Below are 72,089 nucleotides of genomic sequence, written 5' to 3'. Positions count from 1 at the left end.
TAGTGAGCCCTTCAGTTACACTCCTGAGCAGAAGACAGACTACACCTCTAAAGCCTTGGGAGACAAGTCTGTATCCACCTTTCCACCATGTTTCTGCAGCCTTCACTTCTGCCAACTTACATTTGACTCTCCAGAGAAACAGAACCAGTAAGATATATCTATAAATAAATTTATTAGAAGGTATTGGGTCACATGATTATGGAATCTGAGAACTCCCACAATCTGCCATCTGCAAGCTGGAGACCCAGGAAAGCCAGTGGTATATTTCAAAGTCCTGAGAGCCAGAAAGCCAATGGTGCAGGTTCCAGTCTGATCCTGAAGTCCTAAGAACATGAGCACTGAGGGCAGGAAAAGATTGATATCCCAGCTCAAGCAATCAGGCAGAAAGTGTATTCACCCTTCTTCCACCTTTTCTTCTATTCAGGCCCTCAACGGACTAGATGATGCCCACTCACACAGAGGAGGGCCAAGTACTTTACTCAGTCCACCAATTCAAAGGCTAATCTCTTCCAAAAGCACCCTCACAAATACACGCAGAAACAATGTTTCACCAGCTTTCTGGGCATTCCTGGGCCCAGTCAAGATGACACATAAAATTAACCATCACAGTACCTTCAACCAGGATTTCAAGGATGGTTTGATAAAGAGACTATATACAAAGGTTAAAAGAAATAAAAAGAGAAGTTAAGGCATTCCAGGACTAACACACATGGGAAGCCATTGTGACTCCTAGGCCTGAATGGGCAGAGGGAAAAAGGTGCTACCAGAACCAACAAAGTTGGAGCTATGGGAATGGGGCCACCCAACAGGAACTGCTATTGTAGAATACAGGCACCACCAGAAACTCAGCACCCAGGCAGGGAGAAAGCAGGAGGGGAAATGCCATGGCTTCTCTTTCCTCTGTTCTCTTATCTCCTACTCATTACTCCCATCACCCAGACCCAACTGGAAGCCAGAGGGCAAGGGAGCCCAGGAGGCACAGTCTCAGTGGTCACCCGCCTGGGGTGCACAACAGGACAGAGTAGGACCTTCTCCAGCCTGGTTTTACCCTGTTGTTCCTTCCAACACAGGCATACTGGACGTCTTTCAGTTCCTCAAACAGTTCTTTTCATCCCTTTGCTGCATGATGATTCTTCTATGAAGATTTTTCCCCTGTATGTGCCAACCTCACCTATCTTCAGCCTTCTTTTGTCAGCTTAAGACTAAAATCTTCAAGGAAGTCTTTTATGGTTCCCCTGATTAGAAAATGACTCCCTTTTATATCTATTTCTAAAGCTCCTTGTACTTCTATCTTACAACACTATGAATAATCAATCATGTATTATGATTAGTTAGTTATTTATCTAATATCTGCCTTCTCCAACAAACTGTGAGCTCAAAGAGAGCAGAAGCAAGTTTGTTTTGCTCACTCCTCCATCTGCAGAACTAGCACAGGAAATAGCGCAGGATCTGCACATAGGACTCAATAACCACATGTAGATGGATTAGTCAGATTGTCTGTCTCTCTTGCTGGAATGTGAAGGAACTGATCATGTTCTACTAATTTCTGAATCCCCATCTCCAAACATAATGCCTAGCATATAGTAGGCCCTCAGTAAATATGATATGATATAGTAATATATAAATAAAACTATTTATATTTTTAACCTAACTGCTTTTGAAATTAAGGAGTTCTATTAATTTCATGCCCACTGTGAAAAGATGTCTTTTTAAAAAATTCATCCTAAAATTAATAATAGACAATAGAGATTCCAAAAGGTGGAAGATGGGAGGGGGTGGGATGTGATGGGATGGGATGAGAAATTACCTATTGGGTACAATGTAAACTATTTGGATGATGCTTACATGAAAAGCCCAGACTTAACCACTACACAATGTATTCATGTACAAAACTTCACTTGTATCCCCTAAATCTATAAAAATTAAAATTAAAAAATTTGCCCTAAAATTGCCTCTTTCAAGCTTGGAGTCTTCACCCTGATCCTCAGTTTTGTAATTCTCAGCCTTGGGAGCCAAGTCTGTATCCAACATGTTTCTGCAGGCTTCACTTCTGCCACCTCACATTTGATTTTCCAATCCAAATGGACCACATCTCTGCAGTCTCTTTATATTTGGCCAGACTTCAGCCTCTAGAATACTTTATTTCTGTCTTCCAAAATTTTTCAAACCCCATCATGTATTACTAATTTTCCAGTATCAAAATGTCCATTACACTGTACTTGTCTGTTAGGTTCTTAAACCAAAGAAGGACATGGCTTTCTTTTTCCATCCCAGTCCTTGTCCTGATGTGCAAGTCAATCAAATTCTTGGACAGTCAGTTTCTTCATCTATAAAATAGCTGTGATATCTGATAAACCAATTATGTATTGCTGGGTAACAAACCATCTAAAAACTTAGTGGCTTAAAACAACCGTTTTATTTGTTCATGATTCCGTAAGTCAGCTATTTGGGTTGGGCTCAGTTGGTGCCTCTTCTGCTCGTCTTGCCTGGGGTCACTCATGCAGCTGCAGTCACCTGGCAGTTCAGCTGGAGGTTGATTGGTTTTGAGGGCCTCAACTGAGACAGCTTGTCTGCTCCATGAGGCCTCATCCTCTGTAGGCTAGTCTATGTTGCTTCACATGATAGCAGGAGAGTTCCTGGTAGCAAGAGAAGTCAAAACACCAATACACAAGCACTTTCAAGCCTATGCTTGCATCACATTCACTAATATCACACTGACCAAAGCAAGCCACATGGCCAGGCCCAGAATCATTGTCAAAGGGGCTACATAAAGGCATAGACACAGGGAGAATGATTCACTGGGGACTATTACTGCAACAATCTACCATACCTGTTTGCTTCACAGAGCTGTGGTGAGGAACCAGTAAGATAGTGCTTGCATATCACAGTGTACAATGCCAGTGCAAGTTAATATATTATTGACATATGTAGTCCCATCGTTCTACTTTTATTCATGATATATCTGGAGTCTTTCAATGTCCCCTATTAGATTCAGGTCCCTTTCAGATGGTGTTATGGGTTGAGTTGTATACCCCTAAAAAGATATGTTACATTAACTTTTTTGGAAATAGAGTCATTGCAGGTGTAATTAGGTATGTTAAGGTAAGGTCATACGGGAGTAAGGTGGGGCCTTGATCCAATATGACTGGTATCATTGTAAGAAGATAGTGTCCTTGTAACAAAATGGCCATGACACAGAAATACGCAGGGAAAACCTCATGTAAAGACAGAAGCAGAGATTGGAGTTATGCTGCCACAAGCCAAGGGACATCTAGGGCTACCAGAAGATGGAGGAGGAAAGGGAGCATCCTCCCCTAGAGGCTTCAGAGTGAACATGGTCCTGTCAATACCCCGAGTTTGGACTAGAGCCTTCAGTACTGTGAGACAAAACATTTCTTTGTGTTAAGCCACCCAATTTGTGATGCATTGTTACTGCAGCCCTAGGGACCCTAATTCAGATGGTAGATATCTTTTATCCTCATCAGCTTCATCTAAAGAGATATAAAATGGAATAAACCAAGAGACTTTGGTTGGGAGTCAAGAGTTTAGGACCCTCACCGTCGTGGAACTTGAGCAAGTCACTTCACCTTTCTGGGTCATCGCTCTCAAATCTGTTTAGGAGGAGCATTGCTGTGGATCCGTTTCCAAAGTATGGTATGGATGCACTATGATAAGGTACTTAAGATGCTTTTACATGGGTAAATGGGCAAACATTTTTAAATTTTAATGTTTATATTAATCATGGCTATCTTAAATGTATGGTAAGGCTGGTTTTCAATTTATGTTGGTAATATAAAAACATGCAGCATTTTGAAAAGTCTCAATTTAAATAAAACCTTGAGTAAATAATAGAACAGTTGGCATATGTATATGGCAAAACTGTGAAAGACTGACATTTGGGGAAACATTGAACTACATATTCTTAAAAAAACCTTCCAGATCAGAAATGTTAGGATTCTGTTGATCCATAAGGATGCCTATTAGAATGGAACACAGAGAGGTCTGGAAGAAGACAGGTGGGCAGTTGATGAAGAAATGAGAGAAGCTTAGGCTGCTCTGCAAGAACCCAGGAGGGGCAGTAAGCCCTTGTCACTTTCAGAAAGTGTCCTCCAATTGAGTAGCTGTTTGCTCTGTATCCATCATATATTCTTACCTCTACAAGCCCCCATCTCACTAGTTGTCTTTGCAAGATATATCTTACCCTATTTCGGCTTCCATGACCGGAAGACCCAGGTCCTGAGACAAAAACCACTCCACTACTCAAGAGGCAAATGGTAATAGCTATCAAGTTGGGAAGCTGGAGAATCTTACAGTTTGACTTTGCTCTACGCCGTGTTCTGATTTTCATACTAGGGTAAAATATGGGGTCACATTTGAGTATAAGTGGCTAATGGGTGGCTGAAGACAGAGCAGGGAGCATAGACACATGAGTCATCATCTTACAGAAGACCCTTAGTGCTGGAAATGACCTCAGAGGTCATCTCTCTTCTAGTGTGTCTCACTGGATGCCTTCCAGCTCCTACGGAAACAAATCCATTGGCGAGATACCCCTTCCATGTCCAGTGGCACTTAGGGTTAGAAATGCTCTCTGTGATGGACTGCAGCCTTCCTCCCTGTAACTTAGATTAGTGGATCTTTAAGCTGGAAAGACTCTCAAACAATTACGTGGTTTGCCCTTGCCCTTGAACTGTGCAGGTGTTGTTTTCCACATTTTTCATAGGAGACAATTGAACCCCAGAGAGGTTAATTGATGTGTAGAAGGGTCCCATCTTCCAGTTCAATAACTTTCCATCATTCCATGGTACTCTATGCACATTCTGATTGACCCCTTAGAGCTGACTGGACCAAAAACCCATCAGTCCTTGCTTTTCCCCGGTGCTGGCATCTCTTCCCCAGCATGTTTGATGTGTGACCACGTGTATCATCCTCCTCCCAACCCCTGAGCAATCATCCTCCACCAATCCTAGGGGAAAGTCTAATTATCAAGTATACCTGCCTGACTTCTGTCCCATTGTTGGCACTGACTTGCTGGGTTTGGGATTATTGCCGATCAGTTCTTTTTCTGCATTCAGTGTCTCCACACAATATGCCCTTCTAGCAATCCTCCATCTAGTGGAAAAGATCCCCTTGCACAGCTGTACAAATCTTTTCTTTTTTGGGGGGGTTGAGGGGAGACAGTGTCTTGCTCTGTTGCCAGGCTGGAGTGTGGTGGCATGATCACAGCTCACTGCAACCCTGACCATCTGGGCTCAAGCAATCCTCCCACCTCAGCCTCCTGAGTAGCTGGTCCATAGGCATGCCACCCTGCCCAGCTAGTTTTTTAATTATTGTAGAGAAAGGCTCTCACTATGTTGCTCAGGCTGGTCTTAAACTCTTGGCCTCAAACAATTCTCCCACCTTGGCCTCCCAAACTGCTGGAATTATAGGCATGAACCACCATGCTTGGCCATCTTTTGTTCTCTAGACTAGATATTGCCGGTTCCCTCAACTATTCCCAAGCACGTGGTTTCCAAATCTCAGCCTCGCTGTTGTGGTCTGGAGTGGTCTTATGCAGTGCTCAGAACTGTCTAGATATGCAACAGTCTGGATAGAGGAGGCATCTATGCAACATCCTCTGAGTCTATACAAAAGTCTGGATACAGTTGAAATATCACTACCCAATCTGTCTACTATACTTCTGTTCATGTATCATTCACTTTCTGAGTAGCCACAGGATGCCCAGGACTCTTGGTGAACTTGCAGTCAACTAAATCCCTAAATTACGAACCAATGTTAGACTTCAGTTTCCATACCTTTTACTTGTACAATGGATATTTTTAGTGTAATTTTTAAAATCTCAGATATTCCTGTGGATGACCTGCTTACCTCCTTTAGGTCTTTGCATAAATGTCTCTTGGTGAGGTCTTCTAGACAAACCCATCAGGAACTCTGGCCTTGCCTCAACACACCTCTCTAGCACTCCTTGTCTCCTTCTCAGCTTTATTTTTCTCTGTAGCACTTATCACCATTTGACATACTATTATTTTACTTCATTTGTTTTTAATCTGTCTTCCCCTGTTAAAATGTGTAAGCTTCATGAGGAAAGGGCCTGTTATCTGTTTGTTCACGGCTACAACCTCAGTACAGGTATGAGTTCCTGGCACACAGTGAACACTCTTGTATTAGTCAGCTTAGGCTGCCATAACAAAAAACCATAGATTGGGTGGTTTAAACAACACAATTTTATTTTCTCACAGTTTTGGATGCTACAAAGCACAAGATCAAGGTCTAACAGGGTTTGGCTTTGGGTAAGGGTTCTTTTCCTGGCTTGCAGACGGCCACCTTCTTACTGTGTACTCTTGCACCCTTTCCTCCATGAGTGTACTCAGAGACAGAGATTTCTTTCTTTCGTTTCTGTTTTTGTGGTTTTTTTCTTTTTTTCAGACGGAGTCTTGCTCTGTCACCCAGGCTGGAGTGCAGTGGCACCATCTCAGCTCACTGCAATCTCCGCCTCCTGGGTTCAAGCGATTCTTCTGCCTCGGCCTTCCAAGTAGCTGGGACTAGAGGAGCAAGCCACCACGTCCGGCTAATTTTTTTTTTTTTTTTTTTTTTTTTGTATTTTTGGTAGAGACGGGGTGTCACCATATTGGCCAGGCTGGTCTCAAACTCCTGATCTCGTGCTCTGCCCACCTCAGCCTCCCAAAGTGCTGGGATTACAGGCATAAGCCACCGCACCCAGCGAGAGAGATTTCTTGTAAGGCCACCAATCCTATTGGATAGGACCCCATTTTTATGATCTAAATTAATCTTAATTATCTCCTAAAAGCCCTATCTCCAAATACAGCCCCACTGAGGGTCAGGGCTTCAACTTATGAATTCTGGGAAGACATAATTCAGTCTCCCCAAAATTGAGGTCACCTACTGAAACCACTCATACAGATAAGGAAACTGTGGTCCTAAAATGCTAAGGCAACATCTTGTCCACTCTCCCCCTAACAAATCCTCACAAAGGGGCTACCAATGGCTCCTTGGGATTGGCGTGGGACTATGCAATGGCCCCCAAACCAGGCCCCATCCAAAAGGATACATCTGTCACCTCAGTTCTCCTTCCTGCTGGGGCCTCACCTCCAAATTTCAAGACCAAAGACCCTTCTTCCAATGTGCCCCGTGGTCTGGTAGGTCCCAGAAAACGGGTACAGTGACCCATCCCCAGCTGCTGGAAGAACTTGCCATCTTTCTGGGAAGTCGTTGTCAATCTGTACTTACTGAGCCCATCCCAGTATCCATCTGGGCTGTGCTCACTCTACAGTGACAAGGTGCTGATAGGACAGATCTAATTTTCACAAAACTGTTAGACAAAAATTAAGTGCTAACCACGTGTGTGGCACTGAATCCAGGGTGACAGGAGTTCCAAGAAGACAGAAGTCAGAGTAAGCGGAACGCATCTTCATGGAAGTCGTAGGACTTGAATCAGAACTCGAAGGGTGTGTGGGACCTAGACAGAGAGAGCGAAGGAAGGGAAACTTTGCAAATGGTGACAAGGGCTGGGGGTGGTGACAGCACATTATGAACAAGGGATTGAGTCAGGATCGACCCCGAGTATAGGGCTGGGAAGGTGCTGAAGGCTCCAGCATCATCTGTGTTGAGATGGGTGAGCAAAGCACTGGGAAATACAACTTCTTTTGCCAAGTTATTTTGTGCTTTCTTCTTCCCTCCTCCCTCCTGGATCAGCTTAGGTGAAAAGGCTCAGAGCTTCCCTACAAGAGTTGATAGGGAGCTTCCCAAGAATGCTTGTTCAAAGCAGACCTTTTATTTTCCCAATAGAACAGGCAGCTCCTTGGGTTTTCTTACCATCCTTCCTACGCAGGGGTTTCTTCCATCAACAACCAGTTCTGGGAGGGTGAAGAGCCCAAATCACTCACTTGAGCAGACTCCAAGTTCCTTGGGGTCTGATGTCCAGTGGGAAAAAAAGGGTTTGGGCAGCAGGTCCCTTCCTTCTTGGATTTGACAAGAAGTGGGCAGGTCATAGGCAGCTGTGCTGAGTATTTATGTTACGCAAAAGGCCGACTCAGCCCTTCTTCCTGCCAAGGTCAGCAAGCCACGTTCCCAGTGGTTTGGGTGTGTAGGTGTCTTCTGGGCTAGTAGGAGAGTCTGCCAGGAGCCCAGGCCTCAGCGTGTGCAGACCCCAAGAAGCTAGGCAGCTTCTATTCCCCCAAGGCTGCATCAGGTCTCCCTGGGAGATTTTCTCTCACCCCAGGCCCTCTGCCTTCTTTTCACTGAGCTCTTTGTTCACCAATGAACAGTACTCAGGGGATAACCTGTCAATGAGGACCCAGGCCTGGACTGAGTTGGGGTGGTGGGAGGCTGTGGCAAGGACAGGAGGCCCTGGAGAGAAGGCAGGGACAGAGCGACTACAGTCGCATATTTGTCGACACAAGTTCAGTCAAAGCCCCCCTCACAGCCCCCGTCAGCCACATCCACACACGTCTTCATTTTATAGTGCTGAAATTAGACTGAAATGGACATGATTTAAAGAGAAAAATAAGTAGCCACAGGATAACCTAATTGCTGAATGTGGAAGGGGAGCAGAGTTGTTTCAGTTCTTTGCTTTGGGAATTAGCAGAATCAGACACATTTGAGAATTAAGGATGTCTGATGTGCAGATAAACCTCCTAATTTACTTTATTTATTTATTATTTATTTATTTATTTTAGAGTTGGAGTCTTGCTCTATCACCCAGGCTAGAGTGCAGTGGTGCAATTGCAGCTCACTGCAGCCTCCACCTCCTGGGCTCAGGCGATCCTCCCACCTCAGCTTCCCGGTAGCTGGGACTAAAGGCAGCACCACCATGTCCAGATTTGTTTTTTTGTTTTTTTATTTGTTTGTTTGTCTTTGTAGAGATGGGCATCTCCCTATATTGCCCAGGATGGTCTTGAACTCCTGGCCTCAAGCAATCCTCCTGCCTCAGCCTCCCAGAGCTCTGGGATTTATAGGCTTAAGCTACCTCACCCAGCCCTCCAATATTATTTAATATATGTAAAGCAGATATGTCCTTGTCGCTCAGGCTTCCTCTCTGCCTACGCAAATTCTACCCATCCCTCAGGTCAGCTCTCTGGAAAGCACCCCGTTCCTCATCCAGCTCTCAAGAGTCGGGGAGCGGGCTGCTCAAAGCTCACAGTCCACATGGTACTCGGTTGGGCACTGCTGAATGAAACCCCTCCCATTGGTCCCTTGCTGAAGCTCGGATGAGAGGATTCCACCACCGTGAATTTCCCTGGATCCCTGAACACCTAAACCAACCACATTCACTGTGAGGAAAAGAGATGACCGTAGACAGAAAATAGCAGCACAGAGAGCAGGGGCAGCATCTGCAAGCCAAGCCCCTGGATGATCCCAGAGCCCAGCGAGAGTTTTCTCTAAACATCTGTTTGAGTCAAAGCTCAGGACCCATCCCAAGCATCAGCACAGGCCCTGGCCCTCCACAGCCCACAGCAGCATGAAGCAGGGATTCCCTGAGCTGCATATCACTGCAGGTTGCACGAAAGAGTATGTCCAGCTGGGTGGGGCCCCGAAAGCAGGGTCTGGGGCTGAGCTCTTTGTAAGTGAGACCCAGGAGCCCCAGTTTAATTAGAATTCCTGCCTAGGATGAAGGCTCACGGCTGCCAGCCCAGGCCTTGAGCCATTGGTCACGGCTCATAAAGGCCACACACGAGTCACAGAGCCCAGGCGAGGCCGGCATCCCTTGTGGACAGAGCCTCAGAAGCCTCTGTGATCCCACCTTCCACCCTGGGCTCCCCTGAACCCCATCAAAAGCCCCTACTCTGCAGGCCACAGGTGTAACAACACCTGATAAGGATCCAGACTGATTGTGTCCGCTCAGTGGGGTCTCTGTTCTCTCCCTAGCCTTCCAAGAGGCTGTGGCTGTCACCAGGGCGCCCCCACCCCTACCCTTGAATCCCAGCTGCAGGGACTGCCATTCAAACATCCACGTGTCCAAGACGGCTGCGGCGTTGGCATGTGGACAAACCAACCTGCCTCACAAGGGCGAGTCGTTTGAGAAGATTTATATCAAACAAACACTTTTAAAACTGTGAAATGTGCTATAAACTTTGTGCCCAGTTTTCTAACGATGGCGTCGCTGGTGGCTGCAGCTGCTCTTTTCCATGATGCTCCCCCCGGGGTTCCAGCAGAGACCACCAAGGAGAGAGGGGCAAGGCCAGGGCTGCATTCCACTCCAGCATCTGGGAGGCTGCACCCCCAGAGGAAAAAGCACTTGCCTGCCTGCCAGCGGGTGTACGCTGACCCTGAGCCTCTGAACACCCATCCCACAGCAGACACCCCAGAAGCTGCTTCAGATTCCACCTTTGAAGAAACTTCATCCCTTCCTTTAACATTCTGGATGCTGCTTACCTGTTTTCCCAGGGAGGCTAGCCCTTTAAGGGATTCATAGTCATTTACCCTTTAGTGTGAATTAGGGCGCTAAGGACAAATTAATTTAGAGACTTAGGAGTGGGGGCGCCTAGGATACCAGAGTTCTGAGGGGAAGGGAAATGAGAAGATCAGCAGAAACCGGGCTCTGAACTGAGTCAAAGGCAAACCCGGTCATTTAAGTCAGGGGAAGTTCTGCTCACTCATCAGTGATATCTTGGTTAAGGGCATGCTTTTGGGGCCAGATTTGCTGGGGTTTGAATCCTAGAACTGCCACTAACTAGCCACTAACTAGCTTGGGCAAGTTACTTAGTCACTGTGTGTCTCACTTTCCCCAGCAGTAAAAGAAAGAAACTCTTAGCACCTTCCCCCAGTGTTGCTGTAAAAGATTCAATATGTCAACATATGTGTGAAGCAGTTTAAGAACAGAGACTGGCAACTGTGCTATAAGTAAACATCACAGAAGTGTCATTACAGGTTGAGTATCCATTATCTGAAATGCTAAAGAACAGAAGTCTTTTTTTTTCCCCCCCAGATTTCGGGATAGTTGCATTTATACTAATTCAGCCTCCCAAATCCAAAAATTTGAAATGTTCCTGATATGGTTTGGCTGTGTCCCCACCCAAATTTCACCTTGAATTGTAGCTGGCATCATTCCCATGTGTTGTGGGAGGGACCTGGTGGGAGATAATTAAATCATGGGGGTGGTTTTCCCCCATACTGTTCTCGTGGTAGTGAATAAGTCTCACGAGACTGGATGGTTTTAGAAGGGGAAAACCCTTTTGCTTAGTTCTGATTCTCCCCTCCCTGCCTCCACGTAAGATGTGCCTTTTGCCTTCCGCCATGATTATGAGGCCTCCCCAGACACATGAAACTGTGAGTCCATTAAACCTCTTTTTCTTTATAAATTACCTAGGCACGGCAGCTCACACCTGTAATCCCAGCACTTTGGGAGGCCAAGGTGGGCAGATCATTTGAGGTCAGGAGTTCGAGACCAGCCTGTCTAATATGGTGAAACCCATCTCTATTAAAATACAAAAATTAGCTGGGCATGGTGGCGGGTGCTTGTAATCTCAGCTACTCAGGAGGCTGAGGAAGGATAATCACTTGAACCCAGGAGGTAGAGTTTGCAGCAAGCTGAGACTGAGCCACTGCACTCCAGCCTGGGCAACAGAAAAAGACCCGCTCTCAAAATATATATATATACACACACACACGCGCGCGCGCACACACACACGTATATATACCCATATATGTATATATGGTAATTTATATATGGGTATATATACATATATGGGTATATATACGTGTGTGTGTGCGCGCGTGTGTATATATGTGTGTTTATATATATCTATATAGATAGATAAATAGATGAACACACACACACACACACTCTTACACACACATATAAAAATTAACCAGTCCTGGGTATGTCTTCATCAGCCGTGTGAAAATGGACTAATACAGCTCCAATTAGCATTTCCTTTGAGCATCATGTCGGCTCTCAAAAAGCTTTGAATTTTGGAGCATTTTAGATTTCAAAATTTCAGATTTGGGATGCTCAGCCTGTATTGTTATCTACAAAATGAGGCGGGAGCCTGGCCTGCCCTGGTATTCTACTGACACAGTCGGGAGGCCGTCTTTGAGAGTGGCCTCTTGCTTGGAAGGAGAGTGCCTCATTCCTCCCCCAAGGAAGGCTCCTGGAGTGGGTAGGAAGAGAAATGTTTTTAAAAATCCCCAGATGGCCAGGCAAAATAGTTCATGCTTGTAATCCCAGCACTTTGGGAGAGAGAGGCGGGTGGATCACCTGAGGTCAGCAGTTCAAGACCAGCCTGGCCAACATGGTGAAACCCTGTTCCTACTGAAAATGCAAAAATTAGCTGGGCATGGTGGTATGCCTGTAATCCCAGCTACTTGGGAGGCTGAAGCAGGAGAAAGGCTTGAACCTGGGAGGTGGAGGTCGCAGTGAGCCAAGATCGCGCCACTGCACTTCAGCCTGGGCGACAGAGCAAAACTCTGTGTCAAAAGAAAAAAAAAAATCCCTGGAGAGAGGACCCCAGCAACCCTGAACCCTCCATCCCACTGCCTGCAAAACTCCGCTCTGCACTGTTACCAGCTTTCCAACTCACATGCAAATGTAGTGCCACACTAATAAATCAGTTCCCAGCCATTAGGAGCCTGTAATAATCCCTTTCACTCAGCTCGTCCAACCTGTTTTACAGAGCACCTAATTAACTAAGAGCTGAAATTTGGGGCTTCTTTCTCCTGGGAGACTCCTCACCGAATCCCTGCCCCCAGAGCCCGTCCCTGTCTGGCTGATGGAATCTTACAGCGTGGATTGGCCTGGCTGGGAGATGGTCAAGCAGTCAGAATGTGGGAATATAGGGCTGCTATGCTAATGGAAATGAGTGATAAATAAATACATTCAATTTAATTAACTAAACGATCCATCATTACTCAGAGTTAATGTCCTCCTCCAAGATCTGATCTTCATGTTACTGTTAAGAAAAGTCAATGCATCATAATGGCAAACCATAAAGGAGAATCTCAGCTCATTCCATCTCCCTACTTGCATATTTTCAAAATATTCATATTCTTGGAGATCTTGCCCTAATGCATTCATTTGTTATTCATCCATCCCAAGGAATTATTTACTGGACACCTACTGCTTGCCAGACACTGAGCTAGGCATGAGGGATACATATATGAACTGAGAGCCCTGATTCCCAAAGAGGGTGTATGCCTTAGTGGGGGAACCAGGTGATCTGTTAAAAGTCAATAAGAAAATATTAGAAATTCCATTTCTATTTATTTTTAAGCCTGCCCCTATTGAACTACATGTTTGTGCTTCCTTTATGATGACTAATCTATGAATACAGAAGTATAGGAGAGGTTATTTTGGTTTTGGTTTTCATTTGTTTTGTTTTGAAACAGGGTCTTGCTCTGTTGCCCAGGCTGGAATGCAGTGACACAGTCATGGTTCTTGACCACCTGGGCTCAAGTGATCCTCCTGCCTCAGCCTCCTAAGTAGCTGGACTATAGGTGCACACCACCACACCCAGCTAATTTTGTATTTATTTATTTATGTATTTATTTATTTTGTAGAGACAGTGTCTCCCTATGTTGCCCAGGCTGGTCTCAAACTCCTGGGCTCAAGCGATCCATCCGCCTCTGCCTCTCAAGTGTTGGAATTACAGGTGTGAGCCACCATGCCCTGCTGGGTGCTATTTTTAAATAAATAAATACCCAAATATTGAAGGCACATACCCTAAACATTTTATCCATGGAATGCCTCATCAAAAAAGCTTAGAGACCACAAGTGTAGAGCAGCAGTTCTCAGAGAGATCTGTGTGGAGTAGGCGAGAGAATCAGAATCCCCTGGAGAACCTTTTCAAAATAAATTCTCCCATCCCCTTGGAGGAACTGTCAGAATCTCAGGGGAAGAGACCGAAACATTTGTAATTGTTACAAGCTCCAAGTAGTTCCAATATTAATCCTACCTCCTCTCTCATCCCTAGTGAGAACTGCCTGTTCACTGACTTCTAGGAAGCCCTCCTGCTAGGAAGCCTGCACTGTAATACCCTGGGGTTGCCAGTAGCATATAGGGTTCAATGCAGATCATTCAAGACTGATTTGTAACTGCCTGCATTATTCAGCACAGTCATGCACACCACATAAAGACGTTTCAGTCAACGCCAGCCCATGTATACAATGATGATCCATAAGATTGTAATACGGTATTTTTACTGTGCCTTTTCTATGTTTAGCTGTGTTTAGATCACAAATACCGTTGTATTATACTTGCTTACCATATTCTGTACACATGCTGTACAGGATTGTAGCCTAGGAGAAATAGGCTATATCAAATAGCTTATATGTTTAGTAGGCTCTGCTCTCTAGGTTTGTGTTAAGTGTGCTCTATGATGTTCACGTAACAATGAAATCTCTTAAAGATGCACTTCTCCGAATGTAGCCCCATCATTAAGCAACATATGACGGTACTTTAGAGATGACTGATATCTCAATTCTGTTGGAAGCTCCTTGGGGACAGATTTTATGTCTCCCTCCTAAATATCGGAGCTAGACACATGCCAGCACTTTCATACCTGGGTTGATCCAAGCCGAGGAGAGCCGTGGTTTCTCCTGTGTCCAGGTCTATAGGTAGGCTTACTGTCAGATACAGCACTGCTGGATTTGTTGACATTGTACCTCTTTTCAGAAGGGTGGGAGAAGGGGCTGGGAGCCCTGGAGCCAAGTCAAGGAGGTGACTTGAATGCTGGCCTCCACACATCACCTTTGGCAGACATTAAGTCACTCCCCTCATTGGGCATGGGCGGGAGGGGGATTCCTGGGACTTTGTCATCATGAAAGTGCCCATGGTCTCACCTCTCCAGGCAGGACAAAAAGAGCTGAGTTAATCGACAGCCCTTTCTCCCAACTTCCAGCCCCTCCATCTACTTCTCCAGCACTCATTGCCCTCCTAATGCCTCTTGTCCCAGTCCCAGAGGAATTTACACTGAGGAAAATTATAGCCTTAGCCCACCCAGGGCTGATTTAGAAAGAAAAGGAGAAGTTAGGGAGGGATGCAGAAATCACTGCAAAGCAAACCCTTAAACTGGACATGTCTGCTATGATGCTGAGCTCATCCTGCCTGCCCATGGCCTCAGCTCAGGGAGGGGCCAAGGATTGCTGCTGTTTGCCCAGGGTGGTCTATAATCGGACCAGAGTTGAACATGTGACCAAGGGCATCCCACCCACCGGCTGGCTGGCAACTCTGGAGCAGGCCTGGAATGAAGAATTCTGCCCATCTGACGAGCTTCCTCCACATTTGGCATAGACAAAAAGAGAAGGTTGGGAAGCTGGTCAGAAATGAGACACACCAGAATAGGAGAGGCCAGCCTGCTAGGACCGGGACACCACATGGCCCCAGAGAGCTCAGGGCGGGAAGCCAGTTCCCAGAGCCCCCTCACAACTAGCAGCTCTCTGATTCCAGAGCTCAGGCACCACATGGTCTCTTGCTCCAGGTGGTCTGGGAAAGCACTGATTCTTTGCCAATGACAGAGGCAAGCAATAACATTGATTGTGCCCAGACAGAGTCTCTAGATATTGTTACCAAACCAAACTTGGGCCCAACTGCTCCACGCAGCAAAGCCAAACACTGACATGGGTCTGCAGCAAGAGAAAGCGAGGCATTTATTGCAGGGCGCCAAGCAAGGATAATTGGGCAGCTCAGGTTTAAGACCCAAACTCCCCAATAGCTTAGAGGGAATTGTTTTTGTTCTTTTGTTTGTTTGTTTGTTTTGGTTTTGGTTTTTGATTTTGCTTTTTTGAGATGGTGTCTTGCTCTGTTGCCCAGGCTGGAGTGCAATGGCACCATCTTGGCTCACTGCAACCTCCGCCTCCCAGGTTCAAGCAATGCTCCTGCCTCAGCCTCCCAAGCAGCTAGGATTACAGGCACACGCCACCACACCCAGCTAATTTTTGTATTTTTAGTAGAGACGAGGTTTCACCATGTTGGCCAAGCCAGTCTCGAACTCCTGACTTCAAGTGATCCACCTGCCTCAGCCTCCAAAGTGCTGGGATTACAGGCATGAGCCACCACACCTGGCCAGCTTAGAGGTAAGTGTTTTTAAAAGCGAAGAGGCAGAGGTTACAAATACAGTCATCAATCAAGTATTGGAAGCTATACATTGATTTGAGCTTAAAAGGTGGGACATCTTGAAGTGGGGGGGCATAGATCATAGGTGGATTTAAAGAAATTCTGATTGGCTATATGAAATAGCTTATGTGTGTAGCAGGCTCTAGTATCTAGGTTTATATAAGTGCACTCTATGATGTTCACATAACAAATCACCCAAGACGGCACTTCTCATAATGTACAAGAAGTCTTTTGTCAAGGAGGAAAAGCTTTGTCTAAAACTTTAGGGTCAGCAGACAAGAATGTTAGCTCTGGCCCAGGGGCATGACCTCCTCCAGGCCCCTCAGGAAGAACTTCAAGACAAAGAACAGCAGTCAAAGTTCAGTCCTCAGCTCCCCCTTATCTGAGGTCTGTGTGCCAGCACGGATCCACTCGGTAGGGGTCCAGGTTTCTGAAAAACAGCTCAGGGACATATGCTTAGATGTTATCTTTAGTTTCTGTAAGGGACAAAACATCTCCTGCCTCTCATTTCTTGGCTATTGTTTTAGGCTACTATTACCTTCTTGCTTATCGAGTTGCTCATCTACTCTCTAGGCCAGCTAGGTGCCTGGAATTTCCCTTGAAGAAACTCAAGATTTTTCTTTATTCCCATGCGGCCAATGTGGCCTGCTCAAGCCCCCACAGGACATCAGATGTTTGTCTCCATGGTCTTCATGGTGGGCCTGGACAACAGAGCTATCTAGGGGCCTCAAACCATAAGCCCTACTCTGAAAAATAAGCAGCCCCTCAGAGAGGAATCTGTGGAGCGCAAGGGTGGGAAGCTGTGAATCCTCAGAGGACATTTCCCTTCCTTTTCACTAGAACCAAGGTAAGGCTCAAGGGTGACTCTCCTCATCTCCTCACCCACCTCAGGCCTCAAGCAGAATCAGCTCTTCCATTTTCAGTTTTGCTCTAGATGCTCACAAGAGACAAGAGTAAGATTCCCCCCTACAATACTGACTGGGGGAAAGAAACATAATGAGGTTTCCACTTCCAGTCTCTTGACCTTCAGGGATTGTCTGAGACCCAGCCCTCCCTGGAGGGAGCCCAAAGCCTTGATGAGCTTCTTCCTAGGGCAACCTCGGGGCAGAGCCCCTTGGGGCTGCTTTGGTGAAGCAGTGGGTGTGCCCTAAATGAAGGGACAAGATGTTGAACAGGGCTCTTCTGGTTAGCCAGAATTATGGCCAGGACCAAGGGTAAGGGCAAGAAAGAAAAACCAAAATTACGACCTCATATCCTACATCCAGAGGGCTGCCAACCAGGTCACACAGGGCAAGTTAAGAGGAGCCAGACCCAGCCTGCCCACCACAAACACAGCCCAAAGGAGGAGGCTCGAGAACAGGAAGGAGGGCCCCTGGTCTTTGGAACACTGCAGTGGGCATGAAGGGTTTCCCCACCCAGAAGAGGAGTGAGGGGAACTCCAGGGGAATCACTAGGAAATGTTGTCGAGGCCTGAAAGAAGGAAGGACTGATCTCTCATCTCCACCAGATAATGACTGAGCTACAGCGCCTATTGGAGTGGAGGTGCTGAAAAACTCTTCAGAGAACATTCTGGAAACAGGACCATGGTGCATGGCATTTTAGTTCCCCTCTTCCACCTACGGGGGCCAAAAGGAGCGTACTTGGCACATGTTCCTTGACCTTTTGAAACTGGCGAGCAGAGACGCTGCATTAGCTTCCTAGGAATGCCATAGCAAAGTGCTACACACAGGTGGCTTAAACAGCAGAGATGCCTTGTCACACAGTTCTGGAGGCTGAGAGTCTAAAATCAAGGTGTGGTGGGGCCATGTTCCCTCTGGAACCTATAGGAATCCTTCCTCACCTCTTCCTGGCTCCTCATGGTTTGCAGGAATATGGTTTGGCATTCCTAGGCTTGCAGTTGCAGTATTCCAACCTCTGCCTCCATCATCACACAGCCATTTTGTCCCTGTGTGATTCTGTCTCTGTGTCTCTCCTCCTCTTTTATAAGGACACCAGTCACGTTGGATTAAAGCCCTACCCTACTCCAGGATGACCTCATCTTAACTCATTACATCAGCAACAACCCAATTCCAAATAAGGCAAGGCATAGGGTACTCAGAGTTAGGACTTCCACGTATCTTCTTGGGGAACACATCCCATAACACATACCGATGCCTGTTTCTGAACTAAAGATTTCTGAAAGTGAGGCTCACTGGAGTGGCCAGCGGACCTGAAGGGACTGTAGCATAGAGCGTCTAGAAAGAAGATGGGGCCTCTCCCACCCCGCTCCAGTTCTCTATATGGAGGACCTCGGGGATTCTTGCAGTTGTGCAGGAGGAAGCTTCTGGTGGCCAGGCGTGGTGGCTTACACCTGCAATTTCAGCACTTTGGGAGGCCGAGGCAGGAAGATCACTTGATGCCAGGAGTTCGATAGCAGCGTGGGCAACCTCTTCTCTACTATGTGGTGGTGCATGCCTGTAGTCTCACATACTCAGGAGGCTGAGGTGGGAGGATTGCTTGAGCCCAAGAGGGGCTGCAGTAATCTATGATTGTGCCAGTACACTCCAGCCTGTACAACAGAGTGAGACCCCTGTCTTGAAAAAAAAAAAAAGAACCAGGAGTTCCAGGACAGCCACAGAGCTGGGTAGTAGGACACCTAAACCAGAGGGGGACAAGCACCCAAAGGGAGACTGCTGCCCACCCTTGAAGTGGTTCCTCATTTTGGAGGAAACCGAGGTGAAGCTGAACACTGCCCCCAAGAAAGCCAGGCTGGAAGTCTCCCCACACTGGTGCGAGCTGGTCAGATAGGGAAAGCTCTGCCTCTACCCCTCCTTCCTGCCCCCTAGCCCCATCAAGGAAAGAGAAAGGGAGGGAGGGTTGCAGAGGCAGACTACACCGTCCTCCTGTTCTCCAGGCTGCTGGGAGCCAACGCTCTCACCAGCCCAGGAGAAGGGAGGACACAGCGTTGCATTGTGCTTAAGATTGAAGTTTGGAAATGTGAGCAGGCCCAAGCTTCAAATGCTGGAATGAGACTGTGTGAATGTCCAAAAGTGACAGGGGAGGCATGGCACCCATCCAGGGAAGCATTAGGGGATGTGAAGCAGCGGGACAGAGGGTCTACACTATATAAATGAAAGCAGCAATTGGGGAAAATAAATCATACCATTGCAAGCTCACACCTCAGCAGTTCAGACTCCTCCATCTAACCAGTTATAATGAGCTTCTCTGAATCTGATTTGTAAAAGTGTCACATGCAGGCTGCTGCCTCCACCAGCTAGGCTGTGCCCTTCATCCGGCAGTTGGGACCCAAGCTCAGACAGCCGTCTTCCTGCAGCAGTGACATGCCCAGGTGAGAATAGGTCCCAGCCCTCGTCACTCCAAAGCCAGACACAGAACTACACAGGCTGCAGCACAAAGAGGTCTTTGTTGGCATCCGTCCTCAGACAATCTCAATATCCCTCCCCTCAGGTTGCAAGTGTCAGACATCAGGAAACTTTATCCAAGGAGGCAAGGCTAAGTAAGGGCTGCCAGGCTACCAAGAAGCCAGCTCCACCATATATTTCACAGAATGAGGCTTTCTGGAGTGACACATACCAGGGAGAAAAATGCTATGGGCTTTCAACTTCTTGAGGTTGTTACTGCTCTAGGGCAAAGTGTGAAGAAAGCATTGTGGAAGATGCTGCACCATGGAAATCTGTTGGAAGAAGGAATGGGAGTGGCTTGCTAATAATCAATAAAGCAAAATAAAATTTGCTGGCATATGGGGGTCAAACAACTCAAGTAGAATTAATTCACCAAATATTTACGGAAACCCCATTGCATGTACGAAATAGTATTAGGCACAGTTAGGAATAGAAAGATCAGTAGGGCAGGGTCTATTTTAATAGACCGTATTTAATAGATCCCAGGCGTGTACCTGGGATTGGCTGGGTGAGGTGGCTAACCCCTGTAATCCCAGCACTTTGGGAGGCCAAGGCGGGTGGATCACCTGAGGTCAGGAGTTCGAGACCAGCCTGACCAACATGGTGAAACCCCATCTCTACTAAAAATACAAACATTATACAGGCATGGTGGTGGGCGCCTGTAATCCCAACTACTCGGGAGGCTGAAGCAGAACAATTGCTTGAACCTGGGAGGCAGAGGTTGCAGTGAGCCGAGATCGTGCCATTGCACTCCAGCCTGGGTGACATAGCAAGACTCAATCTCAAAATAATAATAATAATAATAATAATAATAATAATAATAATAATAAAATGTACCTGGGATTTATTTAGGCATGATGAAAACAGCAGATCAGGAGACAACCGCCATTCAAACTGTTCCCAAGCGGAGGAAGTGCACCCACCACCCAGGGTCCCATGGGAAGCAGCAGGGTCAGTCAAAAAGAAACACAGGTAATAGCCTGTGTGTGGTTATCTCGGAAAGGAATGGGCAGGGCAGGGTAAGCAGCTCAACAGGTCTAGGAATGAAAAATTTGAATAGTTTTGGCAGGCTCTGGGCTTTAGAGGTGGTTGTCCAGTACCTGGCCCTCAGGCAATTCAGGGCAGGGGATTAGTGTCCTAGCCTTCAGATCTGGTGTGGCTATGGACTTGGGATTGGTTGGTTTGCATATCAAAAATGAGCTTGCAGGAAATATGGAACCAGCCTAAATGCCCATCAATTAACAAGTGGACAAAGAAACTGTGATACATACATTATATATATATATGTGATAGAATATTACTCAGCCATAAAAAGGAGTGAATTAATGGCATTCACAGCAACCTGGATGGAATTGGAGACTATTATTCTAAGTGAAGTAACTCAGGAATGGAAAACCAAACATTGTATGTTCTCACTCATCAGTGGGAGCTAAGTTATGAGGATGCAAAGGAGTAAGAACGATACAATGGACTTTGGGGACTTGGGGAAAAGGGTTGGAGGAGGTGAGAAGTTAAAGACTACAAATTGGGTTCAGTGTATACTGCTTGGGTGATGGGTGCACCAAAATCTCACAAATCACCATTAAAGAACTTGCTTATGTAACCAAATACCAGCTGTTCCCCACAAAACCTATGGAAATAAAAAAAATTAAATACTTTTTTTAAATGAGTTTACAGGAAAGTTGTGTGTTAGCTCTAGGAATTAGCTAACCCTGGATGGGGCAGTGCTTCCTGGGTCCCAGATGGCAAAGAAACATGGTCAACACAGAGTTTCTGCTCTCAAGCTAAAAATTTAGGAGGAAGGACCTAGAACATGTCCACAACCTTAACACAAGACAGAATATAATATGTGGCGTAAAAAATAAAAATGAAGGGCATGGGATTTCCCAGAGAAGGAGAAATTATCCAGTTGAGGGAATCAGGAAACGCTTCAGGGAAGAGGTAGTATTTGGGCAATGAATAACCAAATATATTTAGTTTTTAATTGATAATACATGTGCATGAGTTTTTAGAATCCAAAACAACAACGAGGGTCAAACTAAGAAAGGCAAACTACAGTGATGAGGAAGAGGTCAGCGGTTGCCAGGGGTTAGGATTGGAAGGAGGAGGGAAATAAAAAGGAATAGCACAAGGGATCTTTGCGGGTGATGGAACTGTTCTGTACTTAATTAGAGTGGTAGTTACACAAATTTTACATGTAATACCAGCGAGGCCCAGTGGCTCACACCTGTAATCCCAGCACTTTGGGAAGCCGAGATGCGAAGATTGCTTGAGCCCAGGAGTTTGAGACCAACCTGGGCGACATGGCAAGACCCTGTCTCTACAGAAAAAGAAAAAAAAAAAAAAAAAATTTAAATTAGCCTGGTGTGGTGGCACCCACCTGCAGTCCCAGCTACTCAGGAGGCTGAGGTGGGAGGATTGCTTGAGCCCAGGAGGTTGAGGCTGCAGTGAGCCATGATTGAGCCACTGCACTCCAGCCGGGACAACAGAGTGAGCCCCTGTCTGAAAATAAAATAAAATAAATTTGCATTTATTTTCTGAGTGCCACTGAGTATCTTCTCATATTATTATTTTTTTTAAGACAGAGTCCTGCTTTGTCACCAGGCTGAAGTACAGTGGTGCAATCTCAGCTCACTGCAACCTCTGCCTCCTGGGTTCAAGCAATTCTCCCTGCCTTACCCTCCTGAGTAGCTGGGATTACAGTCGCCTGCCACCATGCCCAGCTAATTTTTGTGTTTTTAGTAGAGACACAGTTTTGCCATGTTGGACAGGCTGGTCTCAAACTCCTAACCTCAAGTGATCTGCCCACCTCGGCCTCCCAAAGTGCTGAGATTACAGGCATAAGCCACGGGGCCCAGCCTCATGTAATTTAAGAGCCACTTGGATGTCCTTTTCTGTGAATTCTGTGCATGCCCTTTATCTTTATTGCATTGGGGTCTTTATTAGTTTGTAGAAGCTCCATATAGATTGAAGAAAGGAATCCTCTGTCTGCTGTTTATATTGTAAATATCTTACTGTTTGTTGTTTGGATTTTGACTTGGTTGGTAGTACTTTCGGCCATGGAGAAAGTGTTAGTCTTTATGTAATCAAATGTATCCATTTTGTTTCTTTTATGTCTTCTGGATTTTGTGTCATACTTACAATTTCTTTCCCACTAAATGACTATTATAATTGGTGGGTGAGGAGGGGGTGAACAGAGTGAGCACAGGGATCTTTATATATCTGTTATATCAAGCTTACTAATTGTGTTATGCAAATCTTCTATACACTTACTAATTTTTTGAGCTGATTGATCTATTAATTACCAAGAGAAATGTAAAAATCTACCAATGTGATTATAAATTACCAATATCTTCTTAAAAGTCTATTCATTTTTGCTTATATATATGTATAAGCAAAATTTTATATATATATATATATAAAACCATTGCAGTGGCTTACACCTGTAATCCCAGCATTTTGGGAGGCTGAGGCAGGTGGATCATTTGAGGTCAGGAGTTCAAGATCAGCCTGGCCCACATGGTGAAACCCCTGTCTCTACTAAAAATACAAAAATTAGCCAGGCAGTGGTGGTGCTTGCTTGTAATCCCAGCTACTCGGGAGGCTGAGGTGGGAGAATCACTCGAGCCTGGGAGGCAGAGGTTGTGGTAAGCCAAGATCACACCACTGCACTCCAGTTGGGGCAACAGAGTGAGACCCTGTCTCAAAAAGAATAATAAATATATATACACACACACATATATATACACACACACATACACACACACGAGCAAAATTATATATGTGTTATATAATTATACATGCAAAATTATATACATGTCTATATATATATATAGAGAGAGAGAGAGAGAGAGAGAGAGACACTTTTTTTTGTAGAGGTGGGATCTCACTATGTTGCCTAGGCTGGTCTCAAACTCTTGGGCTCAAGTAATCCTCCCACTTGGCCTCCCAAAGTGCTGGGATTATAGGTGTAAACCACAGTGCCCAGCCTCAAGTTCTTTCTTGAAGAGAGAGTTAGGCAGCACATTTCTATGTCTGCTATAACATGCATAATTTTCCTACGTCAGCATTTTAATCCCCTTCCTAAATAATACTAGAATTTAGCATTATGACGCATCATTTCTGCCAATATTCAATGTAGGTGCCCAGTATCTAATCCCACTTCTTGTCACACCCCCACAGTTAATCATCATCAGTTTTATTCAGTCAATGCATGTTCATATTTTCATACACAGTCCTCCCTAAGTATCCACAGGGAACTGGTTCCAGGGCTCCTCTAGATACCAAAATCTTCAGATACTCAAGTCCCTGATAAAAAATGGCATAGTATTTGCATAAAACCTACACACAACCTCCTGTATACTTTAAAGCATCTCTAGATTAGTTATAATAGCTAATACTAATACAGGCCGGGCGTGGTGGCTCACGCCTGTAATCACAACACTTTGGGAGGCCGAGACAGGTGGATCACTTGAGGTCAGGAGTTCGAGACCAGCCTGGCCAACATGGTGAAACCCCGTCTCTACTAAAAATACAAAAAGTTAGCTGGGCGTGGTGGCCAGCAACTGTAATCCCAGCTACTCAGGAAACTGAGACAGGAGAATCACTTGAACCCGGGAGGCTGATGTTGCAGTGAGCCGAGATCATGCCATTGCACTCCAGCCTGAGAGACAGAGTGAGACTCTATCTCAAAAAAAAAAAAAAAAAAAAAAAAGCTAATACAATGTAAATGCTATGGAAATAGTTGTTATACTGAACCTTTTTATTTGAATTATTTTTTTAAATACTTGTTATTTATACAAATAAAGAAGAAACATTATAATTATAAACATTTTTTAAAATATTTTTTGAAAGTTGCAGTTATAGGTAATAGTTTCTCAAAATAAAACTACTATGGCACTACTGAGTAAGGCATTTCTCTCTGGATTTTTTCCCAAGCAAGGGCTGTGGATGAATTTGCACTGAGACAGCCATCACACTTGTACATGACACATTATTTCTACATAGTAAGCTGGGGTTAGGACCAAATATTTAATAGGGAGCTGTTCTTCCAGAAATCATTCATGATCGCGGTCTACTTAGTACTTTGCTTCAAGGCCTTAGGCAAGCAAGGATAAATAACAGGTGTCCCTTCCTTAAACATAATTATTATTTTATATCTTTTACTTTTATTTCCATAGGTTATTGGGGTACAAGTGATATTTGGTCACATGAGTAAGTTCTTTAGTGGAGAACAGTGAGATTTTGGTGCACCCATCACCCAAGCAGTATACACTGCACCCTATTTGTAGTCTTTTATCCCTCACCCCCTGTCTACCCTTTCCCCCAAGTCCCCAAAGTCCATTGTGTCATTCTTATGCCTTTGCATACTCATAGCTTAGCTCCCACTTATGAGTGAGAATGTACGATGTTTGGTTTTCCATTCGTGAGTTACTTCACTTAGAATAATAGTCCCCAATCTCACTCAGGTTGCTGTGAATGCCATTAATTCACTCCTTTTTATGGCTGAGTAGTATTCTGTCACATATATATACACACACACACACACACACAGATAAATATGCACACACATATATACATATACATGTGTGTGCGCATATATGTGTGTGTGTATATATATATACCACAGTTTCTTTATCCACTCATTGATTGATGGGCATTTGGGTTGGTTCCACATTTTTGCAATTGCAAATTGTACTGCTATAAATACGCATGTGCAAGTATCTTTTTCGTATGACTTCTTTTCCTCTGGGTAGCCCATTAGTGGGACTGCTGGATAAAATGGTAGTTCTACTTTTAGTTCTTTAAGGAATCTCCACACTGTCTTCCATAGTGGTTGTACTAGTTTACATTCCCACCAGCAGCGTAGAAGTGTTCCTTATTCACCACATTCATGCCAGCATCTACTATTTTTTTATTTTTTGATTATGACCATCCTTGCAGGAGTAAAGTGGTATGGCATTGTGGTTTTGATTTGCATTTCCCTGATCATTAGTGATGTTGAGCATCTTTTCATATGTTTGTTGGCCATTTGTATATCTTCCTTTGAGAGTTGTCTATTCATGTCCGTAGCCCACTTTTTGATGGGATTGTTTAGTTTTTTTCTTGTTGATTTGTTTGACTTCATTGTAGATTCTGGATATTTGTCCTTTGTCAGACATACAGACTGTGAAGATTTTCTCCCACTATGTGGGTTGTCTGTTTATTCTGCTGACTGTTCCTTTTGCCATGCAAAAGTTCTTTAGTTTAATTAAGTCCCAGCAATTTATCTTTGTTTTTATTGCATTTGTTTTTGGGTTCTTGGTTATGAAATCCTTGCTTAAGCCAATGTCTAGAAGGGTTTTTCCAATGTTGTCTTCTAGAATTTTTATAGTTTCAGGTCTTAGATTTACGTCCTTAATCCATCTTGAGTTGATTTTCGTACCAGGTGAGAGATGGGGATCCAATTTCATTCTCCTACATGTGGCTAGCCAATTATCCCAGCACCATTTGTTGAAAAGGGTGTCCTTTCCCCACTTTATGTTTTTGATTGCATTGTCGAAGATCAGTTGGCTATAAGTATTTGGGTTTATTTCTGGGTTCTCCGTTCTATTCCATTGGTCTATGTGTCTATTTTTATACAAGTACCATGCTATTTTGGTGACTATGGCCTTATAGTATAGTTTGAAATCAGTTAATGTGATGTCTCCAGATTTGTTCTTTTCACTTAGTCTTGCTTTGGCCACTTGGGCTCTTTTTTGGTTCCACGTGAATTTTAGAATTGTTTTTTCTAATTCCGTGAAGAATGATGGTGGTATTTTGATGGGAATTGCATTGAATGTGTAGATTGTTTTTGGCAGTATGGTCATTTTTACACATTGATTCTACCCATCCATGAGCGTGGAATGTGTTTCCATTTATTTGTGTCGTCTATGATTTCTTTCAGCAGTTTTATAGTTTTCCTTATAGAGGTCTTTCACCTCCTTAGTTAGGTATATTCCTAACTATTTTATTTTTTTTTTGCAGCTATTGTAAAAGGGGTTGAGATCTTGATTTAATTCTCAGCTTGTTCGTTGTTGGTGTATAGAAGAGCTACTGATTTGTGTACGTGAATTTTTGTATCTGGAAACTTTGCTGAATTCTTTTATCAGTTCTAGGAGCTTTCTGGAGGAGTCTTTAGGGTTTTTTAGGTCAACGATCATATCACCAGCAAACAGCAACAGTTTGACTTCCTCTTTACCAATTTTGGTGCCCTTTATTTCTTTCTCTTGTCTGATTGCTCTGGCTAGGACTTCCAGTACTGTGCTGAAGAGGAGTGGTGAGAATGGGCATCCTTGTCTTGTTCCAGCTCTCAGAGGGAATGCTTTCAACTTTTCCCCATTCAGCATTACTTGACTATGTGTTTGTCATAGATGGCTTTTATTATATTGAGGTATGTCCCTTGTATGCCGATTTTGCTTAGAGTTTTAATAATAAAGGGATATTGGATTTTGTTGAATGCTTTTTCTGCATCTATTGAGACAATCATGTGATTTTTGTTTTTAATTATGTTTATGTGATGTATCACATTTATTAACTTGTATATGTTAAACCACCCCTGCAGCCTTGATGTAAAACCCACTTGATCATAGTGGATTATCTCTTTGATATGTTACTAGATTCCGTTAGCTAGTATTTTGTTAAGGATTTTAGCATACATGTTCATCAGGGATATTGGTCTGTAGTTTTCTTCTTTAGTTATGTCCTTTCCTGGTTTTGGTACTAGGGTAATACTGGCTTCATAGAATGATTTAGGGAGGGTTCCCTCTTTCTCTATGTTGTGGAATTGTGTCAGTAGGAAAGGTATCAATTCTTCTTTGAATGTCTGGTAGAATTCTGCTATGAATCTGTCTGGTCCTGGGCTTTTTTTGTTTGATAATTTTTAAATTACCATTTCAATCTTACTGCTTGGTATTGGTCTGTTCAGGGTATCTAATTCTTCCTGACTTAAGCTAGGAGGGTTGTATCTTTCCAGGAATTTATCCATCTCTTCTATGTTTTCTAGTTTATGCATGTAAAAGTTCATAATCATCTTGAATGATCTTTTGTATTGCTGTGGAGTCAGTTGCAATATCTCTCATTTCATTTCTTGTTGGGCTTATTTGGATTTTTCTCTCTTCTTTTCTTGGTTAGTCTTGCTAATGGTCTATCAATTTTATTTTTCTTTTCAAAGAACCAGCTTTTTGTTCCATTTATCTTTTGTATGGTTTTGTTTGTTTGTTTCAATTTCATTTAGTTCTGCTCTGATCTTGACTTTTTCCTTTCTTCTGCTGGGTTTGGGTTTGACTTGTTCTTGTGTCTCTAGTTCCTTGAGGTGTGACCTTAGATTGTCTGTTTGTGCTTTTTCGGACTTTTTGATGTAGGCATTTAGGGCTAGGAACTTTCCTCTTAGCACCACCTTTGCTGTGTCTCAGAGGTTTGGTAGGTTGTGTCACTATTGTCATTCAGTTCGAAGAATTTTTTGATTTCCATCTTGAGTTCATTTTTGACCCAATGATCATTCAGGAGCAGGTTATTTAATTTCCATGTATTTGAATGGTTTTGAAGGCTCCTTTTGGAGTTGATTTCCAGTTTTATTCCACTGTAGTCTGAGAGAGTGCTTGATATAATTTCAGTTTTCTTAAATTTATTGAGATTCATTTTGTGGCCTATCATATAGTCCATCTTGGAGAAAGTTCCATGCACTGTTGAATAGAATGTATATTCTGTGGTTGTTGGATGAAATGTTCTGTATATATCTGTTAAGTCCATTTGTTCCAGGGTATAGTTTAAATCCATTGTTTCTTTGTTGACATTCTATCTTGATAACCTGTTCAGTGTTGTCAGTGGAGTATTGAAGTTCCCCACTATTACTGTGTTGCTGTCTATCTCATTTCTTAGTTCTAGTAGGAATTATTTTATAAATTTGGGAGCTCCAGTCTTAGATGCATATTTGCTCCACTTTTAATTGGAGCACTTAGGTCATTTACATTCAATGTTAATATTGAGATGTAAAGTACCATTCCATTCATCATGCTATTTGTTGCCTGTATACCTTGGTTTTTTGTTTTTGTTTTTTAAACTGTATTTTTGTTTTATAGGCCCTGTGAGATTTATGCTTTAAAAGGTTCTGTTTTGATGTGTTTCCAGAATTTGTTTCAAGATTTAGAGTTCCTTTTAGCAGTTCTTGTAGTGGTGGCTTGATAATGGCAAATTCTCTCAGCATTTATTTGTCTGAAAAAGACTGTATCTTTCCTTCATATACGAAACTTAGTTTCACTGAGTACAAAATTCTTGGCTGATAATTGTTTTGTTTGAAGAGGCTGAAGATACGGCCTCAATCGCTTCTAGCTTGTAGGGTTTCTGCTGAAAAATCTGCTGTTAATATGATAAGTTATCTTTTATAGGTTACCTGGTGCTTTTGTCTCACAGTCTTAAGATTCTTTCCTTCATCTTAACTTTAGATAACCTGATGACAATGTGCCTAGGCAATTATCTTTTTGCGGTGAATTTCTCAGGTGTTCTCTGTGCTTGTATTTTGATGTCCAGGTGTCTAATAAGGTCGGGGAAGTTTTCCTTGATTATTCCCCCAAATATGTTTTCCAAACTTTTAGATTTCTCTTCTTCCTCAGGAACACTGATTATTTTTAGTTTGGTCATTTAAGATAATCCCAGACTTCCTAGAGGCTTTGTTCATATTTTCTTATTCTTTTTTCTCTGTCTTTGTTGGATTGGGTTAATTCAAAGATCTTGTCTTCAAGCTCTGAATTTCTTTCTTCTACTTGTTCAATTCTATTGCTGAGACTTTCCAGACCATTTTGCATTTCTATAAGTGTGTCCATTGTTTCCTGAAGATTTGGTTGTTTTTTATTTATGCTATCTATTTCCTTGAATATTTCTCCCTTCACTTCTTGTATCATTTTTTGAATTTCCTTACATTGGGCTTCACCTTTCTCTGGTCCCTACCTGATTAGCTTAATAACTAACCTCCTGAATTCTTTTTAAGGTAAATCAGGGATTTCTTCTTGGTTTGGGTCCATTGCTGGTGAGTTAGTGTAATTTGGGGGGGGGGGTGTTAAAGAATCTTGTTTTGTCAAATTACCAGAGGTGATTTTCTGGTTCCTTCTCATTTGAGTAGGCTCTGTCAGAGGGAAGGTCCAGGGCTGAAGGCTGTTGTTCAGATTCCTTTGTCCCATGGGGTGTTCCCTTGATGTAGTACTCTCCTCTTTTTCCTATGGATGTGCCTTCCTAAGAGCCGAGCTATAGTGATTGTTATCTCTCTTCTGGATCTAGCCACCCAGCAAGTCTACCGGGCTCCAGGCTGGTACTGAGGGTTGTCTGCACATAGTCCTATGACATGAACCATATGTGGGTCTCTCAGCCATGGATACCAGCACCTGTTCCGTTGGAGGTGGCAGGAGGTGAAATGGACTCTGTGAGGGTTCTTAGTTTTGGTGGTTTAATGCACTATTTTTGTGCTGGTTGGCCTTCTGCCAGGAGGTGGCACTTTCCAAAGGGCATCAGAGGTGGTAATATGGGGAGGAAGAGGTAGTGGGTGGGGCCCTAGAACTCCCCAGAGTATATGCCCTTTGTCTTCAGTTACCAGGGTGGGTAGGGAAGGACCATTGGGTGGGGGCAGAACTAGGCATGTCTGAGCTCAGACTCTCCTTGGGCGGGTCTTGCTGTGGCTTCTGTGAGGGATGGGGATGAGGTTCCCAGGTCAATGGAGTTATGTTCCTAGGAGGATTATGACTGTCTCTACTGTGTCATGCAAGTTGTCATGGAAGTGGGGGAAAATCGGCTGTCACAGGCCTCACCCAGCTCCCATGCAACTTGAAGGGCCAGTCTCACTCCCACCGTGCACCCCCTAACAGCACCAAGTCTGTTTCCAGGGAGTGGGCAAGCAGGGCTGAGAACTTGTCCCAGGTTACCTGCCTCCCAGCTGCAAAAGCAAATATGGCTTTCCTTCTTCCCCTGCCTGTGGAGTCTGCACACCAGATTCATGCCCTCCCCCAGGTTCTGGCCAGGAGGCTTCTCCATTAGTTCAAATTGTTACAAAGTTCAGTTGGAGATTTTCTTCTCCCTGTGGACTTTTCCCAGCACTTCTGGCCACCCTCCCGAAGGACTCCTGTGAGGCCAGGCAAAAACGTCTTACTAGGGGACCCATCAAGCTCCCAGGACTTTTCTCGCTGCTTCCTCTACCCCTGTATTTTGCTCGACTCTCTAAATTAACTCAGCTTCAAGTAAGGTCAAAATCTTCTCCTGTAATCTAAGCCTTCAGTTTCTCCAGTGGGGGTGTGCGTTTCAGAGGTGGACGATCTCCCTTCCCCACTTCCACAGTTTGGGCCCTCACAGTATTTAGGGTGTCCCCCAGGTCCTGTAGGGGCAATCCACTTCCTTCAGGGGGGTTTGTGGGTCCTCTCAGGTTCCCTGATTTATTCCTGCTGTCGTACTGGAGCAAAAATTCATGGTGTGAGCCTCCGCATGCTGCTCTGTCTGTCCAAGTTGGAGCTGCAGTCTAGTCCTGCCTCCCATCCATCATGATCTGCCCATAATTATATTTTATTGTTGTGTTTTTTGCATATTCTTTGATCCACAATTGGTTAAATCCACAAATGCAGAATCCTCAGATAAAAAGGGCTGACCATATGTTTACTGATTTATTTGTTCACCATTTCTTCTTGCATTTTAATTCTTCCTTCTGCTTTCAACTTTATTCTTCCTGAAGTATATCCTCTTTCAGGGACTGTGTTAGTGTCTCTCAGTCTTTGTTCTGAAAATGTTTTTATTTTGCACTCACTCTTTTTTTTTTTTTTTGTTAGATGGAGTCTCACTCTGTCCACCAGGCTAGAGTGCAGTGGAGCAATCTCAGCTCACTGCAACCTCCGCCTTCTGGGTTCAAGCAATTTTCCAGCCTCAGCCTCCCAAGTAGCCGGGATTACAGGTGCATGCCACCATGCCCGGCTAATTTTTGTATTTTTAGTAGAGACAGGGCATCACCATGTTGGCTAGGCTGGTCTCAAACTCCTGGCCTCAAGTGATCTGCCTGCCTCGGCCTCACAAAGTGCTGGGATTACAGGTGTGAGCCACCGCGTCTGGCCTGCACTCACTCTTAAGTGATAGTTTAGCCAGGTATAAATTTTTTCTTTTTTTACAAGGATTCTGAACATTTTGATACATGATTTTCAGGTTTCGATTATGACTGTTGAGAAATCTTATGAGAGTCTAATTGCTCCCCCCTTGTAGAGTGCCCTGGTTGCTTTTAACACTTCCTTTTGGTCTCTGAGGTTCTGCATTTTGACCATAATGTGTCTAGTTATTATTTCATTTAATTTAGTCTGCCTGGGATCCCTATGATTTCTGAATCTATGATTCATGTTGCTCATCAGCTCTGGAAAATTATCAACCGTTTCCTCTAAAATATTGTCTTTGCCTCATTGTTTTTATTTTTTTTTTTTTCTGGAACTTCTGTTAGATACATAGCGAACCTTTTTAGTCCATCCTTCATGTCTCTTAACATCCTTTTTACATTTTATGTATTTTCAAACCTTTGCAATGAATTATGGACAATTTCTTTAACTCTAGATTTAAGTTTATTATGTTCTGTTTTATATAAACGTGCTGTTTTATACAATATTATATTTTAATTTTGGTGCCTATATTTTTCATTTCATGTGCCTGTCATTTTTTCATCATATTTTTCTCTTTTCTTACATTTTTCATCACTTCATTTATGTCTTCAATCTTTTTGAGCATATACTTTTATGAATTCCTATCTAGTAGTTCCATTTTCAGAAGTTATTAGTCATGGCCGCTGATACAAACTCATGATGGATTGTTTCCCAGTGAGTTTTAAATTTTGAGCTGCATCCAGCAGAATCCCATCTGTGGAAATCCTTTAAAGCCAGGGATCAGGGTGTGTCCTTCCAGTGGGATTTTGTGTTTGCTGCTGCCCGTCTCTCCAGGCCATCAGGAGCGTCAGCCTTAGGACACTTTAACATTAAAGTCTTAGCTGGAGGATTCCTGGACCACCCAGATAGTATAAATTAGAACCAAACTCAGCCAAGGTACAGGCTGTGACTACAAATTCTCAGGGGGTCCTTCTTCCCATCCAGACCCAAGTCATAGCGGATAGGCCTCCTTGCTGTCTCCTTCTGCTGTGTGAATGAATGTATTTTAATCCATTACTTTACTCTGCATGAGGCCCACAGATGATTCTAACTTTAAGCAAGAGCCTTGGTTCCAACCCCTCTGCCTGAAGTAGGCCCAAAGCTGTGTCCCTGAGAAGGTTCAGACCCAACCCCTGGTCATCACCAGGTCTGAAAACAAGCCATGCTCCTACCAGGGCTGCCACAGATTCACTCTTTAATTTTGAATCTGGGAATTTCTTTAGTTTTTTACATGTTCAGTTATATGTTCAGTTATATGTTGTTATATGTTATATGTTTTTTACATGTTCAGTTATATGTTGAAAGGGGTATTTGTTGTATCATATTTAGGATTTCCAGTTGTTTTGTATCAGAAGAATTCCCAAATTATATTAGGTCACCATATTGACAAATTAACATCTGATCCTCCAGCAAATTAAAGGCTGAGGCAGGAGGATGGCTTGAAGCCAGGAGTTTGAGACCAACTTGGGCAACATAACAAGACCCTGTGTTTACAAAAAAAAAAAAAGAAAAAAATTAGCTTGGCATGGTGGTGTGCGCCTGTAGTCCCACCTGCTCAGGAGGCTGACGTGAGAGGATCCCTTGAGCCCAGGAGGTCCAGGCTGCAGTGAGCTCTGATCATGCCACTGCACTCCAGCCTGAGAGAAAGAGTGAAACCCTGTATAGAATGAATGAATAAATAAATAAAAGAATAAGCTTCCTTATTGTTTGTTCAGGCACTCCATGACCTCATATTCATAAGTTTATTGCCTCTCTGGGCAACATGTCAGCCTCAGTTTCTTTCTGTTAAAACACTGGCCCTCTCCATTTTTTAAATTCAAATCCCTTGGAATAGGTACTTGGTTGGACAAGCTCACCTCATCTAGGCAGAGCTCCCCAAGACTTCTACAGGCCATGGGCAGCCCATGAGTTGGCTGCTTTTGAGTCAGGTCCAATCAAGCGAAGCTGGAGGAAGAATAAGTCTCATAGCGCAAAACACTGTGGCTAATGGTGCCTCCACCGGGACCATTTCCTTAAAAAGGCCTGTGGACACAGAAGGCACTCCCAGAGACAGTCCTCCTCCCAAGCACCATCAGGGCAAGATACCACCATCCCCTGAAAGCACAGCATTTTACCCATGAACAAATGAATAAATAAACAAACAGCGAGTTGAATGGCCCATAGCCAATTGTGATGGTTTGTACAGGTTTCAGTTTGAAAAGCAGTCACTAATGAGCTGCTTGGTCACATTTTTGTCAATTATTTAGATGTAGAGATCAAAGTCAGATTATAGATTGGGCACAGTGGCTCACATCTGTAATCCCAGCACTTTGGGAGGCTGATGTGGAAGAATTGCTTGAGCCCTGTAGTTCAAGACTGGCCTGAGCAACATAGCAAGACCCCATCTGTACAAAAAATAAATTAGCCAAGTGTGGTGGCCTGCGCCTGTAGGCCCAGCTACTCAGGAGGCTAAGGCAGGAGGATCTCTTCAGCCCAAGAGTTCAAGGCTGCAGTGAGCTATGATTGCATCACTGTGCTCCAGCCTGGGTAACAGAGTAAGACTCTGTCTCTAAAAAAAAATTTAAATGAAAAAGAAAAAAAAGTCAGTTTATACATCTGATGCATGCCACAAAGTTGAAAGAGATAGATAACGCTTTCTAGAAATGAGGTTCAAATGGTTTTGGTTGATTACAATAAACAAGATTTAATTTAATTAGGATTAGGGAAAGCCCTAAAGTTATGTCCAAAATTCCAATGGTGAAGCACAGGATTGTTGTGTCCTGACTTGGCAGCAACTCATGGACCAAGAATCTGGGACTTTTAGTGACTGACATTTCAACCTGACCCTGACTAGTCCTGCTCAACTCCTACCCAAATCCTCCAGGCCCTGGTGAAACACGTGGGGCCCACAGGAAAAGAGCTCTCCATGGTCGCCCTGTCTCTGTGAGCTTCAATCCTAACATACCTGTCTCATCAGCCTCAGGCTTAGCTCTACCGCTGCCCATTCTCTTCTGTACCCCAACATAGCCTCCTTAATTTTATGCACAATTTAATTTTCTGGGTCCCTTTCTTATCTCTCTGCTCATTAGTCATTTCACTTGCACTCTTCTGGGTCTGCAATTCATACTAGGAGCTTCGGAAGAAATGAAGGATACATTTCTCCTAGAGAAGAGACTATGGGAAGCAAAATAGGGCCGTCAAATGACAGACAGGATGGACAGGCCCTGCGTTGCTGCAGCCACCACTGTTAGAACCAGAAGGGAGAGAGTTGAAAGAATCAGATGTCTGTTCAATACTAGCCACTTATTGTTTCAATGAATATGTGCGAGCACTTACAATCTGCAAGGTAATAGGCGTTTTGGGCCATCCAAAGGAAGGACTTGCCAACAAATGGAATGCATTCCGTTGAGCTCTAGTGTTGAAGGGGGATCCCTGACCTGCTATTGAGAATGCTGCAGAGTTGATTGCTGCATTGGGTAAGGGGACTAGACTCACCCAGTGGCAAAATTCTGTATCTACAGTGCCATCTCCAAGCCAGGCCCACTCTCCCAGAAAGGCACTGACAAAAATGAATCCTTTTGAATGCAGGGGAGTAACAGACCACAAGCTGTAATTTCAAAGGGGTCAGAATGACCTGCAGAAAAGCCTGCAAATATTTCCCTACCTGTCCACTTGCTTCTGGCTCTTTAAATTAGCCCAATCCACTCCCAGGCTGCACCTGCAGAAGATGAAGGGTAGCTGAAAATAGCCACCAGTGTGCAGAGCAATTTCCCAGAACCTCCATTCTCTGATTTGGCTCAGATTCTATCTTAGCCTCCTCCAATCTCCTGGCTCTGACTTCACCTCGGTTATTTGAACCTCGGCTTGACTTATCCTATAGACCAGAGACGTTCTCCAACTTGAGCCAGCATCAGAATCACCTACAAGACTTATTAAAGCAGAAGCTGCTCATCCCCAGAGGTTTGTTTTTGTTTATCTTTTTTGAGACAGGGTCTCATTCTTTTACCTAGGCTGGAGTGCAGTGGTGTGATCAAAGCTCACTGCAGCCTGGACCTTCCAGGCTCAAGCGATCTTTTCACCTCAGCCTCCCAAGAAGCTGGGACTACAGGCACGCACCACCATGCCTAGCTAATTTTTAAACATTTGTTGTAGAAATGTGGTCTCACTATGTTGTTGCCCAGGCTGGTCTCAAACTCCTGCCCTCAAGTTATCCTCCCACCTCAACCTCTAAAAGTGATGGGATCATAGGAGTGAGCCACCATGCCCAGTCCAGAGTTTCTAATTAAGTCGGTCTGGGATAGGCCCAAGAATTTGCAGCTGTAACAAGTTCCCAGGTAAGACTGATGCTGCTGGTCTGGGACCAGGCTTTGGAAGTCACTGCCCTAGACCTAGGCGTGGTTCTCCCCTCTGCAAGAACCTCTAATCTAACCCAGCCCCGCAGAATCCTACCTCTGTCTCCTAAGCTATCACAGCCCCAGCCATCGCTCCAGTACCCAAGGGGGACTTGGGATGTTACCAATGAAATGATGCCTAAAGTTTCCCAGCATTTGATTCTGAGACCCAGGGTTTCTTGATCTATCAATATGCAAGTGCCCCAGAAGGCATTTTGCCATGGTTTTACAGAGATAATTAATTAAAAATCTTCTGGGAATGGTGTTCCCTCATCGAGAGTTAGCATGTTAAAAAAAAGGAAGAAGAAGAAGAAAACGAACTCTCCCAAATCTTCTTAAATCACATGAGACCCAGCTGGTGGCCTTAGAGTTGCAGACTGAAGTACCCAAGCAGACAGCTTCACAGGAACAGTCAGGGTCAAATATTAACAGCTGGCTCTAACATAACTCTTATTCTGTGACAGGCTGTGTCATAAATACTTAATATATATATTAAATACATTTATTTATGTATGTATTATTTAGTTCCTCATAACAAACCTATAAAGAAGATTTTGTTATCCTCATTTCACTAAGAAAACTGGGGCACAGAGAGGTCAGGTAACTAGAATGAAGACACACAGCTAGAACATGAGAGAGCCAGGACCAAGCCCGGGAGTGGAGCCCTCAGGTCTATGCATTCCCCGCTGCACTGCACAGCCTGGGGTAACTTACACAGACTCTGAAATCTGTGTTCTGAATCCAGCCTCCTTTTTCTGCTGAAATATGTACCCCTTAGTTGGGATCCAATTTTCAGGTGCCTGAAGTCCTCCACCCTTTCCTTACCATCCCCACCTTGAAAGAGAAGTGTTCCCTTGTCTAAGAATTTAATTTCAGGCATTGGCAAGCAGAGAAATATGGGGGAGTCACTGGGGAGGGCCTAGACCATACCAGGTCTTAGCTGGCCGCAAACATACACCTGACAGGTTCTTGACTGTTTTTCAGCAACTTAGTGAAGGTGGGATTGCTGGGAGAAGTCCCCAGGGGCTCTCCCCTAAATGGTAGGCCCCTCTGAAGTCATGGTAGGCCAAGGCCACTTACAGGTTTTGAGGGTATCTCCAAAAGAAGGGTTTATAATAAATGTTTACATTAAGCAAACACATGTTTAACCCCCCAAATAAATATACTGGGAATGTACAGTTGACCCTTGAACAACAAACGGGGTTGGGACACCGACTCCTTCAGATTGAAACTCCTGGTCAGGCATGGTGGCTCACACCTGTAGTCCCAGCACTTCGGGAGGCCAAGGCAGGAGGGTTGCTTGGGCCAGGAGTTCAAGACCAGCCTGGGTAACATAGTGAGACCTCGTCTCTATTTTTTTCAATTATAAATTTAAAAAATGAAAAGACTCCTGTGAATTCAGTGTGTCCCGCCATGTGATGGCAGGGCAGTCTGTCCTCTGAGGGTTGTGGGAGGAAAGTCTTCCCTGCCTTTTGGGTAACTGGAGACACATCTGCAGAGGATACCCACAATCCAAAGCTGAGCACCCCCTATCTGGCCCAATGGCCACCTCTCCCATCTGTGACAGGCCTCGCTGGAGGGGCCTAGCTCTGTGGACCCTGGCTGAGGCTCCAGCATCAGTTGGGCTTCATCTCTGCTTTCTCCCACAGCCCAGACCAGCCTGCCCAGCACTGTCTACCAACCAGAGGCCTCTCTCAGTCTTCTCGCTTCCTAAGCTCCAGCTGAATTCTCCCAGCTTCACTCACTGCTGCCCTAAAACTGAAAATTCATAATATTCTGGTTCATTGACCAATATTTTAATAGGCATCTAATGGGTCTTTTGCTCCTAAAAATCCCTTACCTCATATTCTGGAGCACAGCTCTAAACCTCTATATCATTTCCACCTCTGGTTGTGGAACTTGACCAAATCCACAGAGTCCTTGGCCTGCTTCTCCTTTACTAAAAGAAGGGACATGGTTTTGTTTTGAGTTTGCCCCTTTAGTCTTTCACAAGGGCCATAGGACCACATAGACACCGTTCCCACCCAACGTCTGCATGTAAGACAACTGTGGTAGCAACACTGGGTTGCTTGGGCTTCTTTTTGCTGCTGCAACAATGGCTAAACATTTCCCAAGAGTGAGTGCGTCTCAGCATAAAGATAGGGTAGGCAGATAAGATGCATGATGCCCAGTTAAATTTGAATTGCAGATAAACAATAAATACTTTTGTAGCATAAGTATAGCCTGTGCAATTTGGTGGATATACTTACACTTAAAAATTATTAGTTGGGTCAGGCACAGTGGCTCGCAATGGTAATCCTAACACTTTTGGAGGCCAAGGCAGGAGGATTGCTTGAGCCCAGGAGTTTGAGACCAGCCTGGGCAACATAGCAAGACCCCATCTCTCCAAAAAATGAAAAAATTACCTGGGTGTGGTATCTTGCACTTGCACAGCAACCCAGGAGGTTGAGGCAGGAGGACTGCTTGAGCCCAGGAGATCGAGGCTGCAGTGAGCTATGATCACGCCACTGTACTCCAGCCTGGGCAACACAGCAAGACCTTGTCTCTAAAAATTAAAAATTAAAGTAAAAATTAAAAATTATTAGTTGTTCATTTGAAATTCAAATTTAACTGGGGTGCTGCATTTTTATTTGCTAAATTTGGTAATGCTAAGCTGACATCAAATAATCCAGTTTAATGAGAGTTCTGTGAAAATATTACCAATAAGTACAGGCAGCCCAACGGCCTCACTAAAGTGCCTGCTTTTTGCCTACGGAACAGCAGGCATCTGATTAATGATCACAACTGACCCAGTGTCCAGTAGAAAACAGGAAATTCCCCAAAAGGACATTGCAATGCTACTTGAAAAAAAAATGAAATGAAAAATACTACAAAGTCAAAAGTTAACAAGATCTACCATAGTTACCAAACACCCTTTCTAAGGATGACGCGGGGTGAGGTTGGTAAAGATAGATAGATCTCTCCTCTATTATAATTTTTCCAAAGGTACTTACCTAAAAAGCAAAGGGTGATTCAGGACACCTAGGTCCTTTCCTTATTCCAGGACTGGTCACTGTAGGATTGGTGTTAAGGTGAAGACCTTAACAGTAACTTCCACCCCATCCTCAGTGCCTCAATTTCACCCTAGATGCAAACAGAGACCATCAGAAGGCCCTCAGAAGAAAAATGTGTCATGTAGTCAAGGAAGTCTCCCACCATTTAAATAAACAGCCACGGTGAGGTAGCTCTGCCCCTCCGATGAAGAGAGGAAAATTGCCTCATTAAAAAACATTTTCAATAAAAAATTTTCATCAGAAACATTCACAAGAGGGTTTTGGTCAAATGATGCAATAATTTTAAGGCAATAATAACCATGCTTTTGAAAGTCGGTGCTGATTACCAGGTGTATTGAAAATGGCCTTGGGGAAATCTCTGTGCAAATATTTCCTTTTTAGTTTAATTTCAAAGACTACTTAAAAGGAAAAAGGGAGGATGTCTGCAGTAATAAAGGAGCAATCATTTGCACCTGGACAGGACTATGTTTCATCCCAGAATCTAGAGCATTTTGTGTACAGATGGGAGAGCCCGGGTGTGCGGCGGAGGTTGCGGGGCAGGGAAGGGACATGGCAAAAAAACAAGGTACCTCTACCAAGGTCACACGGAAACACAGGTGGACTCGACAGCACAGCTCCCACCTGAATACAATCACACAGCCTCCCTGCGCTGAAGAAAGCATGGATCACGTGATGGGAGGTCCTTCCTAGCTTCAAAATCAAAGCCTCTGCAGCTGCCACAAAGCTAATAAGGCCATGGCCAAGTTTACTGAGCATCTGCTACATGCACAGCCCGTTAGGCACCACAGGGGGGAATGAAGAGGGATAGACCCTAATCCTGCCAGCAAGTGCGAGACGAGCTCAGGAGGCAAGACTGGCTTGTGCGTGTGTGCAGAGTGACTTAGTACTACCCTCTTTATGAGAGATGGAATCTGTCAGCGAGGGTGTGAGGGGGTATACAGACCTTCCTCAGGCCTCCAAGTGTAGGAGAGACTTAGATAGAAACGTGGGACATTTCATAATGTTTCATAATGTCTTATATTCTACCCCTCTCTACTAGAAAACTGGAGAACCCCTGCCTTTCCCCCAAGAAATGCAAAATAGACTTCAGGCTGGTCCCAGGCTGTTTGCAGAAAACCAGACATTGGAGGTCTCTTCCAAGAAGTTCAAAAGGGGTTCTGGTTAGTGTATCCCTTCTCTATTTGTGTTTTGCTGGTTTCTTGCCCCACCCAATCCTTTATTCGCTCCCTCTTTTCTTCTTTTCCTTCCCACAAAAGAAAAACTCATAATGAGACCACAAGACAAGGACAGCAAAGAAGCTCCTGGATTCTCACCCATTTTGCTGAACTCTTGGGGGAGCAATGGTTCCTGTTAGGGCTGAGCCATGGTCTGAGCTGAGAGGAGGGTCACACTGACCAGGACAGGACCGCTGGTGTCCACGCTCCCCCTATCCACTACATGCTTACAGAATAAAGGATTCGACGGGTCAGCAGACGGCCACTATCAGAGGGACCCGCTGTCATCCACTACCCCAGGGCTGGTCACCGAGCAGCCTGGATGTTCTGGAATAGTTTCCATTTCAAATGATATATTGACCCCATAAATCATCCAAATGGCCTGGAAATTATAACATTTCAGCATCCAAGCTACAATTTCAAAAATGGCCCCTCACATTTGGAATCGGTACAAATATCTTCCACCAGCCCAGATCTCCTGGCTGGGTTTCAGAAACTAGGATCACTGCTAGAGGCTGGTGGGAAAGTATGAAATTTGACCTTCATGATCCCCACACACCCTTTCAGCCACCTGTTCCCACCTACTGCCCAGCTGACTCCACCCTCCCTCTGCCCCTTTTTGGTGAAAACCTGCCCCAATTAGCATCCAGCAAGCATACACCAGCAAAAAGACTGAGGAGGATGTTAGGATATTTGCATCCTCACAAGAGACAGCGTCTTGAGACAAAGGGATGAAATCCTAATAAGGAATTAGGGGGTTTAAGCAAAGTGTAAGAGAATATAGAGAAGGCTGGGCTTGGTGGTTCATGACTGTAATCCCAGCACTTTGGGATGCCAAGTTGGAAGGACCGCTTAAGCCCAGGAGTTCAAGACCAGCCTGGGCAACATAGCAAGACCCTGTCTCTACAAAAACAAAAAACAAAAAAGAACAGATTTAAAAATTTAGTCGGGTGTGGGGGCATGCACCTGTAATCCCAGCTACTTGGGAGGCTGAGATGGGAGGATCACATGAGCCCAGGAGTTAGAGATTTCTGATTCCTCGCCTTTTGCTGTGATACTTCCGATTGTCTCCATCTTTGGCAAACCCTGGGACACACCTTCCCTAAGTAGAATCCCCACAGGGAGATGTGTGGAATGAGCCAAGAGAGAAACCACGCTTGAAAAATCTCTCTTTTCTGTTCTTGTGATAGTTTGCTAAGAATGATGGATTCCAGCTGCATCCATGTCCCTACAAAGGACACAAACTCATCCTTTTTTATGGCTGCATAGTATTCCATGGTGTATATATGCCACATTTTCTTAATCCAATCTGTCACTGATGGACATTTGGGTTGATTCCAAGTCTTTGCTATTGTGAATAGTGCTGCAATAAACATACGTGTGCATGTGTCTTTATAGCAGCATAATTTATAATCCTTTGGGTATATCCCCAGTAATGGGATGGCTGGGTCATATGGTACATCTAGTTCTAGATCCTTGAGGAATCGCCATACTGTTTTCCATAATGGTTGAACTAGTTTACAATCCCACCAACAGTGTAAAAGTGTTCCTATTTCTCCACATCCTCTCCAGCACCTGTTGTTTCCTGACTTTTGAATGATCGCCATTCTAACTGGTGTGAGATGGTATCTCATTGTGGTTTTGATTTGCATTTCTCTGATGCATGTTATGCACATGTACCCTACAACTTACAGTATAATAATAATAAATAAATTTTTTTAAAAAAAAGAAAAATCTCTCTTTTCTTTGTTCTTCTGGCCGCCTGCGGAAGATGGGTAAGCTTCGCCCTTTTCCAATCCTCTAATCAAAGAGGATGCATGAAAGTCTTTGAAGAAAGTCTGCAGAAGGCTGATTCACCCTCAATTTTTTCCTCCGCCTTCTCCTCCTATGGCCTGTAATTTCCACAATTAGAAATTAATTCCTTTGAATTTTTTCTGCTAAAATACATATAAGCCTGGGAAAGGAAACAGCAGTTGTATTCCAAAGCGAATGTACTTATTCTGAAAGAGTATTTTGATAAGGGGAGAAAGAATTTAAGAGTTCCTGGGAATGAGGGAATTGGGAACGGTTAAAAGGAGACTCAAAGAAAGGAGAAACAACTTTGGAATGGAAAGATTCCATCGGGGGGGGGCCAAGCCAAATTTTTCCTCTCTCAGAGCTTTGCACAAGCCAAGCAGGTCAGAACCAGGTCTCCAATCAGCAAAAGGAGGTAAAAGGTTGGGGAATATTGGAGCAAGTTCAGGCATTGGATACAAAGGCTTCCTTTAGTCTAGGCATCGTGCAAGCCCCAAGGGTGCAGTGAAAGGTAAGACCCAGCTCCTGCCCTGAATGTAGAGTTCACAACATAGTTGGGAGAATCAGTACTCATCATTTGGGTTGAGGGCCTTGGATGTTCTGGCCACACACAGAGGAGGGGCACGGTCAGCAGGCACCTGATGCAGCCTGGAGAAAGGGGAGGATGGGACACATAGACTGGCTATAAAGAAAAAGACAAGTTAGAAGTAGCCTAACCAGTGACCAGGCACGGCAGCTTACACCTGCAATTCCAGCATTTTGGGAGGCCAAGGCAGGAGGATGACTTGAAGCCAGAAGTTCAAAACCAGTGTGGGCAACATGGTGAAACTCTGTCTCTACAAAAACTAACAAAAAATAGCCTGGTATGGTGGCACACACCTGTGGTCCCAGCTACTTGGGAGGCTGAGGTGGGAGGATCACCTGCACTGGGAAGGTCAAGGCTGCAGTGAGCCCTGATTGTGCCACCGCACTTCACCCTAGGTGACAGACAGAGACCCTGTCTTAAAAAAAAAAAAAAAAAAATCAGCTGAGCATGGTGGTATGCAGTTGGAATCCCAGCTACTCAGGGGCTAAGGCAGAAGGATCACTTGAGCCCAGGAGTTTGAAGCTGCAGTAAGACATGATCACACCACTACATTCCAGCCTGGGTGACAGAGCAAGACCCTGGCTCTAAAAATAAATAAATAAAACTTTTTTTAAAAAAGAAGTAGCCCACCAGGAAAAGGAAAGGCATACCCAGTGGAGGAGAGCACATAAGCAAAGGCTTGAAGGAAAGCACCTTCTATGTGGTTGGAATGTAGGTCCTTAACGGGACGTGAAGGGAGATGAGGCTGCAAAGGTGTTTGGCCATCAGAGCACTGGAGGTCATGTCAAGAAGTTTCAACTCCTAGCCGGGCACAGCGGCTCACGCCTGTAATCCCAGCACTTTGGGAGGCCGAGGCGGGTGGATCACCTGAGACCAGGAGTTCGGGACCAGCCTGGCCAACATGGTGAAACCCCATCTCTACTAAAAATACAAAAAGTAGCTGGGCATGGTAGCGGGCGCCTATAATCCCAGCTATTTGGGAGCCTGAGGCAGGAGAATCTCTTGAACCCGAGAGGCGGAGGTTGTAGGGAACCGAGATCGCATCATTGCACTCCAGCCTGGAAAACAAGAACGAAACCCCGTCAAAAAAAAAAAAAAAAAAAAGAAGTTTCAACTTCCTTGGGAAAGCAATCACAAACTTCTGAAGAACTGTAAGCAGAGGACTACATGGCAATTTGTATCTGCCTTGTTCACCAGAAGGCAGGCAGATGATGGAATGGAGGGGAAAGAGGCTGGGGACAGGGGCGCCAGTTAGGAGGTTATGATAATAGATTCGAGATGAAGGACTCACCTGAAGCACGTGCAGAGAATATAGAGGAAGATTGGGAAGATCTGAGGACCAAGGTAGGAACTGAGGGAATGTAGGAGGGTGACAATTGCCTGGATTGCCAGCAGAGCCACTGGGGAATGGCTAACTGTCCACTGAAAAAAGGAAGGCAGGGTTGTCATGCAGGGCTTAGGCTTGAAAGTTTGGATGAAAGCAAAATTTCATATGGCCAACATTGCACTTGAAAATCCCTTAAATTATCCATAATGTACAGTAGAGATCATCACAGGTTTGGTTGAATCAGATGAAGTTCCAAGGGCTTGTTATATGTGAAATGCAGACTTTTTTTTTTTTTAAGTCAGGGTCTTGCTCTGTCACCCAGGATGGAATACAGTGGCATAATCTCACTGCAGCCTTGAATTCCTGAGCTCAAGCAATCCTCCTGCCTCAGCCTCCTAAGCAGCTGGGGTTATAGGTGCATGCCACTGCTCTCAGCTGAAATACAGATCTTAAACCCCAAAAATCACACTCAGCATGGAGAGATGCTCATTACAGGAAAAACACAAGGAACTCCACAGAGATAGAAGAATCAGGTCTTCCACTCCTTCACCCCAGGGTTTTCAGCCATAGGTAGAATGACTAGCAGGAACTCCAAGCAAGTTTGAGTCTATGATTCTCAACCTTGGCTGCACATTGGAATCACCTGGGGAACTTTGAAAAATACAGATGCCTGGGTTCCACCCCCAGAGATTCTGATTCCATCCTTCTAGAGAACAGCCTAGGTATCTGAATTCTAAGGTGCAGACAAGGTTGAGAACCACTGGTTTAAGTTGTTCTCTCTCCTCATCCTTGCCTCATTTGAATTTCTATAAGTTAAAGGGCAAAGGGTGAATTCAGTTTTGGACTTATGGTGACTGTCGGACGTTCAAGCAAAGACATCCTCTACCCTCCACTAATGATCCCTCTGGGTCTTATAAATGTTTATCCAGGCAGCCCTGGGTTCAGTAACAGTTCCTGATTGAGGGGTACAGTTGCTGGGATGGGGAAGATGCTCTTCCAGACAGTAGTTCCAGACAGCTTGACTCTGAAACACAAACAAACAGAAAATAGTCACTCTGCCTCCCAACCTGTTCAGCACTGGGGAGGTGGCAGGGTGGGGATCAGGGGAAGATTTCAAACAAGGGCAACATTTACTAGGCTTTTCCAACCACACTAGAATAGTTATTACAGCAAATAGCCGATTTGACTGCTATGAGTCTATAATTTCAACCTCTGAAGTAACATGTTCTCAGAACTTCTGGTATCTCAGTTTGTTGATGCAATGAGGAAAATCCAAGGATAGTACTTCAGGTACGTCCCCATGCCCCAGGTGGTAGTGCCCTAGTGAGAACCAGGCTCTGCAAAATCAGGCTCCAAGACCGTCACAAGGAGCCTCCTTCAGAGTCTAGGTTAGGGCTGAGTTCTTATTTTTCTTCCCATACTTGTAATCTGCATGCCCTCTCCTTAAAATGGTCAGTGTGTTACAGGAAAGCGGTCCTGATCCAGACCCCAAGAGAGGGTTATTGGATCTCGCACAAGAAAGAATTCAGGGCAAATCCATAGAGTAAAGTGAAAGCAGATGTATTAAGAAAGTAAAAGAATAGGGCCAGGTGCGGTGGCTCATGCCTGTAATCCCAGCACTTTGGGAGGCCGAGGCGGGTGGATCACAAGAGGTCGGGGGTTTGAGACCAGCCTGACCAATATGGAGAAACCCCATCTCTATACAAAATACAAAAACTTAGCCAGGCGTGGTGACACATGCCCGTAATCCCAGCTACTCCGGAGGCTGAGGCAGGAGAATCACTTGAACCCAGGAGGCAGAGGTTGCAGTGAGCCGAGATCGCACCATTGCACTCCAGCCTGGGAAACAAGAGCAAAACCCCGTCTCAAAATAAAAAAATAAAAGCAGAAGAATAAAAGAATGCCTACTCCATAGATAGAGTAGCCCTGAGGGCTGCCAGTTGCCCATTTTTATGGTTATTTCTTGATGATATGCTAAATAAGGGGTGGATTATTCATGCCTCCCCTTTTTAGACCATATAGGGTAAATTGATATTGCCATGGCATCTGTAAACTGTCATGGCACTGGTGGGAGGGAGTGTAGCGGTGAGGATGACCAGAGGTCACACTCGTCGCCATCTTGGTTTTGGTGGGTTTTGGCTGGCTTCCTTACTGCAATCTGTTTTATCAGCAAGGTCTTTATGACCTGTATCTTGTGCTGATCTTCTATCTCATCCTGTGACTTAGAATGCCTTAACCGTCTGGGAATCCAGCCCAGTAGGTCTCAGCCTCATTTTACCCAGCTCCTATTCAAGATGGAGTTGCTCTGGTTTGCACGCCTCTGACAACTGTTTCTCCAGGCATCTTCCCTGGGGCATCTTTAAAACTCTAACTCCAGAAAATCCTGACCACCCCTCTCCCCAAGAGGCAATGAAGACCGAGTCAGTCTATCCTTGATCCATAGGATGACCGACTAGCTAGCAACCAGAATAGAAGTGCCACACCAGTCCAGAGTGAAGGCCTCCAAACACAGCTGAGGGCTACCGCCAGTCACTCTACTTTGATTTGCTGGACACTGATAGGGCCTCCCCATGAGGTCCCTGAGGGAAAAAGAGCCAGTCCCAGACTTTTGGGCATTCAAATCTAGTCAGTGTTCTTTTTTTTTTTTTTTTGAAACCTAGTCTTGCTCTGTCACCCAGGCTGGAGTGTAGTGGCGCAATCTCAGCTCACTGCAAGCTCTGCCTCCTGGGTTCACGCCATTCTCCTGCCTCAGCCTCCTGAGTAGCTGGGACTACAGGCACCCGCCGCCGTGCCCAGCTAATTTTTTGTATTTTTAGTAGAGACGGGGTTTCACCGTGGTCTCGATCTCCTGACCTCGTGATCCGCCCACCTCGGCCTCCCAAAGTGTTGGGGTTACAGGCGTGAGCCACCATGTCTGCACAAATCCAGTCAGTGTTCATCAAGCCCATGATGGAGGAGGCGCAGCAGGTTAGACTATCACTTGAATCCTAATGGGAGATCCCGGGTTGACCCTGATTTCCTGGAGCTGGTGCTTTAACCCTTCAAGAAGGCAGCTCTTCTGTGGAAGCCCCAGCCCAGCCAGCCCACAGCAGCCAATCAAGGGCAGGCACTTCTGTCAAGGGCAAGTCCAGCAGCCAATCCAGGGCAGACACTTCCGTCCAGGGCAGGGCCAACGGTCAATCCAAGACAGGCACTTCCGTCAAGGGCAGGTCAGGCCCAGCGCTCAGCTGACAACATGATGTTTGGGTTACCCCCACCTAGGGGCCAAGGGAAACCCTTGGCCTTCTGAAGGTTCTCTGAAAAATCAACTCACAAAAGGGAGATCAATTGGAAAAAAGACATGTAAATTTATTTAACGTGTATACAAGGGAGCCTTCAGAATGAAGACCCAAAGATACAGGGGATATTGTCCACTTTTATGCTTAAGTTCAACGAAGTATGGACAGCCATGTAGAAATATGATTGGACAAAAAGTCCATCCTGATGGACTGACTGGGGACACCCAGCAAAGCCTATCTGTCTAGAATCTTCTTGGCCTCTCTGAGCAGCACTTCCTTCTGGGTGCGGGGCAGGACCCTCTCTGGAAAGGAGGTCTTCTGCCCTGCTGTCAAACAAGCTCGATCAGATAATTTTTCATGGTGAGTTTTTACACAGAAAAGCAGAGGGGACATTAAAGTAACATTTTTAGGCTTTATGGCTGGCTTTGGGGAAAATGGGTTCCGGTTTCTATGATCCGCCATGGAAAAGAGGGATTCTAGTTTCTCTGGCCAGCCTCAGGGGAGAATGAGAGGCAGAGCCAGGGGGACAGGAGAGGGCCAGAGGAAAAGTTTTGCTTCTGAGGCCTTCATTTTGGGGGGGTATTGTTTTCTGAGCCCAAACACCCACCTTGGGTTACCCCAATCCTGCTAACCACACAGAAGTCTGGGACAATCATCTCCTAACCTGAGGGTAAGGGAGAGATTCCCATCCTTGTCTTTGGGATTCCTCAGATCTTCAGCAGCTTCAGTGGGTGGCTGTGAAATTCTTGAAACAAAAGCAGTTCAAATTCATTTTCACTTAAAAAGAAATTAATGCAAAATCGTAGAGCACTTTCTGGGGGCTGAGAGAAAGGAAAAGATGTCACAAAATTGACAAATTTATGTAATGTATTCATTCATCAACACCCACCATCTACCAAGTACTGTGCAACGTCCTGGCACTACACACACGAATGAGGCACGGCCCCTGGCCCCAGCAAGGTCTCAGTTTGGTTTAAGAAGTAGATGATTGGCGTGGCACAGTGGCTCACCCCTGTCATCTCAGCACTTTGGAAGACTGAGACTGGTAGATCACGAGGTCAAGAGATCGAGACCATCCTGGCTAACATGGTGAAACCTCGTCTCTACTAAAAATAGAAAAAAATTAGCCGGGCATGGTGGCAGGCGCCTGTAGTCCCAGCTACTCGGGAGGCTGAGGCAGGAGAATGGTGTGAACCCGGGAGACGGAGCTTGCAGTGAGCCAAGATCCCACAGCTGCACTCCAGACTGGGTGACACAGTGAGACTCCCACCTCAAAAAAAAAAAAAGCAAATGATTGCAGTAGTCTGTGTTAACAACTGTGACAGAGGATTTGGCAGCCCACATGAGGTGTTGAATTCTGCCTGAAGGTATCAGGAAAAGGTTTGAGAAGATTGGTAGGAAATCACCAATCAGGATGTAAGAACAAGCAGTGTAGGGGGAGACGGCACGTGTGAAGCCACAGAGCCATGTGAGAAGGTGGCACCTTCAGAAACCAACTTCCAAAGTCTGGGACCTCAACCTCTGTGTCCGGCTAAGGCTTTGTCTGGCCCAGGAAGTGGGCTTTCCTGACATCATCCTACTGAAGTTTCTTCTTCACTGCACCCTGAATCCGTGCACATATGTCTGATAAGCACGGGTCCAGGTATGTGGCCTTGGGAGTCACATACGTCATCCTCTGCAGGTTGCTAAAAATAACTCGGCCATCTGCTGCCTGCCATCACACCTGCCCAGAAAGAAGTCAACCAGGTAGGCCTTGCCAGAAAGCAGGAGTCGGCAGGGGAGGACGCTGGCAATGTTGCAGTTTGACTAACTATTCATTGGTTTTCAAGCATTTCAGGAGGCAAAATTTTTGCCACACAGATACCCTGGCCTTGGAGAATCCTCTAAAAGGGAGGAAAGCCAGCGGTTTTTTTTTGTTTTGTTTTGTTTTGTTTTGTTTTTTGAGGCAGGGTGTCACTATCACTCAATCTAGAGTCTAGTGACACAATCATGACTCACTGCAGCCTCCACCACCCAGGCTTAAGTGATCTTCTCACCCCAGCCTCCCAAGTAACTGGGACTATAGTCACATGCCACTACACTTGACTACTTTTAAAAAAACAATTGTTTTGTAGAGAAAGGGTCTCACTATAATGCCCAGGCTGGTCTTGAACTCCAGGGCTTGAGCGATCATCCTATCTTGGCCTCCCAAAGTGCTGCCATTACAATTGTGAGTCACAGCGCCCAGCCTGTTCTTGTTGAGTAGCTAGTCTCCACCCAACCATGGGTCAGTTGCTTTGTATAAGTTACTATGATCTCTACTTAAAGAGGAAATTGAGGCTCTCACACCAGCACACAGTGAGAAGGGGTGAAGTCAAACACTACCCTAAGCCTCTATAAACCCCATAGCCATGCCTGCCTTCCCAGTAAAACCCTCCTCCAATCAAGCCAACGGCTCCGAGATGCACCCTTTCACCTCCATCCCCTGCCTACTGATTTTCAAGAGGCCTCTCTCCTGCACCATGATCCTCCCCTTCGGCACGACTCCTTCATCTGGGAACTGTCCTCAACCACACATGCAGGCCAGTTTAAGAGCAGGTGTTTTTAAACTTTCTGAACAATCTTTATTTTAAAAAATAATGGCTATATATGTATGAATCCCTGGACAGGAAGCCAATTTGTATATTCCTTTCCTAGAGAGGTCCTCGCTTGCATGACATCAGAGAAAATGAATACACGACAGAAGAAACAGAAGAAAATGGAAGAATCAAGCTCCGAAATAAAATCCTGACAAGTCTGAGATGTAAAAATAATCCATTCATAACACCTTATTCCCCATGCAGATATCCCCGTGTGACCCTAGAATTTAGGATCTTCCAATGCTGGGGATGTGATGTCACTAGACTCCAGCCTTGTGCCCTTTCTGTCAGTGCCTCTACCTGTCCTTGGTCTGCTGAGCACTCCCCTTCTCAGGGCACACCTTACCTGCACGGTGCTCCAGGACACCTGGTTTTCCTTGTCCACTTCACACCTACCCGTTCTCTCCCAAGCCGAGGTAATGGGAAGCTCCTCAGAATCCAGTCCTCCAGGCTCCCATTCCATTCAGAAAACACAGCCTTTCCCCCCCCGCATTTCTCCTGAATCTTCAGTGCCACACATGCTATTGTTCCTCTGTTTTTTAGAAGTCATCGCTCTCAAGCCATCATTTTATTCTCACTCTCGTTTTTGGACTCCCCCCAACACTTCTCTCTAGTCTCTTAATTATGCCCTGTTCAAAGGCACCAGAGTTCAAGCTTGTCTTTTACACACAATGTAAAAGCAGGTTGAATAAGATGGTATAGTCGTATAGACTACAGCCTTGTACAGTCATGCACGGAGTATAGAGGGGTGGGACAGGAGACACGTTCAGGGGTCTAGACAGGAGAAGGAGTGGATGTCAGAATGAAGTTGGGATAGAGGTTGAAGTAGAAATACAGAAGTAGAAGCAAGAGCTTGAGCTTTGGAGTTAGATATCACCTTTTTCATAAGCTTCAGTTTCCCTTTCTGTAAAATAGGCACAATGATGCTGACATGAAAAAGTTATTAAACAGACTAAATTTGATGCAAAGTGCTTCACCTATATGACCTCATGCTGTTGTTATTCCTTTTTTTTCTTTCAACAAGTGAAGAAATTAGAGATTAATGCTTATGTCACTTGCCCAAAACCACACAGTTCGTAAACAGCAGAGCCAGGAATCAAACCCCAGCTGGTCAGTCTCCATCACCCCTGCTTTTAGTCACCACGCGGCCTCAAACGACCTCAGACATTCCAATTCCCAGTGGGACCACATCCTTGCCTCAGAAATCACAGCTCCGGTGCCTCCACCAAGGAGTGAGATAGCCACACAGCTATTCAAAGTTGAGCCAGCATGGGAAACCATGTCATCCCAACTTAATCATCTCTAGGATAGGTATCATCCTCACCAGTGCTGCCCCCACCTCACCACTCTTGAATCAGTAATGGACAGGTTGGCCAGCAGCCTGCTATGTGAACTGCAGCTCTAACATTGCCAGCTCTGCCCACACCCTAGAAGTGGGTAGTTACGGGCTGTTTGACGCCAACCATGCTTCTTTCCCTTCAGATCTATGTCCTCAGCTCAGCGGGGCATGTACTAAGTGTCCAATTAAATACCTGCTTGTTGAGGTATGGGGCGAAGGTGTCTGCTGGTGCCAAGACAAGAACCTGGCAAAGGACTGGAGTGGCACATTTCTCAGGAGCCACCAGCCAACTGAGTTCACTGTGGGATCTGTCCTCTTGAAATGTGTCACTGGCAGACAGAGCCAGTGAGCACTGTCTGAGTCCTAGATCCCGCTCAGCTCCAACTTCACAGGGGACCCCCCAAGCCTAAAGCAGCCAGAGGGAGCCAGAGGGAGGAGCAACATGAATCATCCTCATAACATTTGTGTGAATATTACACATTTAGCTTTACTCACAAGTTGTAGGTTTGATAGAAGCAATCTTCAAAAATACTGTACAGTGAATATAATTATTTTCTTACAATCCATATTGATTTTAATTATGCCAACCATCCAGACACCTTCTCTTCTCTGGTATCTCTCTTGTCACATTATTTACTCTCAAATCAGCTACTTCTCAAGCCATTTATTAATTTTTTTTTCAAGCCTACAAAAAAGATGCAAGGACTTTTTTTCAAATCTGAAATATCAGATCTATTTAAAAATTCATATAATATAGAAAGAAATATTGAAGTAAACACCCAATATCTGCTCATAATCCCTTTCCCAAATATCACCACTATAATAGGCTGGTTTATACCCTTCCTGAGTTTTAATGTGTATGTAAATATAAATGTAACATACATGAATTTGGTCATTCAAATATACTGTCCTGAAACACTCGTTATACTTTGACAGTCTTCTCACAGGATAACTGTTGATGGTTATACATGTAGATTTGAGCCATAATTTTTAACAAATGCTTACTTAATATTTTCATTGAATAAAATTTCCTTTTTTTTTTTTTTTTTGAGATGGAGTTTCACTCTTCTTGCCCAGTCTGGAGTGCAATGGCACAATCTTGGCTCACTGCAACCTCCATCTCCCAGGTTCAAGCAATTCTCCTACCTCAGCCTTCCGAGTAGCTGTGATTACAGGCATGTGCCACCACGCCCGACTAATTTTTTTAGTAGAGATGGGGTTTCTCCATGCTGGCCAGGCTGGTCTCGAACCCCTGACCTCAGGTGATCCACCCACCTTGGCCTCCCAAAGTGCTGGGATTACAGGCATGAGTCACTGCGCCTGGCCCCTTTATTTATTTATTTGTTTGTTTATTTATTTATTTATTTTTGAGGCAGAGTCTTGCTGTGTCACCCAGGCTAGAGTGCAGTGGCGTGATCTTGGCTCACTGCAACCTCTGCCTCCCAGGTTCAAGCTATTCTCCTGCCTCAGCCTCCTGGGTTGCTGGGATTACTGGCGCCCCTCCCCACCACACCCAGCTAATTTTTGTATTTTTAGTAGAGACAGGGTTTCACCATGTTCAGGCTGGTCTCAAACTTCTGACCTTGTGATCTGCCCGCCTCGGCCTCCCAAAGTCCTGGGATTACAGGCGTGAGCCGCTGCACCCAGCCCAAAACTTCCATTTTTAAAAATCAATACCATGTAAATGGATATTTAAGCTGTTTTCATGTCTTTGCTATTTTAAACAAGTCAAAAACAGACATTCTTCTTGATTATTTTCTTAAGATAAATTCCCAGAAGTAGAGAGATGCCTGGGCAAAGGAGTCGCATATTTTACATTTTAATGTCTATTTCTAGGCCACCTTCTAGAAAGGAGGCCTGCTGTGAAGGTCCTGCATAAAGAAGTGTCTTTCTTGAGTATTACAACTCTAAAGAGCTCAGAGGATGGCAAGGGGCTCTCCCTGACTCCCCAGGCATCCCCCACTGGGAAGCAGAAGTGGGAATGGCACGCCTTTTCATGCTTTCTTAACCCTTACTGAGAGCAAAATCCAGGCAAACTCTTGAATCAAGATAATTTTTTTAAATTTCTAGGATCTTTTTTTTTTTTTTTGAGACAGTCTTGCTCTGTTGCGCAGGTTGGAGTGCAGTGGCGCAGTCTCAGCTCACTGTGCAAACTCCACCTCCTGGGTTCAAGTGATTCTTCTGCCTCAGTCTCCCAAGTAGCTGGGATTACAGGCAGCGCCACCGCACCAGGCTAATTTTTGTATTTTTAGTAGAGACGGGGTTTCACCATGTTGGCCAAGCTGGTCTCGAACTCCTGACCTCAGGTGATCTGCCCACCTCAGCCTCCCAAAGTGCTGGGATTGCATGTGTGAGCCACCGCACCCAGCCTTTTTTTTTTTTTTTTTTTTTTCCCATTTCTAATAATCCCTTCACTCATGCAGCCCAAAGATTTCCTGGTTATTTACAAATTTAGATGACATTCATGACATCTGAAAATTTTAAAAATTGGAAGAAAGTGTACAGTGCACACAGAGAGACACTATATATATTCTAATACCAATGCGAGAATGACTTGACAGAACTAGTTACAAGAAAAGGAATAACCCTCCAAGATCCCCAGGAGTGACTTAAGTCTTGTTATCTCCTCTTCCACAAAACCTCATTTTCCAAACCTGGCATTCAAGACCAGTCTAGCCCCATCATAAAATGTAAAGCCTTCTTTTTCCTAAACTCCTTTTTTCTCTAGTGAAGCAAAAACCATTGTCTTTTACTCAAACCTATTGAGCTTTCCTGCCTTATGTCTTTGTAGTTAATAATAAAAGATGTCACCCTTTATTGAACATCTACTATATGCCAGGCACCATGCTAAGTGCTTTATGGAGGTGTTGGGACTCAGAAAACAATACCTCAAAACAAAGACCTGAAAAGCAAAAGTTTTTCTCTGATCTTCTCCCGCTCTCCTGTCTCTTACTTAGTCCATTCTACCCCCAAACCTAGCTATAGAAACTACAGCGGGTCATAGAAACCAGAACCTCTTTTCCCCAAAACCAGCCATAAAACCTAAAAACATTACTCCAACTTTCCCTTCACCCTTCCATGTAAAAACTGGCCATAAAGAAATTATCTGACCTACCTTGTTTGACGGTAGGTCATAAGACCTTCATTTTAGAGAAAGTCCTGCTCCATTCCCAGATGGAAAAGAAGCTGCTCAGAGAGGCCAAGAAGAATCTAGACAGGCTTTGTTGGGTTTTCCCACTCATAATAACTAATCTATCAGCATTAGATCAGCCTATTTTTGTCCATCATGTTTCTGCACTGCTGTCCATACTTCATTGAACCTGAGCATAAAAATGGACAATTAGCCCTGTATCCATGGGTCGTCATTCTGAAAGCTCCCCTGTACACACATAAAATAAATTTGAATGCCTTTTCTCTAAGTAATCTGCCTTTTATGAGTTGGATTTTCAGCAAAACTCTGTTTTCCCTACAGAGGATATTTTAGGTAAGCCTTATAACAATCCTATGAAGTAGGTACTATTCGTCCCCATCTTACATATGGAAAAATGGAGTTTAGGAAGGTTAAGTAACCTACACCCAGCCACACAGCTATTCAAAGGTGAGCCAGCATGGGAAACCATGTCATCCTAACACCAACACGTCAGCGTTCAGTCTCTACCCTGCATTGCCTGACACTCTGCTCTCTCCTGCTCCTCACAATCCAAATCCTCAAGATGCAACTCGAAATCTCTCTAATAGTGTCCCACTTTCTTCTTTTTTTGTTGTCTGTTTTTTGAGATAAGGTCTCACTCTGTCACCCAGGCTGGGGTGCAGTGGCATGATCTCGGCTCACTGCTCTGACTCCTAGGTTCAAGCAATGCTCATGCCTCAGCCTCCTGAACAGCTGGGATTACAGACACATGCCACCACGCCCAGGTTTTTTGTTTGTTTGTTTGTTTTTTGTATTTTTTGGTAGAGACAGAGTTTCACCATGTTGGCCAGGATGGTCTCGAACTCCTGACCTCAAGTGATCTGCCCACCTCAGCCTCCCAAAGTGCTAGGATTACAGGTGTGAGCCACCATGCCTGGCCTTTTTTTTTTTTTTTTTTTTTTGAAACAAGGTCTCACTCTGTCACGCAGGCTGGAACACAATGGCATAATCTTGGCTCTCAGCTCATTGCAACCTCCACCACTGGGGTTCAAGCAATTCTCTCGTGCCTCAGCCTCCCAAGTAGCTGGGATTATAGGCGCACACCACCATGCCTGGTTTTTTTTTTTTTTTTTTTTTTTTTTTCCAGTGTCCCACCTTCAACCAAAGAGAGCTAAAGAGACTCTTCAAAAAGAGAGCTGAATGCTCTCTTTTGTCATTCTGAATCTTATTGTCTGAACTCTGAAGAGGTCGTCGTTTCTACTCCTTGCCACCACTGTTTCAGTTTAATTCATTCAGTTGATCAGTTTTTCTTCAGTCTCATCCATGGACCAGGCCCTGCCAGGTGAACAGTCCGCACCCCCAATCCTCAAGGATGTGAGGTCAGGTCGGTCGGGTCTCCCGACTAGATGGTGAGCTCATTGGAGGCAGGGACCAGATGGGTGCCTCTCTGCATTCTCTGCAACACTGGGAGCCCAGGAGACCTGCAACAAATATTTCTATATTGATTGGTACCTTGGATGGTTGACAACTGTGCAGAGGGAGGGCTGCTTTTCTCCCCGCAAATCTTCGCCTGCCCCTATGACCGGCCTGGTCTATGGATTCACCCCTTCCTGTTCCAGGCATTTCTCTTCCCACCAGGAGGCTGCTCGGGCCAGGTCATTTATCTCTCAGTCCTGTCTTCTTGGGAGAAGGACTGCTCAGCAGGTGCCTGATAACAAGCCCATTAAACCTCTTTCTCTGCTCTCAGCATGAGCGCTCCTGCACTCTGCAGTGTTTATCTTCCCTTCCAAGCAGCTGGGAGGATGAGCAGGGTCCACCGTGGAGAGGAGAAAGCAGGAAAGAGACTGTACCTGGAGCTGCAGGTCACCGGAACAACAAGAACTGTACACAACACCCCCCGAAGGAATAGCAGTGGGGCAGAGGTTAATAGAAAACCAAACTCCATCCCATCCTTCCTCCTCCACCTGCTCCTCTCTCTCTCTCACACACACACACACACACACACACACCTTCCTTGCACCCCTGACATGAAATACAGGAGTAATATCCACAGCAGAATACAGGAAAGAGGAAAAGCAAAGGAAGCTACCTTTTATGGTGGGAACTGGTATAGGTGGTCCCTAGTCTCCAGGGTGCAATTTGAGAGTAGCTGGTGGGCCTAACTCCTCTGCCCCCTGTCACCAGGGCCTGAAAATTCCCATTTAGAGTTGTTCCTGTGATGTTTCCAAAGTCCCCCTTTGAGAAGTAAATGTTGGGCAGCCAGAGCTGGCTCTGTGGCACTCGGAAGGGCCCCACACTTGGTTTAATGCTCTGCTGTTGCTATCTTGAGATCCTTAATTTTTTAAGGAGGAATCTTACGTATTCATTTTGTACTGGGCTTAGCAAATCATGTAGCCAGTCCTGTGGGCCACAGAGAGGAAGGGTCTTCAGGGACAGGATGAGGACAGAGCAGGATCTCCTTGTGGGACTGTGTGCAGGGGCTGGTGAGTGCTGGCAGAGCTGTCCTGGGATTGAGGTTTCACTTCACGGGCTGTATTCAGGCCCACAGAGCACAGGAGGCCACAGCCTGCAGCTGCTCAGGGAACCTGCCTGGGGCCAGGCCAGACTCTCTGTTTTCTACCCCTCACCAGCCTTTTCCAAGTCACCAAAACCAGGGTAGCACAGAGCTGAGAGCTTCTGGGTCTCACTGTGTCTTAGGGAGGACATCAGAGGTCCCCCGTCCCCAGCTCTGAGCGTGCACAGGAGCCTCACCACACTTACACCAGGCCCTGGACTCAGCCTCCAGTCACAAATCCTTCCACAGTCACCAGAGCCCTGACAAAGCTGACTCTAAGGAAACTGGGACTGGGAACCCCCAGTTCACCAGGATTGAACCGACTCCAGAAGGAGCTCATCAGAGAGACCACAAGAGAGCAGAGAATTCACTCCCAACGCCACCTCCAGCAGGAGCCCTGCTGCCTCTCTGGGAAAAGCAGCACTTTCTGCAGGGTTGGCAGAAGCAAGGCCTTCCTTCAGGCCAGGACTCAGTTCCTTTGCATCCCAGTGTCAAGCCCAGGGCCTAGCCCAGGGAAACCCCTGGAAGAGAAATGGGGAAGGAGGAGAGAGGGATGATCTAGGCATGTCTATTCAGAATGGAGCCTAGGAGGCCCTCCTGTCTTCTAGTCCCCTCCAAAACAGCCTCTCAGATTCCACCAATATGATTTCATTACCCTTGCCTTTGGGGCTTGAGAAGCACTCATAAAATTCAAATGTCCCTGGAAATAGTCATTCTATGAGCTTTCTTCCATGGAGATGAAGGGTAGGTGCTTAGAGATGGTGAAGGCAGGAAGGAGGCAGGGAGGAGGGAGACGAGGAGGAGGGAGGAGGAGGAAGGGCAGGGATGACACACAGCTGCTGCCCCCGTGGGCCCTTGGCAGGAGCACAGCAGCCACTGGAGTGGGGAGAGGCCCTGGGCGGTCACTGAGGCCACATCTGTGGCTGCCGGGCAGACGGAGGCTGCTCCACAAGGCTCCTGACCTGCTGCTTGTTGACTTCTGTTTCTCCCAGGCTCCTTCCTGCCCTTGCTGTCCTGGGCTGATGCCTCCTTGCTTCCCTGGCGACCAGAAAGCAAGGCCTCCCCTGCACAGTGGGTGGGAGCACAGGAAAGGGTGGTACTACTGCAGAGTGTCAGAGCTCTGCCTCCTGCCTCCCCTCCCCCAGGCCCTCTGAGCATGCTGCCGCTGAGGCTGAAGCCGCACTGAGAAGTCTCCTGCCACGTCCGACTGCAGGAGTGGGAGGAGGAGCTGGAGGTGGGGGCTCTCAGACACTCATTCAAAATCCCGCCCTCCCCACGGAACGCAACCTCATTAAGACGGCCTGCTGGAGAGAGGATTAGGCATCACGGTGAGTCCTCATCATGTGGTTGTTATTATCAGTAGTTTCCATCATCATTCAGAACTCATAATTCAAAACTGGTGCCCTCTTGCCAGCCGCGGCTGCCCTTGGATCAGCTGATCAGAGCCAGGCTCCCCCACACCTACATTCCCGCTTTGAACCCATAAGCATGTGGAAGCCTCAAGCACGCAGGCCTCCAGACCTGCCTAAAAGAGAAAGGGAGTGGCCCACTCCCCCAAACCAAAGGGAGTGACAGTGGCCAGGGGGAGGGGCAGCTGGTGGTCAGGGAAGGCCTCATGAGGGAGGCAGCACCAGGCCCTTGAATAGGGGAGGGGCAGAGAGGACAAACAGAGCTTCTCTCCTCCTAAAGCACTTGTCTCTACTCTCCTTCCTCGCACCCCTAATAGCCTAGAAGTTTCCCTGTATCCCCAGCAAAAAGCATTTTCTGGGGAATTCTAGGGATCAAAGTGGTCTTCACTGCCTCAGTGAACCTGGTAGTGAGGACAATAACTCCTGCCTGGTTCCTCTTCACACCTGCAGCTGCTACCGGGGTGACCTCCAGGGTCCTCACTGCCGCTCCCTCCCGCCTCAACCTGGAGAGGAAAGTCACTCCTTGGAATCATCTCCTGCAGTGACCCTAGGCATGGGGGAGCACCCCAGGAAGGCCTTAGATACTTTACAGTGTCCCCCTACAGGGGAGGCTCAGCTCAGGCTGCTGCCCTCACAGACAAGGACGCCACTGCAGGGTGAGTTTCTTGGGGTTTTTTTGTGGGATGAATAAGAGATGCTAGAAAGCTGTTAGAGGGCTGGGCACGGTGGTTCGCCCCTGTAAACCCAGCACTTTGAGAGGCAGAGGTGGGAGGATTGCTTGAGCCCAGGAGTTAGAGACCACCCTAGGCAACATGGTGAAACCCCACTCACACAAAAAATAAAAAATTAGCTAGCCATAATGGCGCACACCTGTGGTCCCAGCCACTCAGAAGGCTGAGATGGGACAGGAGATTGAGGCTGCAGCGAACCATGATCACAACACTGTACTCCAGCCTGAGTGACAAAGTGAGACCCTGTCTCAAAAAAAAAAAAAAAGAAAGAAAAAGAAAAAGAAAGAAGAGAAGAAAAAAAACTGTTAGGTATTCCTGCCTAGACCTTGAACTTTACAGATTTGGAAGACAATGGCAAACTGCAGTCATAAATGAGGTCACCCAGTTTGTAAATGACAAGGATAAGTCACAGAGGCACACCCTCATTTAACAGAAAGGGAAGGGGAAAGGAACAATAAGAGAGAGAAGAAAAAATCAGGGCAGAAAAAGAGAGTGCATTAGGACTTCTCTGCATGTAACAACAAAGCCAATTCAAACTGACCTAAATAGTAAAAGTGATTTACAGGGACATGTGACTGGAAACACATGGCCAGATCTGGCTTCAGGTTCAGTTTGATTCAACCGCTCTACCAATGGCATCAAGGATCCAGTTTCTCTCTGTCCTTCAGCTCTGCCTTCTGCAGGATTAGCTTTATTATAATGCCAGTAGCCAAAACACCCAGGTTTCTTACTTCCCCCTCCAAATTCAGGGGGAACAGGCCATCATACCCAGAGACCTCCCAGTACATCAAGGAAACATCTTAACCTAGAAACTGCCAATAAATTTTTTTTCCAAACTGATTGTCTTGAATTTGGTAACATCTTCACCCCTCAACCAATTTCTGTGGCTCTTACTTCTTATGCCAAAGCCATTTTCCCCAGACTTGGAGCTCAGGATAGAGTTGATTTTCCACAAAGCACATAAACAGAGGAGTAGATTCCTCAAGTAAAAGCAGGGTACAAGAGTTACCTTATTACCAAAAGATAGAAAGAATGGGCATGAGGGAGGCAATCACAATACAAAATAACACAGGTGAGAGTTCTTATGAAAGAGAAATTAGACAACAGCAGCAAAAACTATAGAGAGGCCAAGGAACACCCAAATTGAATGTGTGTCTAAGGTGGGATGGGGGAGACCTATGAGGAAATTCTTCCTGAAAAACTGCAATCCTTGAAGGGCATCAAACCGTGTGTGGACTTCAGAAAAGATGTGTGTGTGCACATGTATGCACACATAGGCTTTAGATAGGACACACGGGTGCATTGCACGTGTATGCATGCATGAATTTTAGATAGAATGCGGGTGTGTGCGTGTATACATGCACAGGCTTTAGATAGGACACATGTATGCATGCAAAGGCATTAGATAGGACACATGTATGCATGCATAGGCTTTAGATAGGACACATGTATGCATGCATAGGCTTTAGATAGGACACATGTATGCATGCATAGGCTTTAGATAGGACGCATGTATGCATGCATAGACTTTAGATAGGACACATGTATGCATGCATAGGCTTTAGATAGGACGCATGTATGCATGCATAGGCTTTAGATAGGACACATGTATGCATGCATAGGCTTTAGATAGGACGCATGTATGCGTGCAAAGGCATTAGATAGGATGCATGTATGCATACATAGACTTTAGATAGGACACATGTATGCATGCATAGACTTTAGATAGGATGCATGTATGCATGCATAGGCTTTAGATAGGACGCATGTACGCATGCAAAGGCATTAGATAGGACACATGTATGCATGCACAGGCTTTAGATAGGACACAAGTATGCATGCAAAGGCATTAGATAGGAGACATGTATGCATGCATAGGCTTTAGCTAGGACACATGTATGCACGTATAGGCTTTACATAGGACACATGTATGCACACATGGGCTTTAGACAGGATGTGCATGATACCATGCATGTGTACTAGTGCACACACTCACACCACACATATTGGAAAGGAGGGGTGTCCTGGCAACAGGAGGGTCTTGTGCAGAGATCCGGAGGCACGTCTGACAGTACAGTCTGATGGGGAAAAGCGGGAATCCAGTGCAAGAACTGGAGATGGCAGAAGATGAGGAGCCATGAGCTGGGGCCAAATTCCGGCAGCTCTCAGCAGAGTCCCCCTGAGCCTCTTGGACATAGTCCTGAAGGCTATGGAAACTGCTGGAGAGCTCCGAACAGGGGATGGCACAGCCACAGTGAAGTTTAGAAAAATCACCGTGGCCTCACTGCGGGGTGTAGTTAAGGAGCAAGAGAACAGGCGGGAAGAGCAATGGGAAGGTGATGGCAGATGTCTGGGTGGCCTTGCAAAGGTGGTGGGGGCAGGCAACATTTAGAAGGGGACAAAGCGAGATACTAAAGGGGATGAGAGAGCAGGGCTGGGGAGTGATTGATGTAGAGAGTGACAGGGGAGGCACTATGGATGTAAGAACAGGGCTGGACAGCCACAGCCACCACCTTCTACTTCCATCAGTAGAAGGCCACCATCCACTGTGGCCACCATCCATCAGTAGAAGGCCACCATCCACTGTGGCCACCATCCACCAGGAGGAGGCCACCATCCACTCTGGCCACCATCTACCAGTAGAAGGCCACTATCCACCAGAAGAAGGACACCATCCACCAGGAGGCCACCATCCACCAGGAGAAGGCCACCATCCCCTGTGGCCACCATCCACCAGGAGAAGGGCCTGCCGGAACTCTCTTCCCTCCTCCCCTCCCCCTGCCATTCATCCACCTCTGAGGTGACAGCGGTGTCACAATGTACTGCCACAGTCAGGGTGACCACCTATGAACCCCCTATGATTGTGAGAAGGAAATTGCAGGTACTTGCGTGGGAAATGCTGCAGTATCCAGCTGGCTCCACAGGTGGTGGGGGTGGGGAGCGGGAGCTTAAAAAGGAAGAAAACTGAAGGGGACAGATGATCCTGATGAAATGGAGATTGGCTTTTTATTTTTTAAAAAATGCAAGTGAAAGAGAATGCAGCCCCAAAGAGTACCTGGAGCAGAATGGGATCCCGAGTCTTCGCCTCGGAGGTAGCTCCCTTCATGTCTGGTAATTTTTCTTCTTGAAGGTGAAGGGTTTGCAGTCCCTGTTCCAAGAACTGAAACCTCACGTCCTATTTCTTGTAGACTTTGGCTTTTGTTGAATGGGAGATGCTGGAATCTTTTCCGCAGGAGACCAAACCAAGTCGTCCTCTTGGCTACACTTCCTTGGCCCTGACTCTAGTTTTGGGGGAAAGAGGAGAGTGCTGAGGAATTGATAGAGTGGAGAACGCACAGGGGGATGCAGGAGGAGGAACGGGGCTCCTCCCAAGGGCCCTTGGAAGAAAAGCCCGAAAGGAAGCCCTGGTGACGCTGCTAATGTTCTGCTCTCCTCAGCATCTGCAGGCCTGGGGCCTGGGCCCTTGTCTGACCCCAGGGGAAGAGGAGGAGGAGGTGCTGATGCTGAAGCGGGTTTCCAAGGCCTGCTCAGCCCAAACGAAAGCCACCAATTTGGAAAACGCAAGACCCTCGCTGGCCACAGCCCACCCCTGCCTCCGCCCACCCTGGAGGAATTGCCCCACTCGCCTCCCCAGTACACTGTCCCCATCCAACCCCAACCCGTGTCCACGGGAAGGCGCCAGGGAAGCTGCAGTCGACGGGATTAGCCATCGAGTGCCCAGGAGGGGGCTTTGGCCTTCTCTCTGTCCCAAAAGTAGCAGTTGAGTCCAGAAGGAGCCAAACTAGAGGCCCCAGTCTCTATTTTCAGAAGATGCTCAAGGAAATCTCTTCCTCAATCTTTAAAAACCTCTCCACCCAATCGCCAGGAAGGCCATGAGGTCAAAAGCAGCCGTTTTGCTCACATCCCGCCCCTCCTTCCCCCTCGCTGAGCACCAAGAATAACTTCCTGCTGGGGATGAGGGTGGGTAAAAAAAGATTTAATTACAGCTTCTGTTTCTGACCTTGCTCCCCCACCCCTGGGAGCTGCCATGTTGCCCTGCCTGGCTGTGGTGTCACCAAGCGGACACTGGCCTGGGGACACCAACCACAGGCTAAAGAGAACCTGGGGGCTGAGGGTGGGTTCCCTGAGCCAGCTCTGATAGTACCAGAAAATCCAGGGTTGGGCTGCCTGCTAAGGCAGGTCTCCTACTACAGCCGAACCAGTAGGAGCACTCAGAGCCAGGGTGCAGAGCAGGCCTCCATGGATTGTTTTAAGAACATAGCAGGTCAAGCTCAGTGGCTCACGCCTATAATCCCAATGCTTTGGGAAGCAGAGGTGGGAGGATTGCTTGAGGTCAGGAGTTCAAGACCAGCCTGGGCAACATAGTAAGTACCCGTCAATACCAAAAAAACATCAACCAGGCATGGCAGTGCATGCTTATAATCCCAGCTACCTGGGAGGCTGAGGCAGGAGGATCACTTGAGCCCAGGCATTGGAGACTGCAGAGAGCTATGATCACACCTCTGCACTCCAGCGTGGATGACAGAGCAAGATTTTGCCTCTAATAAATAAAAAAACAAACAAACAAAATCACCAACTGGACATAGGGGAAATCACTGGCTTTGGTAAGGCCAAGCTGAAGAAAAGAAAGACTCAGGAGAACATTTGGCCCGCCAGAGACCACTGAGCAGAAGTAGAGTGAAATTTCCTAAGAGCCTGGAGGGTTCCCTACCCCCATCATCCTTGAGCTCGCAGCACTGATGTGGAGGAACAGCCACCACAAGATGGGCCCGAGCCACAAGCTGCATTGTGAACCCAGGTACCCTGCACCCATGTACTACGTTGGTGTCTGAGGGAACCCCCCCAATCAGACTGCCAAATTCTCCAGTGTGCCCTGGGATATCCTAAAAATTATTTCTATGATTATGAAAAATAAAACTCACCTTGTGCACTGCCCCCCCAAAAAAATTCTAAGGCAGGATGGAAGATGCTTCTAAAAGACAGGGTAATTTTCTCCCCAGATGTTTCCAGACCAGCACCGTCCCCACTTCCAATTTCCAAATCTCACCCTCAACCCCCACCCCATCACATTCTGACTGGCCAGATTGCTTCACAGTCATTACTTTTTCTTTTTTAGAGACAGTGTCTTGCTCTGTCACCCAGGCTGGAGTGCAGGGGTATCATTTTGGCTCATTGCAGCCTCAACTCTGCTGGGCTCAAGCAATCCTCTTGCCTCAGCTTCATGAGTAGCTTGGGACTACAAGTGTGCACCATCATGCCTGGCCAATTTTTTTATGTTTTGAAGACATGGGGTCTCCCTATGTTTCCCAGACTGGTCTTGAACTCCTGGGCTCTAGTGATCCTCCCACCTTGGCCTCCCAAAGTGCTGGAATTACAGGAGTGAGTCACAACGCCCAGTGGTCACTGCTTGTTCACATTTAGTGTTCAACAGCATCAAATAAAACCTTGGCGTGCGGCCACCCATCATCGTGAACAACCCTATTCATGCGACTTCTCTGGGCCCTCCACCCCCTTCCCTGATCCGCCCTGCCTCTGCCTTCCAAGGCCACCAAGCAAACATTTGCAAGTCCATCTCTGCAGACCGCAAGTGCCGAGTGATCCTCTGAAACTCTGATAACCAGATGAGGAGGGCCTTTCTCCCCAAGAAACCCCTTAAACTCCTCAGAGACCCCTTTTAATCTGGTCATCAGATGTTTTTGAAAACCAGTGCAGAGCCTGGGGAAGGCATCCATGGAGCTATGTGAAAATGATCTCCCTGCTTTGGGACCTTACCCACCAGGATTCCGTTAACTTCCTTTGTTGTCCAAGAATGTGAGTAGGAATCCCTCCAGGAGACAGGAGGGGCGATTCCAGTGAAGAAGAGAATGAAAGCTTTTAGACATGGTCCCTCTGTGCCAAGAACAGCTTTGGAGGCTTACAAGTGCTCACAGGACCATCAAAGGGAGCCGGCGCTGATACCTGTTTGTTGACTCGGTGAAAATACTCTATCTCAGGGTTATTGCCATTGAAAACATCTCCTCTATCTGGAATCTTTTCTACACCAAGCATACAATTGCTGCATTCATCTCTTGGGAGGAATCTGTCACCAAATCCATAAGCTGCCTCTGCCAGCAGGCGGGGCAGGATACCAACTTGCCCGACCTCCGCCCACTGGGATGAGCCAGGATGGAGTTCCTGTGTTAGTAAAGCCCCAGATGTCTCTCCTACCCCTGTGACTGCACCCTCTTCCTCCCCCACCCCACCCCTCCCCTCTCACCCTCATAATCAAGGCAAGAGGAGAGGGGTGGAAGCAGAAATTTTCACCTCAATCAATGTTTGGGGACATTTACATAGACATAGGATGTGCTACTATACCCAAGCAAAGGAAAACTAGGCTGGGTGCAGTGGCTCACACCTGTAATCCCAGCACTTTGGGAGGCCAAGGCAGCAAGGCAGGAAAATCCCTTGAGTCCAGGAGTTCAAGACTGGCATGGGTAACAGAGTGAGACCTCACCTCTACAAAAAATAAAAACTAGCCAGGCATGGTGGTGCACACCTGCAGTCCCAGCTACTCAGGAGGCCGAGGCAGGAGGATCAATTGAGCCCAGGAGTTGGAGGTTACAGTGAGCTATGATTGTGCCATTGCATTCCAGCCTGGGCAACTGAGTGAATGATGCAATCCCAGCACTTTAGGAGGCTGAGGTGAGCAGATCACCTGAGGTCAGGAGTTCAGGACCAGCCTGGCCAACCTGGTGAAACCCCACCTCCACTAAAAATATAAAAATTAGCCAGGTGTGGTGGCACTCGCCTGTAATCCCAGCAACTTGGGAGGCTGAGACAGGAGAATTGCTTGAACCTGGGAGGCAGAGATTGCAGTGAGCTGAGATTGCGCCACTGCACTACAGCCTGGGCAACAGAGCAAGACTCAGTCTCTAATAATAATAATAATAATAACAATAATAGGAAGGAAGGAAGGAAGGAAGGAAGGAAGGAAGGAAGGAAGGAAGGAAGGAAGGAAACTCGCCTTGTACCATGCCCTCTATATGCCAGACATATGCTATGTCACACAATCTGATAGTAACACACTGAGGCTGGTGTTTCATGGAGGAGAAAATTGTCCAAGGTCACAGTGGCAAAAGTGAGACTTGAACCTAAGTCCCACCAGATGATGGCAAGAATGTGGGCAAACCACTAAGATGCTGAGCTTCGGGCCACCTGTCTCCACACTGGGAATTGCAATAGCACCTCACTGACCCACCTCCTAGCCCTGTGCGGAGGGAAGACAATTGCAAATGCAAAGCTAATTCACAAGTGTCAGTGGGCTGGGAGCACCTGAGAACAGGGAGATCCTCCACTGTACCACAGTGTGCCCAGCACCCAGATCCACTCTGGGGCGTTGTCAGCCCTCTACTGAGTATCAGCCCTCTACTGGAGTGGAGTGAAGCCATGCCCACACTGTGTCCCATGGAAAGCAGAGGAGAACTCTTCTCGTGGTGTGGATGGAAGGAGTGGGGGCAAGCAAGGCATCCATCACACGGCAGACCACCCTAAGCAGAGATCGAGCACACAGTTCTAGGAGTGGGAAGCGGATAAGGGGTCCCCCAAACCTCATCTTTTGGGTCAACCAAATTCATGGCAGCCTAGTCCAAAGAGCCCTGTGGCCCTCTCACAAGAGCTAGAAATTGAACTGAGGCCCACTGCACACCTCGCTTTAATGGGACAGCTGAGCCCAAGCGTTGGTAGTGGGGGCAGGGCAAAGGGGCTGATGGTGGCCTGCTGCCAACCTCAAAGAAACCACATGGCTCCTGACACGGGGCAGACAAGCAAGGTGTGGTGGTTCTTGCCTGTCATTTCAGCTACTCAGGAGGCTGAGGTGGGAGGACTCCCTGAGCCCAGGAGTTTGAGACCAGCCTGGGCAATACAGCAAGACCCCATCTAAAAAAAAAAAAGCAGGGTGTGGGAAGGACAGACAAGACCCTGAGACCTGGGTTTGGCTAATCTAAGAGTAAAAATGGGCCAGGCATGGTGGCTCACACCTGTAATCCCAACACTTTAGGAGGCCAAGGCAGGCAGATCACAAGGTCAAGAGTTTGAGACCAGCTTGGCTAATACGACAAAACCACATCTCTACTAAAAATACAAAAATTAGCCAGGTGTGGTGGCAGGCGCCTGTAGTCTCAGCTACTCAGGAGGCTGAGGCAGGAGAATCGCTTGAACCCGGGAGGCAGAGGTTGCAGTGAGCTGAGATCACGCCATTGCACTCCAGCCTGGACTCTGTCTCAAAAAAAAAAGTATTTTAAAAGGATAAAGTGCCCTGGAGATGGAGATAAAACAGAGAATCCCCACGAAACCAAGTCAGCCTTGTCGCCAGGGGTCTCCTGTGTTCTGTCCTGAACATTAGCGTCACCTCATGGAAGGCTCTTCTGACTCTTGCTGAGAGAGGCCTTCACAGTCCCAGGACATCTCATCTGTACCTGTGTCATGACACTAACTGCATTCAATCTTTTGTTGCAAGCATTTACATTCCTATTTCCTCTTCCTCTGGAACTAAGTGCAGGACCAGAGACTTACTATTCTTGTGTCCTTCTAGGGCAGCTACGACAGTGCCGGGTGCCTGGGGAGTGTTTGACAGATACAGGTTGAAGAAACAAAGGCAGGAAAAGGCAAGGAAGGGAATGAGGGGACCGAGGAAGGTCGGAATCAGGACTCCTGGACCCACTGCCGCCTGCCCTACCATCCATCACCCCATCGTCCATCCCCCAGGTTCCAACATGGTCCAGTGGGGTCCCAGACACATTTGCGGGGTGGGCGGCGTTTCAGGCTAGGAGGAGGCCTTTTCCCAGGCCCTGTGGCCCTCCCCACCGGCGGGAAGCGATCTTTCCAAGTGATCCTGCCGGATCGTATCTGCAGAACTACAACTGAGCCGCTCTCTCGGGTGATTTGTGTCTCAAAACCACGCCAAGGCTGTAAATCAGGTGGTAGGAAGCTCTGTCTCCTGTTTTCCTGCTCAGCCAGACGGAGACAGAATGTACTGCCACCGGCTCCCAAATCTGGAAAACCAAGTCTGATTTAAGACGAGATGTTTTAGCAGGCATTAGCTCAGGTCAAGGCTGGGGAGCCGGGTCTCTGCCTCTCCCTTCCTGCTCCGAAGCAGAGAGAAACAGCCACCTCCTCCCCAGCTGGGGGCTGAGTGGGTGGAGAACCTGAAAGCCAGGTGCCTAACAAGCCCTGGGGTTCGGTAGCAGCTGCTTAGAGCTCCTCCCCGGGAGGCTCCGGAGGGGAATTTTCCACTGCCCAGTTCAATTTAGCTCAGCTATACCACGGCCTTGACTGTTTACAGTGGGGAGGGCAGGGCGGTGAGGGAGCCCTGTAAGAGTACTCGGTGCAAGAGGGCCGCGGCCGAGCTAGTGGGGTCTGCAGGGGGACAAGGTGTGGCGGAGTGGGATTCAGGCGCAGGTTTTGCTTGTTTTCACCACGCCCCAGGTCTAGCTTACGGCCTGCACCTGGGACGTTGGGGCTGCGCAGAGGCGCTGTGGGTGGGGACCAGGCCCCCTTTTGGGTAGGGAGGGGAGGAGCAGGGCCCTGGCTGCGGGGAATTGGGAGAGAAGCCAAGGCATCTCCCCGCTCCCTGTGTTCCTGCCTTTCTCAGGATGTCTGAGATGCCCAGCGTGGGTGAGTGCACCTTCCCTCCCTGGCTCTGCTCCTCCCCCTCCCCGGAACCACCACCCCCTCAGCCCTGAGCTGCCGATGCCCTCGGGGTTCTGTTTTCATTCCAGGCTGTGGATCCGGTCGTGGGAAGCAGGTAGGAAACCATGATTCTGGGGGTTAAATGAAGAAATATATTTAGTGCGCACAGAAATTTAGAAATTTAGAAAGCCAAATATTGGGTTAGCCGCCAGGAATGGAGAGGGAAAAAACCCAAAGCAAACAGCAGAGGAAAGAAATTCCTACCAGACAAGGTTCTTATTCATTCTCCCAACCCCAGGTGCAGGGGCCTGCAGGGGAGAGACCCGCTGAACTTAAGACTCTGATCAAACCCCAAACTCGGATCCTAGGCTGCCCATGGAGCCGGCTGTTCATATCTGGATTGGCAATGGCACCCCAGAGCTCACTAAGCCCTTTGGGAGCCAGGGGTGGGGGTGGGGAAGGAATAACAAAGAAGAATGTTCCTGGTTTGACCTGGAAAAATCAGTTTAACCTCCCTGGGCCTCATCTACGGAATGTAAGGGTTGGATTATGATTTCACAGGTCATAGCATCCTACTATTCTGTTTCTGCCTAAAATAAGAATGAGTGTGAGGAATAAGAATGAATGTGAGGAAGACCACAGAAGTGGCACCCACCTGTATCTGAGGCCTAGGGAGATGCAGTGATAGATTTCAGCTTATTCCCCATTCTTGGGTTTCTGTACCTTGACCCTCCATAGAGTAAACTTCTAGGTTCTGAGCTGACTCCTCGGAAACCCTAGACTCCAGGGACGCATTTCTAGCACCTGCTCAGACTGCTACTCAGTTAACAGCCTGGCCCAGAAAGAGTGCAACACCCAGCCTGGCTCCCAGGCAAGCTAAACAGGGCTTGATGATGGGAAGAGGTTAAGGGGTACATGGAGAGAAAGAAGGATCAGAAGGCAGAAACATCATAGACCTCCTGGGATGCCTTCTGCAGGATCACACAGAAGGCAAAATTTGTCCTCCTGACTCCAAGATGCCAAGACACATTTGTGTTGAGCCACTGAATTATCTACCCCTTCGGTAGATGTGGTTGGGGAAGAGCTGCAGTAAGAGGCTGGGTCCCAAGTAATGAAGGACCTTTTGAAGCAGAAGGTGTTAGGGTGGGGGCAAAGGACTGAACTCTGACCAACCAGAAGAAAGGAAAAACTGGAATTCCTTTCCCCTAGGTCTGCCTCTCTTTCTCAGGGTCTCTATTTACTTCTTATGCACTTGACTCTCTGCTTCCCTCTCCCTTTCCTTTCCACAAAGGAGCCCAAGCTTCCGGTGGATCTGGCACCCCCGCACCTTGTGGGCAGGAAATCTAGGCATTTCCTCTACGCTGACAAATGCCCACTGCAAAGAGCCCCGGCCTGAAGGTGGCCCTGTCTCCTAGTTATGTCCCTCCTCATCCTTATCTCCCCAGGCTCCAGCCCTCACCAGCAGGGACTCAACAAACATTCATCTGTCAGATGAGTCATGGGACCAGAAGCTTGGGAGAAGACATGCAGAGTCAACCACTGACAAAACTGGCAAATGAAATATATGCCCAGAAACCTGCTCCATCCCCGGCATTCCTTAAGTCCTGTAAATTGTACCACCTTTCACAGTTTTCAGAAACTAAAAGTCATCCTTGACATCCATCTAATCAGTCACCTCTTATTTATCTCCCAGATTCATTCTTTTTTTTTTTTTTTTTTTTTTTTTTAGAGATTTTGTTTTTCTTTTTTTGCCCGGGTGGGAGGGCATTGGCTTTTTCTCAGCTCCCCGCAACCTCCGCCTCCCAGGTTCAAGCGATTCTCCTGCCTCAGCTTTCCTGAGTAGCTGGGATTACAGGTATGTGCCACCACGCCTGGCTAATTTTGTATTTTTAGTACAGATGGGGTTTCTCCATGTTGGTCAGGCTGGTCTCGAACTCCCAACCTCAGGTGATCCACCCACCTTGGCCTCCCAAAGTGCTGGGATTACAGTTGTGAGCCATCACACCCGGCAAATTCATTCGTATAATCTTGCGACCCCCACGACTACTGCCCTCATGGACCCTGGGCATGCCTCACCCGAATTACAGAAATTCCCTCCCAGCTGGTAAACATGCTTATGTGTGGCTCTCCTTCATTCCATCCTCCCTGGTTTAGCCAGAGAAATAATTCTAAAATGTCCACATCCCACAGCATCTCATTTTCCTGCCTGCAGTCTCTCATCATCCGTTCACTAACTGGAGGACAACATCTGAATTTATTAGTGAGCATACAAAGGCTTTTCATCCGCTGAACCCAGCCCATCTGCTACCATTTCCCTGGTCTCCAGTCAGAACTAGTGACCGTCCCATAAACAGGTTCTGCTGGACTTCCAGTCAAGATGGAGCGGTGAGTTCTCTATTCCAACCACAAAGCAGCAGTAAATAAAACATTCTCGCATGTAACCCAACACACACAGTTGGGCTCAAAAACAAGGCAAGCTTTCTGTGAACAGAAAGAGCCCAAAATCACTAAATGGGGCTGTGACCGACATGCTGCTGGGCTCTGAGTCCCAAGAGTTTGTTAGAGAAGCCAGGAGCGCAGTTACCTTAGAAAGGGCAGTGACTAAGATGAACACCAGGGGCCTTCTGGGGGCCAAGAATGTTCTTTTTGTGCTCTGGGGGTTTGTTACACAGGAGCATTCACTTTGCGAAAACTCATCGAGGTGCCCCTTTACGATTCATGTGCGTTTCTGTATGTCTGTCATATTTCAATAGAAACGTTTACTTGAGAAACGTTGTCCTGAGAGAAAGCCGAGAGGAAGACCCTGCTTTTAGATGCTGGAGACCAGGGTAGGGTGAGGTAAGGTGGGGTGGAAATAGAGCACAGCCTCAAAGTGAGGACCCGTGCCAAGCCACCCACAGCTCCTCATCTGGATTGGCATCATTCTGGCACAGAAGAAGAAACCATGAAACAACACGTAAGAGCTGGCACTGGAACAGCGGCTTAGGAAAATGGGTGGAGGCGACCACAAAACTATAAACTGCGCATTCAGGAAGAGGAGGAAAAAAGACAAAAACAAAACAAATCAAAGGGGGAAAACCGGCACTAGAAATGGATCTGCAAATCAAAATTCCAAAACACATTTTAACAATGAAAAAGTCTAATGCTAAGAAAGACGGTAAAATCAATAAACAACATGAATTCATTCCAGTTGACATCAGTTTTATAGAGCAGAAGTCATAAAATCTATCAGTTTTATAGAGTAGTAGTAAAATCTATCAGTTTTATAGAAGATAGGTTTTGCAGTATATATGAATTTACATTTCTCAAGGAAATCATAAAAACATATTAAAAATAAGCAATAAATATTAGATGAAAATAGGAATGGAACAAGAAGTGGGAATAAA

This window comes from Theropithecus gelada, chromosome 8 (assembly GCF_003255815.1).
Source record: "Theropithecus gelada isolate Dixy chromosome 8, Tgel_1.0, whole genome shotgun sequence".
Classification (NCBI taxonomy): domain Eukaryota; kingdom Metazoa; phylum Chordata; class Mammalia; order Primates; family Cercopithecidae; genus Theropithecus; species Theropithecus gelada.
The sequence above is the reverse complement of the archived record's forward strand: the minus strand, read 5'-3'. Positions refer to the sequence as shown.